This window comes from Oncorhynchus tshawytscha, linkage group LG01 (genome assembly GCF_018296145.1).
Source record: "Oncorhynchus tshawytscha isolate Ot180627B linkage group LG01, Otsh_v2.0, whole genome shotgun sequence".
In the NCBI taxonomy this organism is placed as follows: domain Eukaryota; kingdom Metazoa; phylum Chordata; class Actinopteri; order Salmoniformes; family Salmonidae; genus Oncorhynchus; species Oncorhynchus tshawytscha.
The window spans coordinates 2,962,795-3,034,883 of NC_056429.1; the positions used below are offsets into that span (position 1 = coordinate 2,962,795).

The 72,089-nt window shown below is 45.7% G+C and overlaps 1 protein-coding gene across 3 annotated transcripts; it reads right to left on the reverse strand.

Annotated features, from left to right (window-relative positions):
* Window positions 1-5,201: 5,201 nt before the first annotated feature.
* Window positions 5,202-54,729, reverse strand: ddb2 (damage-specific DNA binding protein 2). Of its 3 annotated transcripts, XM_042306314.1 has the most exons (12): window positions 54,574-54,713; window positions 51,746-51,789; window positions 51,485-51,634; window positions 51,187-51,308; window positions 26,463-26,654; window positions 23,946-24,112; window positions 17,609-17,708; window positions 15,324-15,501; window positions 10,371-10,516; window positions 10,126-10,281; window positions 8,240-8,285; window positions 5,202-6,895 (listed from the first exon to the last, which is right to left on the reverse strand). In XM_042306314.1, the coding sequence occupies exons 3-12, from the start codon at window positions 51,630-51,632 to the stop codon at window positions 6,639-6,641; spliced, it is 1,512 nt and encodes a 503-aa protein (XP_042162248.1). In that variant the 5' UTR covers window positions 51,633-51,634; window positions 51,746-51,789; window positions 54,574-54,713; the 3' UTR covers window positions 5,202-6,638. The 3 variants fall into 3 exon arrangements, with proteins under 3 accessions (XP_042162248.1, XP_042162005.1, XP_042162551.1); XM_042306071.1 differs by lacking the exon at window positions 51,746-51,789 and having other exon boundaries at window positions 54,574-54,729; XM_042306617.1 differs by lacking the exons at window positions 23,946-24,112; window positions 51,746-51,789 and adding an exon at window positions 25,454-25,599 and having other exon boundaries at window positions 54,574-54,729.
* Window positions 54,730-72,089: the final 17,360 nt, after the last annotated feature.

Here is a 72,089-nt window from a genome sequence, read left to right on the forward strand (position 1 = left end):
ATGGTGTTCTATACTGTATGTAATGATATGTCTTCTAGATGGTGTTCTATACTGTATGTAATGATATGTCTTCTAGATGGTGTTCTATACTGTATGTAATGATATGTCTTCTAGATGGTGTTCTATACTGTATGTAATGATATGTCTCTGTCTTCTAGATGGTGTTCTATACTGTATGTAATGATATGTCTTCTAGATGGTGTTCTATACTGTATGTAATGATATGTCTCTGTCTTCTAGATGGTGTTCTATACTGTATGTAATGATATGTCTCTGTCTTCTAGATGGTGTTCTATACTGTATGTAATGATATGTCTTCTAGATGGTGTTCTATACTGTATGTAATGATATGTCTCTGTCTTCTAGATGGTGTTCTAGTATGTAATGATATGTCTCTGTCTTCTAGATGGTGTTCTATACTGATGTAATGATATGTCTTCTAGATGGTGTTCTATACTGTATGTAATGATATGTCTCTGTCTTCTAGATGGTGTTCTATACTGTATGTAATGATATGTCTCTGTCTACTAGATGGTGTTCTATACTGTATGTAATGATATGTCTTCTAGATGGTGTTCTATACTGTATGTAATGATATGTCTTCTAGATGGTGTTCTATACTGTATGTAATGATATGTTTTCTAGATGGTGTTCTATACTGTATGTAATGATATGTCTTTGTCTTCTAGATGGTGTTCTATACTGTATGTAATGATATGTCTTCTAGATGGTGTTCTATACTGTATGTAATGATATGTCTTCTAGATGGTGTTCTATACTGTATGTAATGATATGTCTTCTAGATGGTGTTCTATACTGTATGTAATGATATGTCTTTGTCTTCTAGATGGTGTTCTATACTGTATGTAATGATATGTCTTCTAGATGGTGTTCTATACTGTATGTAATGATATGTCTTCTAGATGGTGTTCTATACTGTATGTAATGATATGTCTCTGTCTTCTAGATGGTGTTCTATACTGTATGTAATGATATGTCTTCTAGATGGTGTTCTATACTGTATGTAATGATATGTCTTCTAGATGGTGTTCTATACTGTATGTAATGATATGTATTTTTAGATGGTGTTCTATACTGTATGTAATGATATGTCTCTTCTGTTCCTTATGTAATGATATGTCTACTTCTCTATACTGTATGTAATGATATGTCTTCTAGATGGTGTTCTATATTCATACTAGTCTACATCCCCAGACTGGTGTTCTATACTTACAGTCTACATGGTCATACTGTATGTAATGTCTTCTAGATGGTGTTCTATACTGTATCTACATTCATACTAGTCTACATCCCCACCACTGTTCTACTGTATGTAATGATACTGTCTACATCCCCACCACTCTCTACTTACAGTCTACATGGTGTACTAGTCTGATATCCCCACCATATGTCTTCTAGATGGTGTTCTATACTCTACTTACAGTCTATATTCATACTAGTCTATATCCCTGTACCACTCTCTACTTACAGTCTACATTCATACTAGTCTACATCCCCACCACTCTCTACTTACAGTCTACATTCATACTAGTCTACATCCCCACCACTCTCTACTTACAGTCTACATTCATACTAGTCTACATCCCCACCACTCTCTACTTACAGTCTACATTCATACTAGTCTACATCCCCACCACTCTCTACTTACAGTCTACATTCATACTAGTCTACATCCCCACCACTCTCTACTTACAGTCTACATTCATACTAGTCTACATCCCCACCACTCTCTACTTACAGTCTACATTCATACTAGTCTACATCCCCACCACTCTCTACTTACAGTCTACATTCATACTAGTCTACATCCCCACCACTCTCTACTTACAGTCTACATTCATACTAGTCTACATCCCCACCACTCTCTACTTACAGTCTACATTCATACTAGTCTACATCCCCACCACTCTCTACTTACAGTCTACATTCATACTAGTCTACATCCCCACCACTCTCTACTTACAGTCTACATTCATACTAGTCTACATCCCCACCACTCTCTACTTACAGTCTACATTCATACTAGTCTACATCCCCACCACTCTCTACTTACAGTCTACATTCGACTTTCTGTTGTGTTATTGACTTGGTTCAAATACTAACACACATTCAGTTAATGGCTTAGTGATTACGGTAGTTGAACAGTTGGGTGTGTACTGGCTGGAATAATGAGCCTGTACACCCAGTAGGACCAGGATGAAGAACAGTACAGTAGTGTAAACTGTAACTGTAAACCTATGAACTGGCTCTGATTCTCTGTTTCCTAGGTTGAAGAATGTATGGTTGTAGACCGGAAGACATCACAACATTGACTTAGATTTGAATACAGACTGTTCATTAGCCTGGTCCCAGATCTGTTTGTGCTGTAATGCAAAATACCAGTTGGTTAGAAAGGAGTTGGCAAGGCAGCACAAAACTGACCTGGGACCAGGCTAACTATACATCAGTTTAATGGACCAGGCTAACTATTCATCAGTTTAAGAGACCAGGCTAACTATTCACCAGTTTAAGGTACCAGACTAACTATTCACCAGTTTAATGGACCAGGCTAACTATTCATCAGTTTAATGGACCAGGCTAACTATTCATCAGTTTAAGGGACCAGACTAACTATTCATCAGTTTAAGGTACCAGACTAACTATTCACCAGTTTAATGGACCAGGCTAACTATACATCAGTTTAAGAGACCAGGCTAACTATTCATCAGTTTAAGAGACCAGGCTAACTATTCATCAGTTTAAGAGACCAGGCTAACTATTCACCAGTTTAAGGTACCAGACTAACTATTCACCAGTTTAATGGACCAGGCTAACTATACATCAGTTTAAGAGACCAGGCTAACTATTCACCAGTTTAAGGTACCAGACTAACTATTCACCAGTTTAAGAGACCAGGCTAACTATTCACCAGTTTAAGAGACCAGGCTAACTATTCACCAGTTTAAGGTACCAGACTAACTATTCACCAGTTTAAGAGACCAGGCTAACTATTCACCAGTTTAAGAGACCAGGCTAACTATTCACCAGTTTAAGGTACCAGACTAACTATTCACCAGTTTAAGGGACCAGGCTAACTATTCATCAGTTTAAGAGACCAGGCTAACTATTCACCAGTTTAAGAGACCAGGCTAACTATTCACCAGTTTAAGGTACCAGACTAACTATTCACCAGTTTAAGGGACCAGGCTAACTATTCATCAGTTTAAGGGACCAGGCTAACTATTCATCAGTTTAAGGTACCAGGCTAACTATTCATCGGTTTATTAAGGTAACAGGCTAACTATTCATCAGTTTAAGGTACCAGACTAACTATTCGTCAGTTTAAGGGACCAGGCTAACTATTCATCAGTTTAAGGTACCAGGCTAACTATTCATCTGTTTATTAAGGTAACAGGCTAACTATTCATCAGTTTAAGGTACCAGACTAACTATTCGTCAGTTTAAGGGACCAGACTAACTATTCATCAGTTTAAGGTAACAGGCTAACTATTCATCGGTTTATTAAGGTACCAGGCTAACTATACATCAGTTTAAGGTACCAGACTAACTATTCGTCAGTTTAAGGGACCAGGCTAACTATTCATCAGTTTAAGGGACCAGACTAACTATTCATCAGTTTAAGGGACCAGACTAACTATTCATCAGTTTAAGGTACCAGGCTAACTATTCATCAGTTTAAGGTACCAGACTAACTATTCGTCAGTTTAAGGGACCAGGCTAACTATACATCAGTTTAAGGTACCAGACTAACTATTCATCAGTTTAAGGGACCAGGCTAACTATACATCAGTTTAAGGTACCAGGCTAACTATTCATCAGTTTAAGGGACCAGGCTAACTATTCATCAGTTTAAGGGACCAGGCTAACTATTCATCAGTTTAAGGGACCAGGCTAACTATTCATCAGTTTAAGGGACCAGGCTAACTATACATCAGTTTAAGGTACCAGACTAACTATTCATCAGTTTAAGAGACCAGGCTAACTATTCATCAGTTTAAGGGACCAGGCTAACTATACATCAGTTTAAGGTACCAGACTAACTATTCATCAGTTTAAGGGACCAGGGAAACTATTCATCAGTTTAAGGTATCAGGCTAACTATTCATCGGTTTATTAAGGTAACAGGCTAACTATTCATCAGTTCAAGGTACCAGGCTAACTATTCATCAGTTCAAGGTACCAGGCTAACTATTCATCAGTTCAAGCGACCAGGCTAACTATTCATCAGTTTAAGAGACCAGGCTAACTATTCATCAGTTTAAGAGACCAGGCTAACTATTCATCAGTTTAAGGGACCTGGCTAATTATTCATCAGTTTAAGGGACCTGGCTAATTATTCATCAGTTTAAGGGACCTGGCTAACTATTCATCAGTTTAAGGGACCAGGCTAACTATTCATCAGTTTAAGGGACCTGGCTAACTATTCATCAGTTTATTAAGGGACCAGGCTAACTATTCATCAGTTTATTAAGGGACCAGGCTAACTATTCATCAGTTTATTAAGGGACCAGACTAACTATTCATCAGTTTAAGAGACCAGGCTAACTATTCATCAGTTTAAGGGACCAGGCTAACTATACATCAGTTTAAGGTACCAGACTAACTATTCATCAGTTTAAGGGACCAGGGAAACTATTCATCAGTTCAAGCGACCAGGCTAACTATTCATCAGTTTAAGAGACCAGGCTAACTATTCATCAGTTTAAGGTACCAGGCTAACTATTCATCGGTTTATTAAGGTAACAGGCTAACTATTCATCAGTTCAAGGTACCAGGCTAACTATTCATCAGTTCAAGCGACCAGGCTAACTATTCATCAGTTTAAGAGACCAGGCTAACTATTCATCAGTTTAATAGACCAGGCTAACTATTCATCAGTTTAAGGGACCTGGCTAACTATTCATCAGTTTAAGGGACCAGGCTAACTATTCATCAGTTTAAGGGACCTGGCTAACTATTCATCAGTTTATTAAGGGACCAGGCTAACTATTCATCAGTTTATTAAGGGACCAGGCTAACTATTCATCAGTTTATTAGGTACCAGGCTAACTATTCATCAGTTTAAGGGACCAGGCTAACTATTCATCAGTTTATTAAGGGACCAGGCTAACTATTCATCAGTTTAAGGGACCAGGCTAACTATTCATCAGTTTAAGGTGAAGAATAAATACACAATCAAGTTCAAGCTCAAAATTAAATATTTTAATAAAGTATGAACTGTTTATAAAATGTAACAATTTATCACCAGAAACAGAGGTATATAAAACATCTGAAACACAAGATATGTGTTTTCAGTGTTGTCAGACATATTTGAAACATCTGTGGATGTTGTGTGGAGTCAAAGTCACGATTGTCCCTGTTTATAACAAAGGGAACATTTTCAATAAAACACATGATTTGAACAAGACAAAGGTAACAGATTACAAATGCAGACAGGAACCTGACTAAATAAAAGGACTGAAGTGACTGAAAGAGGGTTCTCAAAGGAATATAGAGGATGTGTCTCAGTCACCAGATCTCAGAGACTGAAGGAGGGTTCTCAAAGGAATATAGAGGATGTGTCTCAGTCACCAGATCTCAGTGACTGAAGGAGGGTTCTCAGAGGAACATAGAGGATGTGTCTCAGTCACCAGATCTCAGTGACTGAAAGAGGGTTCTCAAAGGAATATAGAGGATGTGTCTCAGTCACCAGATCTCAGTGACTGAAGGAGGGTTCTCAGAGGAACATAGAGGATGTGTCTCAGTCACCAGATCTCAGTGACTGAAGGAGGGTTCTCAGAGGAACATAGAGGATGTGTCTCAGTCACCAGATCTCAGTGACTGAAGGAGGGTTCTCAGAGGAACATAGAGGATGTGTCTCAGTCACCAGATCTCAGTGACTGAAGGAGGGTTCTCAAAGGAATATAGAGGATGTGTCTCAGTCACCAGATCTCAGTAACTGAAGGAGGGTTCTCAAAGGAACATAGAGGATGTGTCTCAGTCACCAGATCTCAGAGACTGAAGGAGGGCTCTCAGAGGAACATAGAGGATGTGTCTCAGTCACCAGATCTCAGAGACTGAAGGAGGGCTCTCAGAGGAACATAGAGGATGTGTCTCAGTCACCAGATCTCAGTGACTGAAGGAGGGTTCTCAAAGGAACATAGAGGATGTGTCTCAGTCACCAGATCTCAGTGACTGAAGGAGGGTTCTCAAAGGAATATAGAGGATGTGTCTCAGTCACCAGATCTCAGTAACTGAAGGAGGGTTCTCAAAGGAACATAGAGGATATGTATCAGTCAACCCAATTGAACACTCTTGGGAGATTCTGGAGCGGCGCCCGAGACAGTGTTTTTCCACCACCATCAACAAAACACCAAATTATGTAATTTCTGGTGGAAGAATAGAGTCCCTCCAATAGAGTTCCAGACACTTGTAGAATCTATACCAAGGAGCATTGAATCTGTTCTGGTTGCTTGGTGGTGGTCCAACACTCTATTAAAACACTGTATGTTGGTGTTTCCTTTATTTTGGTAGTTACTTGTCTATGACATTGTCGTATACGGGTAACTACCAAAATAAAGGAAACGCACAAAGGAAACTTCCAACATCACAAACAACCTCTCTTTCTCCCTGATTATTTATTTGGACCCTTCTGTGTCCCTGGATGTTCTGGTTCTGGTCCCCGAGGACGAAGACAGCTTCTTCTTCAGCTTCCCAATGTCGTCCTCATCCTCTCGCCCCCGTCCCCCCGTCCCTCCCCCCCTCCGAGTCTCCCCTCTTCTCCTCCGCTGGCCTCGACCTCTGCCAACCTGGACTCCTGCTTCCTGTTGTAGCTCTCCTCTCTGCTGCTTACCAGCCAATGTCTCCCCTCTGTTCCACACTAGGATGTTCACTCCTGTGGTTGGAACACAAAAGCCTTATTGTCCCAAATGGCACCCTATTCCCTATGTAGTGCACTACTTTAGACCAGAGCCCTATTCCCTATGTAGTGCACTACTTTAGACCAGAGCCCTATTCCCTATATAGTGGTACTACTATAGACCAGAGCCCTATTCCCTATGTAGTGCACTACTATAGACCAGAGCCCTATTCCCTATATAGTACACTACTTTAGACCAGAGCCCTATTCCCTATGTAGTGCACTACTTTAGACCAGAGCCCTATTCCCTATGTAGTGCACTACTTTAGACCAGAGCCCTATTCCCTATATAGTGGTACTACTATAGACCAGAGCCCTATTCCCTATATAGTACACTACTATAGACCAGAGCCCTATTCCCTATGTAGTGCACTACTTTAGACCAGAGCCCTATTCCCTATGTAGTGCACTACTTTAGACCAGAGCCCTATTCCCTATGTAGTGCACTACTTTAGACCAGAGCCCTATTCCCTATGTAGTGCACTACTTTAGACCAGAGCCCTATTCCCTATATAGTGGTACTACTATAGACCAGAGCCCTATTCCCTATGTAGTGCACTACTTTAGACCAGAGCCCTATTCCCTATATAGTGCACAACTTTAGACCAGAGCCCTATTCCCTATATAGTGCACTACTTTAGACCAGAGCCCTATTCCCTATATAGTGCACTACTTTTAGACCAGGGCCCTATTCCCTATATAGTGCACTACTTTAGACCAGAGCCCTATTCCCTATATAGTGCACTACTTTAGACCAGAGCCCTATTCCCTATATAGTGCACTACTTTTAGACCAGGGCCCTATTCCCTATATAGTGCACTACTTTAGACCAGAGCCCTATTCCCTATATAGTACACTACTTTAGACCAGAGCCCTATTCCCTATATAGTGCACTACTTTAGACCAGGGCTGGCACCCTATTCCCTATATAGTGCACTACTTTAGACCAGAGCCCTATTCCCTATATATAGGGCACCTACTTTAGACCAGTGCTGAACCCCTATTGAACACTGATTTTTAGCAAAATAATCAAACAATTTAGAATATTTCCAGCTACAAACATAGTTAGTGGATTAGTTAATCTAGATTACAAACATAGTTAGTGGATTAGTTAGTCTCTTATCTGATGTGATCCTGGGTGCCAATATTACAAACACAGTTAGTGGATTAGTTAGTCTAGATTACAAACACAGTTAGTGGATTAGTTAGTCTAGATTACAAACACAGTTAGTGGATTAGTTAGTCTAGATTACAAACACAGTTAGTGGATTAGTTAGTCTAGATTACAAACATAGTCCAGTATTTATAACACAGACTCACCCATCCCAGATCCTAAAACATCTCCCATTGGATTGAACTTGTTGACCTGGAAAGGCAGTTGTGCAGAGATTTAAAAATGGACATTATTTTTGACCCAATGATGGCTTGAACAACAGTGCAGCACAAATACATCATTGAAGACTTGTAACAAACAGCTTCATCACTTTCCATATCAAAGTCCAAGGGCTACAGGCTAACACTGACATTAAACTAAGGCTACAGGCTAACACTGGTGTTAAACTAAGGCTACAGGCTAACACTGGTGTTAAACTAAGGCTACAGGCTAACACTGGTGTTAAACTAAGGCTACAGGCTAACACTGGCATTAAACTAAGGCTACAGGCTAACACTGACATTAAACTAAGGCTACAGACTAACACTGACATTAAACTAAGGCTACAGGCTAACACTGATGTTTAACTAAGGCTACAGGCTAACACTGACATTAAACTAAGGCTACAGGCTAACACTGACATTAAACTAAGGCTACAGGCTAACACTGACATTAAACTAAGGCTACAGGCTAACACTGACATTAAACTAAGGCTACAGGCTAACACTGATGTTTAACTAAGGCTACAGGCTAACACTGACATTAAACTAAGGCTACAGGCTAACACTGATGTTTAACTAAGGCTACAGGCTAACACTGACATTAAACTAAGGCTACAGGCTAACACTGACATTAAACTAAGGCTACAGGCTAACACTGACATTAAACTAAGGCTACCGGCTAACATTAATCTAAGGCTACAGGCTAACACTGACATTAAACTAAGGCTACAGGCTAACACTGACATTAAACTAAGGCTACAGGCTAACACTGACATTAAACTAAGGCTACAGGCTAACACTGACATTAAACTAAGGCTACAGGCTAACATTGACATTAAACTAAGGCTACAGGCTAACATTGACATTAAACTAAGGCTACAGGCTAACATTAAACTAAGGCTACAGGCTAACACTGACATTAAACTAAGGCTACAGGCTAACACTGACATTAAACTAAGGCTACAGGCTAACATTAAACTAAGGCTACAGGCTAACATTAAACTAAGGCTACAGGCTAACACTGACATTAAACTAAGGCTACAAGCTAACATGGACATTAAACTAAGGCTACAGGCTAACACTGACATTAAACTAAGGCTACAAGCTAACACTGACATTAAACTAAGGCTACACGCTAACACTCACATTAAACTAAGGCTACAAGCTAACACTCACATTAAACTAAGGCTACAGGCTAACACTGACATTAAACTAAGGCTACAAGCTAACACTGACATTAAACTAAGGCTACAGGCTAACACTGACATTAAACTAAGGCTACAAGGTAACACTGACATTAAACTAAGGCTACAGGCTAACATTAAACTAAGGCTACAAGCTAACACTGACATTAAACTAAGGCTACAAGCTAACATGACATTAAACTAAGGCTACAAGCTAATATTACATTAAACTAAGGCTACAGGCTAACACTGACATTAAACTAAGGCTACAGGCTAACACTGACATTAAACTAAGGCTACAGGCTAACACTGACATTAAACTAAGGCTACAGGCTAACACTGACATTAAACTAAGGCTACAAGCTAACACTGACATTAAACTAAGGCTACAGGCTAACACTGACATTAAACTAAGGCTACAAGCTAACATGACATTAAACTAAGGCTACAAGCTAACACTGACATTAAACTAAGGCTACAGGCTAACACTGACATTAAACTAAGGCTACAGGCTAACACTGACATTAAACTAAGGCTACAGGCTAACACTGACATTAAACTAAGGCTACAGGCTAACACTGACATTAAACTAAGGCTACAAGCTAACACTGACATTAAACTCAGGCTAAATTTCGAATGTGTACTCACAGATATGATGCCAGGGGCGTTGGGGTCCAGTAGTTGGCATGCCAGCTCTCCTGTGTTGGCATCATAGATATCGATGGTCCTCAGGGCACCTGGACACACCCTCTCGTCAGGGTACCGTCCAACCACCATCAGGTCGTACAGAGGGTGCCACGTGGCCTGGAGACACAAAGATTGAAGGTGAAGCTTTTGAGCCAATGAGAGAGAGAGACACACACATAAACCCACCCCCTACCCACGTTCCTCACCTTGATTGGTGTGAGGTGCTGAAACTGTCTGTGTGGGTGCTGGATAATCTGCTGAGGAGTTGACCAATCAGAAGAGGAGTACACCCTGATCTGGTCATACTGGTCCGTGGTCAGGAGCTTGGAGCAGTCCACTGGATTAAAGTAGGCTGGGGGAGGGAATAACAGCATGAGGGGGGAGAGAGAGAGAGAGGAGAGGGAGAGGGAGAGAGAGAGAGAGAAAGAGCGGGAGGGAGAGCGGGAGGGAGAGCGGGAGGGAGAGAGAGAGAGAGGGAGAGAGAGGGAGAGAGAGAGGGCAGGAGAGAGGGGCGGGAGAGAGCGTGGGAGAGAGGGGGGGAGAGAGCGAGACAGAGAGAAAGAGCGGGAGGGAGAGCGGGAGAGAGACATAGAGAGAGAGAGAGAGGGGGAGAGAGGACGGGAGAGAGAGCGGAAGAGAGGACGGAGAGAGGACGGGAGAGAGGGCGGGAGAGAGGGCGGGAGAGAGAGCGGAAGAGAGGACGGGAGAGAGGACGGGAGAGAGGGCGGGAGAGAGAGCGGAAGAGAGAGCGGAAGAGAGGACGGGAGAGAGGACGGGAGAGAGGACGAGAGAGAGGGCGGGAGAGAGGGCGAGAGAGAGGGCGGGAGAGAGAGAGAGAGGGTGGGAGAGAGGGCGGGAGAGAGAGAGAGAGGGGAGAGAGGACGGGAGAGAGGACGGGAGAGAGAGAGAGAGGGTGGGAGAGAGCAAGAGAATCCGTAAGGGTTAAATGTTCTTAAAAAGCATGTATCTTTCTGATGAACGTGGTGGAAGATGTGACACTACGACTGTGACGTGAGGTTGTGTCACCTAGCGATCTGAAGACACTACGACTGTGACGTGAGGTTGTGTCACCTAGCGATCTGAAGACACTACGACTGTGACGTGAGGTTGTGTCACCTAGCGATCTGAAGACACTACGACTGTGACGTGAGGTTGTCTCACCTAGCGATCTGAAGACACTACGACTGTGACGTGAGGTTGTCTCACCTAGCGATCTGAAGACACTACGACTGTGACGTGAGGTTGTCTCACCTAGCGATCTGAAGACACTACGACTGTGACGTGAGGTTGTGTCACCTAGCGATCTGAAGACACTACGACTGTGACGTGAGGTTGTCTCACCTAGCGATCTGAAGACACTACGACTGTGACGTGAGGTCGTCTCACCTAGCGATCTGAAGTCACTACGACTGTGACGTGAGGTCGTCTCACCTAGCGATCTGAAGACACTACGACTGTGACGTGAGGTCGTCTCACCTAGCGATCTGAAGACACTACGACTGTGACGTGAGGTCGTGTCACCTAGCGATCTGAAGACACTACGACTGTGACGTGAGGTTGTGTCACCTAGCGATCTGAAGACACTACGACTGTGACGTGAGGTTGTCTCACCTAGCGATCTGAAGACACTACGACTGTGACGTGAGGTCGTCTCACCTAGCGATCTGAAGACAAAACACGTTTTGAAACCTGACACAAGCGGCTGGATTAACAAGACGTTTTTAAAATGGTGTAAAATACTTGTATGTTTGAGTAATTTTAATTATGGGATTTCTGTTGTTTTGAATTTGGCGCCCTGCAGTTTCACTGGCTGTTGTCGATGTGGGACGACGCTAGCGATGATGCCCGAGAGGTTAACTGTAAAGCGTTGACCTTGGTCCAAAACGTAAACTCGTACACACAACAGTGTTCTAGAATTGAACCGTTGGTTCTCATACTTCTGGAATTCTCTGCACGGCTCTCAAGCTGTTTCTCCACCTGTCAACACATTCAAATGAATAGAGGACGAGCACCGGAACCACGTTGGACGGTGGTCTCAGAACCGCGGAGCTATGTCACAATGGGACGGCAGACCCACGGAGCTATGTCACAATGGGACGGCAGACCCACGGAGCTATGTCACAATGGGACGGCAGACCCACGGAGCTATGTCACAATGGGACGGCAGACCCACGGAGCTATGTCACAATGGGACGGCAGACCCGCGGAGCTATGTCACAATGGGACGGCAGACCCACGGAGCTATGTCACAATGGGACGGCAGACCCGCGGAGCTATGTCACAATGGGACGGCAGACCCGCGGAGCTATGTCACAATGGGACGGCAGACCCGCGGAGCTATGTCACAATGGGACGGCAGACCCACGGAGCTATGTCACAATGGGACGGCAGACCCACGGAGCTATGTCACAATGGGACGGCAGACCCACGGAGCTATGTCACAATGGGACGGCAGACCCACGGAGCTATGTCACAATGGGACGGCAGACCCACGGAGCTATGTCACAATGGGACGGCAGACCCACGGAGCTATGTCACAATGGGACGGCAGACCCACGGAGCTATGTCACAATGGGACGGCAGACCCGCGGAGCTATGTCACAATGGGACGGCAGACCCGCGGAGCTATGTCACAATGGGACGGCAGACCCGCGGAGCTATGTCACAATGGGACGGCAGACCCGCGGAGCTATGTCACAATGGGACGGCAGACCCGCGGAGCTATGTCACAATGGGACGCCAGACAATCTCACCTCAGAACCACGGAGCTATGTCACAATGGGACGGCAGACCCGCGAAGCTATGTCACAATGGGACGGCAGACCCGCGGAGCTATGTCACAATGGGACGCCAGACAATCTCACCTCAGAACCACAGAGCTATGTCACAATGGGACGGCAGACCCACGGAGCTATGTCACAATGGGACGCCAGACAATCTCAGAACCACGGAGCTATGTCATAATGGGACGGCAGACCCGCAGAGCTATGTCACAATGGGACGCCAGACAATCTCACCTCAGAACCGCGGAGCTATGTCACAATGGGACGGCAGACCCAGAGCTATGTCACAATGGGACGCCAGACAATCTCACCTCAGAACCGCGGAGCTATGTCACAATGGGACGGCAGACCCACGGAGCTATGTCACAATGGGACGGCAGACCCGCGGAGCTATGTCACAATGGGACGGCAGACCCGCGGAGCTATGTCACAATGGGACGGCAGACCCACGGAGCTATGTCACAATGGGACGGCAGACCCACGGAGCTATGTCACAATGGGACGGCAGACCCGCGGAGCTATGTCACAATGGGACGGCAGACCCGCGGAGCTATGTCACAATGGGACGGCAGACCCGCGGAGCTATGTCACAATGGGACGGCAGACCCGCGGAGCTATGTCACAATGGGACGGCAGACCCGCGGAGCTATGTCACAATGGGACGGCAGACCCGCGGAGCTATGTCACAATGGGACGCCAGACAATCTCACCTCAGAACCACGGAGCTATGTCACAATGGGACGGCAGACCCGCGAAGCTATGTCACAATGGGACGGCAGACCCGCGGAGCTATGTCACAATGGGACGCCAGACAATCTCACCTCAGAACCACAGAGCTATGTCACAATGGGACGGCAGACCCACGGAGCTATGTCACAATGGGACGCCAGACAATCTCAGAACCACGGAGCTATGTCATAATGGGACGGCAGACCCGCAGAGCTATGTCACAATGGGACGCCAGACAATCTCACCTCAGAACCGCGGAGCTATGTCACAATGGGACGGCAGACCCGCAGAGCTATGTCACAATGGGACGCCAGACAATCTCACCTCAGAACCACGGAGCTATGTCACAATGGGACGCCAGACAATCTCAGAACCACGGAGCTATGTCATAATGGGACGCCAGACAATCTCATCTCAGAACCGCGGAGCTATGTCACAATGGGACGCCAGACAATCTGATCTCAGGACTAGGATTTATGCTTTAAGTGGCTTTTTTAATGTTTTTTATTTATTTAACCTTTATTTAACTTGGCAAGTCAGTTAAGAACAAATTCTTATTTACAATGACGGCCTACCGGGGAACAGTGGGTTAACTGTCTGTTCAGGGGAACAGTGGGTTAACTGCCTTGTTCAGGGGCAGAATGACAGATTTTCACCTTGTCAGCTCAGGGATTCGATCTTGCAACCTTTCGGTTACTAGTCCAATGCTCTAACCACTAGTCTACCTGCCACCTCTACACTCTAACCACTAGGCTACCTGCCACCTCTACACTCTAACCACTAGGCTACCTGCCACCTCTACACTCTAACCACTAGTCTACCTGCATCCTCTACACTCTAACCACTAGGCTACCTGCCACCTCTACACTCTAACCACTAGGCTACCTGCCACCTCTACACTCTAACCACTAGGCTACCTGCCACCTCTACACTCTAACCACTAGTCTACCTGCATCCTCTATACTCTAACCACTAGACTACCTGCCACCTCTACACTCTAACCACTAGACTACCTGCCTCCTCTACACTCTAACCACTAGGCTACCTGCCTCCTCTACACTCTAACCACTAGGCTACCTGCCACCTCTACACTCTAACCACTAGACTACCTGCCACCTCTACACTCTAACCACTAGACTACCTTGCCACCTCTACACTCTAACCACTAGACTACCTGCCACCTCTACACTCTAACCACTAGACTACCTTGCCACCTCTACACTCTAACCACTAGACTACCTTGCCACCTCTACACTCTAACCACTAGACTACCTGCCACCTCTACACTCTAACCACTAGACTACCTTGCCACCTCTACACTCTAACCACTAGGCTACCTGCCACCTCTACACTCTAACCACTAGGCTACCTGCCACCTCTACACTCTAACCACTAGGCTACCTGCCACCTCTACACTCTAACCACTAGGCTACCTGCCACCTCTACACTCTAACCACTAGGCTACCTGCCACCTCTACACTCTAACCACTAGGCTACCTGCCACCTCTACACTCTAACCACTAGGCTACCTGCCACCTCTACACTCTAACCACTAGGCTACCTGCCACCTCGACAACACAGTGGTCAAGATGAACACACTCCTGAATGTAGGATAGGAGAGAGCTACCACAGCACTCTATATAGTACCTGAGTTAACAGCTTTGTCATGAACCATCTCGTGGAGGTAAGTGTTCTTGTCCTTGATGTTCCTCAGGTCCCATAGCTTCACCGTGTGGTCAACGGACGCTGTCGCCATTAACCAATCGCAGCGAGGGTTGAATTCAGCATGGGTCACTTTGGCTTTGTGCAGCTTCCCGTTGAAGACCTGTGTGTGTGTGTGTGTGTGGGGGGGGGTGCAGATAGTTTAAGAGCATCTTCAAGAACAACGTCAGGAAATGAAATCATTGGAACGGTCGAAAACGGTGTCTAACGCAGTCATGCATTTTTACAAGGCAGAATATTAATAGAATTGTCTTATTCTCAGAACATGAAAACACAACAAAATATAGAACATGAACTACAGTAGAAATATACAGTACTGTAGCTATAGTGTAAACTACAGTAGAAATATACAGTACTGTAGCTATAGTGTAAACTACAGTGTAAATACACAGTACTGTAGCTATAGTGTAAACTACAGTGTAAATACACAGTACTGTAGCTATAGTGTAAACTACAGTGTAAATACACAGTACTGTAGCTATAGTGTAAACTACAGTGTAAATACACAGTACTGTAGCTATAGTGTAAACTACAGTATAAATATACAGTACTGTAGCTATAGTGTAAACTACAGTATAAATACACAGTACTGTAGCTATAGTGTAAACTACAGTATAAATATACAGTACTGTAGCTATAGTGTAAACTACAGTATAAATATACAGTACTGTAGCTATAGTGTAAACTACAGTATAAATATACAGTACTGTAGCTATAGTGTAAACTACAGTAGAAATATACTATACAGTACTGTAGCTATAGTGTAAACTACAGTAGAAATATACAGTACTGTAGCTATAGTGTAAACTACAGTATAAATATACAGTACTGTAGCTATAGTGTAAACTACAGTATAAATATACAGTACTGTAGAAATATACAGTACTGTAGCTATAGTGTAAACTACAGTATAAATATACAGTACTGTAGCTATAGTGTAAACTACAGTAGAAATATACAGTACTGTAGCTATAGTGTAAACTACAGTAGAAATATACAGTACTGTAGCTATAGTGTAAACTACAGTAGAAATATACAGTACTGTAGCTATAGTGTAAACTACAGTAGAAATATACAGTACTGTAGCTATAGTGTAAACTACAGTGTAAATACACAGTACTGTAGCTATAGTGTAAACTACAGTAGAAATATACAGTACTGTAGCTATAGTGTAAACTACAGTAGAAATATACAGTACTGTAGCTATAGTGTAAACTACAGTAGAAATATACAGTACTGTAGCTATAGTGTAAACTACAGTAGAAATATACAGTACTGTAGCTATAGTGTAAACTACAGTAGAAATATACAGTACTGTAGCTATAGTGTAAACTACAGTGTAAATACACAGTACTGTAGCTATAGTGTAAACTACAGTAGAAATATACAGTACTGTAGCTATAGTGTAAACTACAGTAGAAATATACAGTACTGTAGCTATAGTGTAAACTACAGTAGAAATATACAGTACTGTAGCTACAGTGTAAACTACAGTAGAAATATACAGTACTGTAGCTATAGTGTAAACTACAGTAGAAATATACAGTACTGTAGCTATAGTGTAAACTACAGTGTAAATACACAGTACTGTAGCTATAGTGTAAACTACAGTAGAAATATACAGTACTGTAGCTATAGTGTAAACTACAGTATAAATATACAGTACTGTAGCTATAGTGTAAACTACAGTAGAAATATACAGTACTGTAGCTAGTGTAAACTACAGTAGAAATATACAGTACTGTAGCTATAGTGTAAACTACAGTAGAAATATACAGTACTGTAGCTATAGTGTAAACTACAGTGTAAATACACAGTACTGTAGCTATAGTGTAAACTACAGTAGAAATATACAGTACTGTAGCTATAGTGTAAACTACAGTATAAATATACAGTACTGTAGCTATAGTGTAAACTACAGTAGAAATATACAGTACTGTAGCTACAGTGTAAACTACAGTAGAAATATACAGTACTGTAGCTATAGTGTAAACTACAGTAGAAATATACAGTACTGTAGCTATAGTGTAAACTACAGTGTAAATACACAGTACTGTAGCTATAGTGTAAACTACAGTAGAAATATACAGTACTGTAGCTATAGTGTAAACTACAGTATAAATATACAGTACTGTAGCTATAGTGTAAACTACAGTAGAAATATACAGTACTGTAGCTACAGTGTAAACTACAGTAGAAATATACAGTACCTGGTGTCCATCCATGCCCAGCAATAAGACTCGTCCGATGTTGTCTCCTGTCACCAACATCTGTCTGCTCAACGACACATCTACACAGCAGTACCACAGACTGGAACAGAGATGCAATCGTCATATCATTTCGAAGTAATATCAAATGTATTACTAATTTAAAAAAATAAAATAATAATAATAATGTAAACTGTAGTGCAGTATACTGTGATTATCCTCATAAATAAATTCAGCCAATAGTCAACTTTTGTATCATACTAATCACCAGAATGTGATAGACCAGCCTGCATCTCCTTTATCATCAGACAGACACTACGAAGTGCACTAGTTGTGTTTTTTCCCTTAAATTTAAGATGACATTTGTCAATGCGCTAAGCTTGCATCCCAAATGGCACCCTATCCCCTACATAGAACAATACTTTTGACCATAGACCTACAGTGGGGAGAACAAGTATTTGACACACTGCTGATTTTGTAGGTTTTCCTACTTACAAAGCATGTAGAGGTCTGTAATTTTTATCATAGGATACACTTCAACTGTGAGAGACGGAATCTAAAACATAAATCCGGAAAATCACATTGTACGATTTTTAAGTAATTAATTTGCATTTTATTGCATGACATAAGTATTTGATCACCTACCAACCAGTAAGAATTCCGGCTCTCACAGACCTGTTAGTTTTTCTTTAAGGATCCCTCCTGTTCTCCACTCATTACCTGTATTAATTAACTGCACCTGTTTGAACTCGTTACCTGTATAAAAGACACCTGTCCACACACTCAATCAAACAGACTCCAACCTCTCCACAATGGCCAAGACCAGAGAGGATGTAAGGACATCAGGGGTTAAATTGTAGACCTGCACAAGGCTGGGATGGGCTACAGGACAATAGGCAAGCAGCTTGGTAAGAAGGCAACAACTGTTGGTGCAATTATGAGAAAATGGAAGAAGTTCAAGATGACGGTCAATCACCCTGAGTCTGGGGCTCCATGCAAGATCTCGTGAGATAAAAAGTACAGACCTCTACATGCTTTGTAAGTAGGAAAACCTGCAAAACCGGCAGTGTATCAAATACTTGTTCTCCCCACTGTATCTGATTTACATCCCTTTCCTGAGAAAGACATATCCTAAAGTTTTCACAGACAATCACTCAGCAAAAATCCTACAGTACAGTACAGGCTCTGGTCTATAGTAGTGTACTATATAGGGAATAGGGCTCTGGTCTAAAGTGCCTTGCGAAAGTATTCGGCCCCCTTGAACTTTGCGACCTGAAGTTCAGTGAGGATCTCTGAATGATCCAATGTTGACCTAAATGACTAATGATGATAAATACAATCCACCTGTGTGTAATCAAGTCTCAGTATAAATGCACCTGCACTGTGATAGTCTCAGAGGTCCGTTAAAAGCGCAGAGAGCATCATGAAGAACAAGGAACACACCAGGCAGGTCCGAGATACTGTTGTGAAGAAGTTTAAAGCCAGATTTGGATACAAAAAGATTTCCCAAGCTTTAAACATCCCAAGGAGCACTGTGCAAGCGATAATATTGAAATGGAAGGAGTATCAGACCACTGCAAATCTACCAAGACCTGGCCGTCCCTCTAAACTTTCAGCTCATACAAGGAGAAGACTGATCAGAGATGCAGCCAAGAGGCCCATGATCACTCTGGATGAACTGCAGAGATCTACAGCTGAGGTGGGAGACTCTGTCCATAGGACAACAATCAGTCATATATTGCACAAATCTGGCCTTTATGGAAGAGTGGCAAGAAGAAAGCCATTTCTTAAAGATATCCATAAAAAGTGTCGTTTAAAGTTTGCCACAAGCCACCTGGGAGACACACCAAACATGTGGAAGAAGGTGCTCTGGTCAGATGAAACCAAAATTGAACTTTTTGGCAACAATGCAAAACGTTATGTTTGGTGTAAAAGCAACACAGCTCATCACCCTGAACACAACATCCCCACTGTCAAACATGGTGGTGGCAGCATCATGGTTTGGTCCTGCTTTTCTTCAGCAGGGACAGGGAAGATGGTTAAAATTGATGGGAAGATGGATGGAGCCAAATACAGGACCATTCTGGAAGAAAACCTGATGGAGTCCGCAAAAGACCTGAGCCTGGGACGGAGATTTGTCTTCCAACAAGACAATGATCCAAAACATAAAGCAAAATCTACAATGGAATGGTTCAAAAATAAACATATCCAGGTGTTAGAATGGCCAAGTCAAAGTCCAGACCTGAATCCAATCGAGAATCTGTGGAAAGAACTGAAAACTGCTGTTCACAAATGCTCTCCATCCAACCTCGCTGAGCTCGAACTGTTTTGCAAGGAGGAATGGGAAAAAATTCAGTCTCTCGATGTGCAAAACTGATAGAGACATACCCCAAGCGACTTACAGCTGTAATCGCAGCAAAAGGTGGCGCTACAAAGTATTAACTTAAGGGGGCTGAATAATTTTGCACGCCCAATTTTTCAGTTTTTGATTTGTTAAAAAAGTTTGAAATATCCAATAAATGTCGTTCCACTTCATGATTATGTCCCACTTGTTGTTGATTCTTCACAAAAAAATACAGTTTTATATCTTTATGTTTGAAGCCTGAAATGTGGCAAAAGGTCGCATAGTTCAAGGGGGCCGAATACTTTCGCAAGGCACTGTATGTAGGGAATAGGGCTCTGGTCTAAAGTAATGCACTTTGTAGGGAATAGGGCTCTGGTCTATAGTAGTGTACTATATAGGGAATAGGGTGCCATAGGGATCTGGTCTAAAGTAGTGCCCTATATAGGGAATAGGGTGCCATAGGGCTCTGGTCTATAGTAGTACCACTATATAGGGAATAGGGCTCTGGTCTAAAGTAGTGTACTATATAGGGAATAGGGTGCCATAGGGCTCTGGTCTAAAGTAGTGCACTATATAGGGAATAGGGCTCTGGTCTATAGTAGTGCACTATATAGGAATAGGGCTCTGGTCTAAAGTAGTGCACTATATAGGGAATAGGGCTCTGGTCTAAAGTAGTGTACTATATAGGGAATAGGGCTCTGGTCTACAGTAGTGTACTATATAGGGAATAGGGCTCTGGTCTAAAGTAGTGCACTATATAGGGAATAGGGCTCTGGTCTAAAGTAGTGCACTATGTAGGAATAGGGCTCTGGTCTATAGTAGTGTACTATATAGGAATAGGGCTCTGGTCTAAAGTAGTGCACTATATAGGGAATAGTAGGGCTCTGGTCTAAAGTAATGCACTATGTAGGGAATAGGGCTCTGGTCTATAGTAGTGTACTATATAGGGAATATGGCTCTGGTCTAAAGTAGTGCCCTATATAGGGAATAGTGTGCCATAGGGCTCTGGTCTATAGTATTACCACTATATAGGGAATAGGGCCCAGGTCTAAAGTAGTGCACTATGTAGGGAATAGGGCTCTGGTCTAAAGTAGTGCCCTATATAGGGAATAGGGTGCCATAGGGCTCTGGTCTAAAGTAGTGCCCTATATAGGGAATAGGGTGCCATAGGGCTCTGGTCTATAGTAGTACCACTATATAGGGAATAGGGCTCTGGTCTAAAGTAGTGTACTATATAGGGAATAGGGTTCTGGTCTAAAGTAGTGCACTATATAGGGAATAGGGCTCTGGTCTAAAGTAGTGTACTATATAGGGAATAGGGCTCTGGTCTATAGTAGTGCACTATATAGGGAATAGGGCTCTGGTCTAAAGTAGTGTACTATATAGGGAATAGGGCTCTGGTCTAAAGTAGTGTACTATATAGGGAATAGGGCTCTGGTCTAAAGTAGTGCACTATGTAGAGAATATGGCTCTGGTCTAAAGTAGTGCACTATGTAGGGAATAGGGCTCTGGTCTAAAGTAGTGTACTATATAGGGAATAGGGCTCTGGTCTAAAGTAGTGCACTATGTAGGGAATAGGGCTCTGGTCTAAAGTAGTGCACTATGTAGGGAATAGGGCTCTGGTCTATAATAGTGTACTATATAGGGAATAGGGCTCTGGTCTAAAGTAGTGCACTTTGTAGGGAATAGGGCTGTGGTCTATAGTAGTGTACTATATAGGGAATAGGGTTCTGGTCTAAAGTAGTGCACTATATAGGGAATAGGGTGCCATAGGGCTCTGGTCTATAGTAGTGTACTATATAGGGAATAGGGCTCTGGTCTATATTAGTGTACTATGTAGGGAATAGGGCTCTGGTCTATAGTAGTGTACTATATAGGGAATAGGGTTCTGGTCTAAAGTAGTGCACTATATAGGGAATAGGGTACCATAGGGCTCTGGTCTATAGTAGTGTACTATATAGGGAATAGGGCTCTGGTCTATAGTAGTGTACTATATAGGGAATAGGGTGCCATAGGGCTCTGGTCTATAGTAGTGTACTATATAGAGAATAGGGCTCTGGTCTATAGTAGTGCACTATATAGGGAATAGGGCTCTGGTCTAAAGTAGTGTACTATATAGGAATAGGGCTCTGGTCTATAGTAGTGCACTATATAGGAATAGGGCTCTGGTCTATAGTAGTGTACTATATAGGGAATAGGGCTCTGGTCTATAGTAGTGTACTATATAGGAATAGGGCTCTGGTCTATAGTAGTGTACTATATAGGGAATAGGGCTCTGGTCTATAGTAGTACCACTATATAGGGAATAGGGCTCTGGTCTATAGTAGTGTACTATATAGGGAATAGGGCTCTGGTCTATAGTAGTGCACTATATAGGGAATAGGGCTCTGGTCTAAAGTAGTGTACTATATAGGGCTCTGGTCTAAAGTAGTGTACTATATAGGGAATAGGGCTCTGGTCAACAGTAGTACCACTATATAGGGAATAGGGCCCTGGTCTAAAGTAGTGCACTATTTAGGGAATAGGGCCCTGGTCTACAGTAGTGTACTATATAGGGAATAGGGCTCTGGTCTAAAGTAGTGCACTATATAGGGAATAGGGCTCTGGTCTAAAGTAGTGTACTATATAGGGAATAGGGCTCTGGTCTATAGTAGTGCACTATATAGGGAATAGGGTTCTGGTCTAAAGTAGTGCACTATATAGGGAATAGGGTGCCATAGGGCTCTGGTCTATAGTAGTACCACTATATAGGGAATAGGGCTCTGGTCTAAAGTAGTGTACTATATAGGGAATAGGGCTCTGGTCTACAGTAGTGCACTATATAGGGAATAGGGCTCTGGTCTAAAGTAGTGCACTATATAGGGAATAGGGTTCTGGTCTATAGTAGTACACTATATAGGGAATAGGGTTCTGGTCTATAGTAGTGTACTATATAGGGAATAGGGCTCTGGTCTATAGTATTACCACTATATAGGGAATAGGGTTCTGGTCTATAGTAGTACACTATATAGGGAATAGGGCTCTGGTCTATAGTAGTACCACTATATAGGGAATAGGGCTCTGGTCTATAGTAGTACCACTATATAGGGAATAGGGCTCTGGTCTAAAGTAGTGCACTATATAGGGAATAGGGCTCTGGTCTATGGTAGTACCACTATATAGGGAATAGGGCCCTGGTCTAAAGTAGTGCACTATATAGGGAATAGGGCTCTGGTCTATAGTAGTGTACTATATAGGGAATAGGGCTCTGGTCTATAGTAGTACCACTATATAGGAATAGGGCTCTGGTCTAAAGTAGTGCTCTATATAGTGGTACTACTATAGACCAGAGCCCTATATAGTACACTACTTTAGACCAGAGCCCTATTCCCTATATAGGGCACTACTTTAGACCAGAGCCCTATTCCCTATATAGGGAATAAGGATCTAAAGTAGGGCTCTAAATAGGGAATAAGGGTTTAAAGTAGGGCACTAAGTAGGGAATAAGGATCTAGTTTAAAGTAGGGCATTAAATAGGGAATAAGGGTTTAAAGTAGGACACTAAATAGGGAATAAGGATCTAGTTGAAAGTAGGCCATTGAATAAGGGTTTAAAGTAGGGCACTAAGTAGGGAATAGGGGTCTAAAGTAGTGCACTATATAGGGAATAGGAGCTCTGGTCTAAAAGTAGTGCCCTATATAGGGAATAGGGCTCTGGTCTATAGTAGTGCACTATGTAGGGAATAGGGCTCTGGTCTATAGTAGTGTACTATATAGGGAATAGGACTCTGGTCTATAGTAGTGCCCTATATAGGCAATAGGGCTCTGGTCTAAAGTAGTGCCCTATATAGGCAATAGGGCTCTGATTTAAAGTAGTGCCCTATATAGGGAATAGGGTGCCAGCCCTAGTCAAAAGTAGTGCACTTTATAGGGAATAGGGCTCTGGTCTAAAGTAGTGCCCTATATAGGGAATAGGGGGCCATTTCTAACGCTGTCTAAGTAGGGCCTGCATCCTCACCAGACATTGTGGTGATCGTGTCCACAGTCCTGGACTCTGGACAGAACCGTTCCTGGACCGCCCTGGAAGCTCTGCTCGGTCAGCGTACCGTCGCCAGACGCCAGGTAGACCTTGGACGGGTCCGTCAGGCTAAACGTCATCCCACCAATAAAATCCCCGGCTCCTTTCTGACGAACACAAAACAGACCAATCGAATGCGTTTGTTCCGGTAGTTCCTTCCTGTTTCAGTCAGTTGTCCGACCAGTTGGTGTGCCTGGTGAAATCCAACCTTAGCCAATGACAGTTCTGTCCAGATAAACGCGAGCCTATCGGAAGGCAGTGGTCTGTTTCGAACTACACTAGTCATATGTTGATACGGTGTTGAGAAAAAGGGCCTTGTTCTGCATCCCAAATGGCACCCTATTCCCTATATAGTGCACTACTTTAGACCAGAGCCCTATGGCACCCTATTCCCTATATAGGGCACTACTATAGACCAGAGCCCTATTCCCTATATAGTACACTACTTTAGACCAGAGCCCTATTCCCTATATAGTGCACTACTTTAGACCAGAGCCCTATTCCCTATATAGTGCACTACTTTAGACCAGAGCCCTATTCCCTATATAGTACACTACTATAGACCAGAGCCCTATTCCCTATATAGTGGTACTACTATAGACCAGAGCCCTATTCCCTATATAGGGCACTACTATAGACCAGAGCCCTATTCCCTATATAGTGCACTACTTTAGACCAGAGCCCTATTCCCTATATAGTACACTACTTTAGACCAGAGCCCTATTCCCTATATAGTGCACTACTTTAGACCAGAGCCCTACAGAACCCTATTCCATATATAGGGCACTACTTTAGACCAGAGCCCTATTCCCTATATAGTGCTCTACTTTAGACCAGAGTCCTATTCCCTATATAGTGCACTACTTTAGACCAGAGCCCAATTCCCTATATAGTACACTAATTTAGACCAGAGCCCTATTCCCTATATAGTGCACTACTTTAGACCAGAGCCCTATTCCCTATATAGTACACTACTTTAGACCAGAGCCCTACAGAACCCTATTCCCTATATAGGGCACTACTTTAGACCAGAACCCTATTCCCTATATAGTGCACTACTTTAGACCAGAGCCCTATTCCCTATATAGGGCACTACTTTAGACCAGAGCCCTATTCCCTATATAGTGCTCTACTTTAGACCAGAACCCTATTCCCTATATAGTGCACTACTATAGACCAGAACCCTATTCCCTATATAGTGGTAATACTATAGACCAGAGCCCTATTCCCTATATAGTGCACTACTTTAGACCAGAGCCCTATTCCCTATATTCCTATTCCCTGGTCTAAAGTAGTGCACTACATAGGGAATAGGGCTCTGGTCTAAAGTAGTGTACTATATAGGGAATAGGGTTCTGGTCTATAGTAGTGCACTATATTGGGAATAAGGGTATAAAGTAGGGCACTAAATAAATAGAGTGCCATTTGGGACAAGTCCCGTCTCTTACTCCCATGACTCTGTGTTGGTAAACACCCTTAGAGTGGTCCCGTTGAAATCCTGCAGCGCGGTGGTTCCCCTGACAGAGGAGGTGAACAGCTGAGTGGGGTTGTACGGGTTAAACTTCAGAGCTGTAATAGAGCCTCCAGGACCAACCTGCGTAAAACACACACAGGAGTAGACACTGGTCCCAAATCACATCCTATTCCCTATTTAGTGCACTACTTTTGACCAGAGCCCCGGACGACAGAGCCCCCGACAAAAGTAGTGCACTAAATGAGAAATGGGGTGCCATTTGGGACTCAAACAACGTAGACCCGATACTAATCGGATAAGTAGACCCGATACTAATCGGATAAGTAGACCCGATACTAATCGGATAAGTAGACCCGATACTAATCGGATAAGTAGACCCGATACTAATCGGATAAGTAGACCCGATACTAATCGGATAAGTAGACCCGATACTAATCGGATAAGTAGACCCGATACTAATCGGATAAGTAGACCCGATACTAATCGGATAAGTAGACCCGATACTAATCGGATAAGTAGACCCGATACTATCGGATAAGTCGACTTATTACTATCGGATAAGTAGACCCGATAGTAATCGGTATGTGTCGTATGTTAAGCATACTATCAATACTGTGGGGGGACCCTTGAAGGAAAAATGGATTTCCAAGTCAACTGTTATTGCAAATATGATCGATTACAGTGTTCCTAAACAGTAACACAGACCGATTTAAAACTATTGATTACAGTGTTCCTAAACAGTAACACAGACCGATTTTAAACTATTGATTATGGTGTTCCGGTTTAAACTATTGATTACGGTGTTCCGATTGAAACAGATTTAAAAACTATTGTATTATTTGTGTGTATCATCCTGAACATCTAGGTACACAACAGTCAAACGAGAAAACGAATAAGCATGCACTCATTAGAAACCCATCGGCCAATGGCGTCGCTGGGTTGTAACGATGGAACCTTTCCAGATGTGTATCAGGCATTCTCACCCCTTGTATGAAGCTGGTCTTGTTGAGCACGTTGTAGTCCCAGAGGACCACGTCTCCACCCTTGGAGCCGACCGCCAGCGTGGAGGGGTGCGAGGGGTGCCACTCCAGACAGGTGACCCGCCGGTCAAACGGACTGGCTGTACGGTGAAGCTTATAGGAGGACAGGGAACGTACAAACGGCTCCTGGAGACACTGCGGGAGGGAAATAAGATATCATGTACTGATGATGATTGGGGCCGGCAAGGTAGTCTAGTGGTTAGAGTGTAGAGGTGGCAGGTACCCTAGTGGTTAGAGTGTAGAGGTGGCAGGTAGCCTAGTGGTTAGAGTGTAGAGGTGGCAGGTAGCCTAGTGGTTAGAGTGTAGAGGTGGCAGGTAGCCTAGTGGTTAGAGTGTAGAGGTGGCAAGGTAGTCTAGTGGTTAGAGTGTAGAGGTGGCAAGGTAGTCTAGTGGTTAGAGTGTAGAGGTGGCAAGGTAGTCTAGTGGTTAGAGTGTAGAGGTGGCAGGTAGTCTAGTGGTTAGAGTGTAGAGGTGGCAGGTAGTCTAGTGGTTAGAGTGTAGAGGTGGCAGGTAGTCTAGTGGTTAGAGTGTAGAGGTGGCAAGGTAGTCTAGTGGTTAGAGTGTAGAGGTGGCAAGGTAGTCTAGTGGTTAGAGTGTAGAGGTGGCAAGGTAGTCTAGTGGTTAGAGTGTAGAGGTGGCAGGTAGTCTAGTGGTTAGAGTGTAGAGGTGGCAAGGTAGTCTAGTGGTTAGAGTGTAGAGGTGGCAGGTAGTCTAGTGGTTACCCTACTTTCTCCTTTGTCACCCTACAGACACTACTGTTCCCTAGTCACCCTGTAGACACTAGTCTGTTCCCTAGTCACCCTACAGACACTACTGTTCCCTAGTCACCCTACAGACACTACTGTTCCCTAGTCACCCTACTGTTCCCTAGTCACCCTACAGACACTAGTCTGTTCCCTAGTCACCCTACTGTTCCCTAGTCACCCTACAGACACAACTGTTCCCTAGTCACCCTACTTTCTCCTTTGTCACCCTACAGACACTACTGTTCCCTAGTCACCCTACAGACACTACAGTTCCCTAGTCACCCTACAGACACTACAGATCCCTAGTGTCCCTACAGACACTACAGATCCCTAGTGTCCCTACAGACACTACTGTTCCCTAGTCACCCTACAGACACTACTGTTCCCTAGTCACCCTACAGACACTACTGTTCCCTAGTCACCCTACTGTTCCCTAGTCACCCTACAGACACTACTGTTCCCTAGTCACCCTACAGACACTACAGTTCCCTAGTCACCCTACAGACACTACAGATCCCTAGTGTCCCTACAGACACTACAGATCCCTAGTGTCCCTACAGACACTACTGTTCCCTAGTCACCTACAGACACTACTGTTCCCTAGTCACCCGACAGACACTACTGTTCCCTAGTCACCCTACAGACACTACTGTTCCCTAGTCACCCTACAGACACTACTGTTCCCTAGTCACCCTACTGTTCCCTAGTCACCCTACAGACACTACTGTTTCCTAGTCACCCTACAGACACTACTGTTCCTAGTCACCCTACAGACACTACTGTTCCCTAGTCACCCTACAGACACTAGTTCCCTAGTCACCTACAGACACTACTGTTCCCCCTAGTCACCCTACTGTTCCCTAGTCACCCTACAGACACTACTGTTCCCTAGTCACCCTACAGACACAACTGTTCCCTAGTCACACTACAGACACTACTGTTCCCTAGTCACCCTACTGTTCCCTAGTCACCCTACAGACACTACTGTTCCCTAGTCACCCTACAGACACTACTGTTTCCTAGTCACCCTACAGACACTACTGTTCCCTAGTCACCCTACTGTTCCCTAGTCACCCTACAGACACTACTGTTTCCTAGTCACCCTACAGACACTACTGTTCCCTAGTCACCCTACAGACACAACTGTTTCCTAGTCACGCTACAGACACTACTGTTCCCTAGTCACCCTACTGTTCCCTAGTCACCCTAAAGACACTACTGTTCCCTAGTCACCCTACAGACACTACTGTTCCCTAGTCACCCTACAGACACTACTGTTCCCTAGTCACCCTACAGACACTACTGTTCCTTAGTCACCCTACTGTTCCCTAGTCACCCTACAGACACTACTGTTCCCTAGTCACCCTACAGACACTACTGTTCCCTAGTCACCCTACAGACACTACTGTTCCTAGTCACCCTACAGACACTTCCCTAGTCACCCTACAGACACTACTGTTCCCTAGTCACCCTACAGACACTACTGTTCCCTAGTCACCCTACAGACACTACTGTTCCCTAGTCACCCTACAGACACTACTGTTCCCTAGTCCCCTACAGACACTACTGTTCCTAGTCACCCTACAGACACTACTGTTCCCTAGTCACCCGACAGACACTACTGTTCCCTAGTCACCCTACAGACACTACTGTTCCCTAGTCACCCTACAGACACTACTGTTTCCTAGTCACCCTACAGACACTACTGTTCCCTAGTCACCCTACAGACACTACTGTTCCTAGTCACCCTACAGACACTACTGTTTCCTAGTCACCCTACAGACACTACTGTTTCCTAGTCACCCTACAGACACTACTGTTTCCTAGTCACCCTACAGACACTACTGTTCCCTAGTCACCCAGACACTACTGTTCCCTAGTCACCCTACAGACACTACTGTTCCCTAGTCACCCTACAGACACTGTTCCCTAGTCACCCTACAGACACTTTCCCTAGTCACCCTACAGACACTACTGTTCCCTAGTCACCCTACAGACACTACTGTTCCCTAGTCACCCTACTGTTCCCTAGTCACCCTACAGACACTACTGTTCCCTAGTCACCCTACAGACACTACTGTTTCCTAGTCACCCTACAGACACTACTGTTCCCTAGTCACCCTACTGTTCCCTAGTCACCCTACAGACACTACTGTTCCCTAGTCACCCTACAGACACTACTGTTCCTAGTCACCCTACAGACACTACTGTTCCCTAGTCACCCTACAGACACTACTGTTTCCTAGTCACCCTACAGACACTACTGTTCCCTAGTCACCCTACTGTTCCCTAGTCACCCTAAAGACACTACTGTTCCCTAGTCACCCTACAGACACTACTGTTCCCTAGTCACCCTACTGTTCCCTAGTCACCCTACAGACACTACTGTTCCCTAGTCACCCTACTGTTCCCTAGTCACCCTACAGACACTACTGTTCCCTAGTCACCCTACAGACACTACAGTTCCTTAGTCACCCTACTGTTCCCTAGTCACCCTACAGACACTACTGTTCCCTAGTCACCCTACAGACACTACTGTTCCCTAGTCACCCTACAGACACTACTGTTCCCTAGTCACCCTACAGACACTACTGTTCCCTAGTCCCTACAGACACTACTGTTCCCTAGTCACCCTCCCTACAGACACTACTGTTCCCTAGTCACCCTACAGACACTACTGTTCCCTAGTCACCCTACAGACACTACTGTTCCCTAGTCACCCTACAGACACTACTGTTTCCTAGTCACCTTACAGACACTACTGTTTCCTAGTCACCCTACAGACACTACTGTTTCCTAGTCACCCTACAGACACTACTGTTTCCTAGTCACCCTACAGACACTACTGTTTCCTAGTCACCCTACAGACACTACTGTTTCCTAGTCACCCTACAGACACTACTGTTCCCTAGTCACCCTACTGTTCCCTAGTCACCCTACAGACACTACTGTTTCCTAGTCACCCTACAGACACTACTGTTCCCTAGTCACCCTACAGACACTACTGTTTCCTAGTCACCCTACAGACACTACTGTTCCCTAGTCACCCTACTGTTCCCTAGTCACCCTACAGACACTACTGTTTCCTAGTCACCCTACAGACACTACTGTTCCCTAGTCACCCTACAGACACTACTGTTCCCTAGTCACCCTACAGACACTACTGTTCCCTAGTCACCCTACAGACACTACTGTTCCCTAGTCACCCTACAGACACTACTGTTCCCTAGTCACCCTACTGTTCCCTAGTCACCCTACAGACACTACTGTTCCCTAGTCACCCTACAGACACTACTGTTCCCTAGTCACCCTACAGACACTACTGTTCCCTAGTCACCCTACAGACACTACTGTTCCCTAGTCACCCTACAGACACAACTGTTCCCTAGTCACCCTACAGACACTACTGTTCCCTAGTCACCCTACTGTTCCCTAGTCACCCTACAGACACTACTGTTTCCTAGTCACCCTACAGACACTACTGTTTCCTAGTCACGCTACAGACACTACTGTTCCCTAGTCACCCTACTGTTCCCTAGTCACCCTACAGACACTACTGTTCCCTAGTCACCCTACAGACACAACTGTTCCCTAGTCACACTACAGACACTACTGTTCCCTAGTCACCCTACTGTTCCCTAGTCACCCTACAGACACTACTGTTCCCTAGTCACCCTACAGACACTACTGTTTCCTAGTCACCCTACAGACACTACTGTTCCCTAGTCACCCTACTGTTCCCTAGTCACCCTACAGACACTACAGTTCCCTAGTCACCCTACAGACACTACAGTTCCCTAGTCACCCTACAGACACTACAGATCCCTAGTGTCCCTACAGACACTACAGATCCCTAGTGTCCCTACAGACACTACTGTTCCCTAGTCACCCTACTGTTCCCTAGTCACCCTACAGACACTACTGTTCCCTAGTCACCCTACAGACACTACTGTTCCCTAGTCACCCTACAGACACTACTGTTTCCTAGTCACCCTACAGACACTACTGTTCCCTAGTCACCCTACAGACACTACTGTTTCCTAGTCACCCTACAGACACTACTGTTTCCTAGTCACCCTACAGACACTACTGTTCCCTAGTCACCCTACTGTTCCCTAGTCACCACTACTGTTCCTAGTCACCCTACAGACACTACTGTTCCCTAGTCACCCTACAGACACTACTGTTCCCTAGTCACCCTACAGACACTACTGTTTCCTAGTCACCCTACAGACACTACTGTTCCCTAGTCACCCTACGGTTCCCTAGTCACCCTACAGACACTACTGTTCCCTAGTCACCCTACAGACACAACTGTTCCCTAGTCACCCTACAGACACTACTGTTCCCTAGTCACCCTACTGTTCCCTAGTCACCCTACAGACACTACTGTTCCCTAGTCACCCTACAGACACTACTGTTCCCTAGTCACCCTACAGACACTACTGTTTCCTAGTCACCCTACAGACACTACTGTTCCTAGTCACCCTACAGACACTACTGTTCTGTTCCCTAGTCACCCTACAGACACTACTGTTCCTAGTCACTGACACTCCCCTAGTCACCAGACACTACTGTTCCCTAGTCACCCTACAGACACTACTGTTCCCTAGTCACCCTACAGACACTACAGATCCCTAGTGACCCTACAGACACTACTGTTCCCTAGTCACCCTACAGACACTACTGTTCCCTAGTCACCCTACAGACACAACTGTTCCCTAGTCACCCTAAAGACACTACTGTTCCCTAGTCACCCTACAGACACAACTGTTCCCTAGTCACACTACAGACACTACTGTTCCCTAGTCACCCTACTGTTCCCTAGTCACCCTACAGACACTACTGTTCGCTAGTCACCCTACAGACACTACTGTTTCCTAGTCACCCTACAGACACTACTGTTCCCTAGTCACCCTACTGTTCCCTAGTCACCCTACAGACACTACTGTTTCCTAGTCACCCTACAGACACAACTGTTTCCTAGTCACGCTACAGACACTACTGTTCCCTAGTCACCCTACTGTTCCCTAGTCACCCTAAAGACACTACTGTTCCCTAGTCACCCTACAGACACTACTGTTCCCTAGTCACCCTACAGACACTACTGTTCCCTAGTCACCCTACTGTTCCCTAGTCACCCTACAGACACTACTGTTCCCTAGTCACCCTACAGACACTACTGTTCCCTAGTCACAGACACTACTGTTCCCTAGTCACCCTACAGACACTACTGTTTCCTAGTCACGCTACAGACACTACTGTTCCCTTCACCCTAGTCACCCTACTGTTCCCTAGTCCCTACACTACTGTTCCCTAGTCACCCTACAGACACTACTGTTCCCTAGTCACCCTACAGACACTACTGTTCCCTAGTCACCCTACAGACACTAGTGTTCCCAGACACCATACTGTTCCCTAGTCACCCTACAGACACTACTGTTCCCTAGTCACCCTACAGACACTACTGTTCCCTAGTCACCCTACAGACACTACTGTTCCCTAGTCACCCTACAGACACTACTGTTCCTAGTCACCCTACAGACACTACTGTTCCCTAGTCACCCTACAGACCTACTGTTCCCTAGTCACCCTACAGACACTACTGTTCCCTAGTCACCCTACAGACACTACTGTTCCCTAGTCACCCTACAGACACTACTGTTCCCTAGTCACCCTACAGACACTACTGTTCCCTAGTCACCCTACAGACACTACTGTTCCCTAGTCACCCTACTGTTCCCTACCCTAGTCACCCTACAGACACTACTGTTCCTAGTCACCCTACAGACACTACTGTTCCCTAGTCACCCTACAGACACTACTGTTCCTAGTCACCCTACAGACACTACTGTTCCCTAGTCACCCTACTGTTCCCTAGTCACCCTACAGACACTACTGTTCCCTAGTCACCCTACAGACACTACTGTTCCCTAGTCACCCACTACTGTTCCCTAGTCACCCTACAGACACTACTGTTCCCTAGTCACCCTACAGACACTAGTGTTCCCTAGTCACCCTACAGACACTACTGTTCCCTAGTCACCCTACAGACACTACTGTTCCCTAGTCACCCTACTGTTCCCTAGTCACCCTACAGACACTACTGTTCCCTAGTCACCCTACAGACACTACAGTTCCCTAGTCACCCTACAGACACTACAGTTCCCTAGTCACCCTACAGACACTACAGATCCCTAGTGTCCCTACAGACACTACAGATCCCTAGTGTCCCTACAGACACTACTGTTCCCTAGTCACCCGACAGACACTACTGTTCCCTAGTCACCCTACAGACACTACTGTTCCCTAGTCACCCTACAGACACTACTGTTTCCTAGTCACCCTACAGACACTACTGTTTCCTAGTCACCCTACAGACACTACTGTTCCCTAGTCACCCTACAGACACTACTGTTTCCTAGTCACCCTACAGACACTACTGTTTCCTAGTCACCCTACAGACACTACTGTTCCCTAGTCACCCTACTGTTCCCTAGTCACCCTACAGACACTACTGTTCCCTAGTCACCCTACAGACACTACTGTTCCTAGTCACCCTACAGACACTACTGTTCCCTAGTCACCCTACAGTTCCCTAGTCACCCTACAGACACTACTGTTCCTAGTCACCCTACAGACACAGACTGTTCCCTAGTCACCCTACAGACACTACTGTTCCCTAGTCACCCTACAGACACTACTGTTCCCTAGTCACCCTACAGACACTACTGTTCCCTAGTCACCCTACAGACACTACTGTTCCCTAGTCACCCTACAGACACTACTGTTCCCTAGTCACCCTACAGACACTACTGTTCCCTAGTCACCCTACAGACACTACTGTTTCCTAGTCACCCTACAGACACTACTGTTCCCTAGTCACCCTACTGTTCCCTAGTCACCCTACAGACACTACTGTTTCCTAGTCACGCTACAGACACTACTGTTCCCTAGTCACCCTACTGTTCCCTAGTCACCCTACAGACACTACTGTTCCCTAGTCACCCTACAGACACAACTGTTCCCTAGTCACGCTACAGACACTACTGTTCCCTAGTCACCCTACTGTTCCCTAGTCACCCTACAGACACTACTGTTCGCTAGTCACCCTACAGACACTACTGTTCCCTAGTCACCCTACAGACACTACTGTTCCCTAGTCACCCTACTGTTCCCTAGTCACCCTACAGACACTACTGTTCCCTAGTCACCCTACAGACACTACTGTTCCCTAGTCACCCTACAGACACTACTGTTCCCTAGTCACCCTACTGTTCCCTAGTCACCCTACAGACACTACTGTTCCTAGTCACCCTACAGACACTACTGTTTCCTAGTCACGCTACAGACACTACTGTTCCCTAGTCACCCTACTGTTCCCTAGTCACCCTAAAGACACTACTGTTCCCTAGTCACCCTACAGACACTACTGTTCCCTAGTCACCCTACAGACACTACTGTTCCCTAGTCACCCTACTGTTCCCTAGTCACCCTACAGACACTACTGTTCCTAGTCACCCTACAGACACTACTGTTCCCTAGTCACCCTACAGACACTACTGTTCCCTAGTCACCCTACAGACACTACTGTTCCCTAGTCACCCTACGGTTCCCTAGTCACCCTACAGACACTACTGTTCCCTAGTCACCCTACAGACACAACTGTTCCCTAGTCACACTACAGACACTACTGTTCCCTAGTCACCCTACAGACACTACTGTTCCCTAGTCACCCTACAGACACTACTGTTTCCTAGTCACCCTACAGACACTACTGTTCCCTAGTCACCCTACAGACACTACTGTTCCCTAGTCACCCTACAGACACTACTGTTCCCTAGTCACCCTACTACCCTACAGACACTACTGTTCCCTAGTCACCCTACTGTTCCCTAGTCACCCTACAGACACTACTGTTCCCTAGTCACCAGACACTACTGTTCCCTAGTCACCCTACTGTTCCCTAGTCACCCTACAGACACTACTGTTCCCTAGTCACCCTACAGACACTACTGTTCCCTAGTCACCCTACAGACACTACTGTTCCCTAGTCACCCTACAGACACTACTGTTCCCTAGTCACCCTACTGTTCCCTAGTCACCCTGTTCCAGACACTACTGTTCCCTAGTCACCCTACAGACACTACTGTTCCCTAGTCACCCTACAGACACTACTGTTCCCTAGTCACCCTACAGACACTACTGTTCCCTAGTCACCCTACTGTCCCTAGTCACCCTACAGACACTACTGTTCCCTAGTCACCCTACAGACACTACTGTTCCCTAGTCACCCTACAGACACTACTGTTTCCCTAGTCACGCTACAGACACTACTGTTCCCTAGTCACCCTACTGTTCCCTAGTCACCCTACAGACACTACTGTTCCCTAGTCACCCTAGTGACACAGACTGTTCCCTAGTCACCCTACAGACACTACTGTTCCCTAGTCACCCTACTGTTCCCTAGTCACCCTACAGACACTACTGTTCCCTAGTCACCCTACAGACACTACTGTTCCCTAGTCACCCTACAGACACTACTGTTCCCTAGTCACCCTAGACACTCCCTACCCTACAGACACTACTGTTCCCTAGTCACCCTACAGACACTACTGTTCCCTAGTCACCCTACAGACACTACTGTTCCCTAGTCACCCTACTGTTCCTAGTCACCCTAGACACTACTGTTCCCTAGTCACCCTACAGACACTACTGTTCCCTAGTCACCCTACAGACACTACTGTTCCCTAGTCACCCTACTGTTCCCTAGTCACCCTACAGACACTACTGTTCCCTAGTCACCCTACAGACACTACTGTTCCCTAGTCACCCTACAGACACTACTGTTCCCTAGTCACCCTACAGACACTACTGTTCCCTAGTCACCCTACTGTCACCCTACAGACACTACTGTTCCCTAGTCACCCTACTGTTCCCTAGTCACACCCTACTGTTCCCTAGTCACCCTACAGACACTACTGTTCCCTAGTCACCCTACAGACACTACAGTTCCCTAGTCACCCTACAGACACTACTGTTCCCTAGTCACCCTACTGTTCCCTAGTCACCCTACAGACACTACTGTTCCCTAGTCACCCTACAGACACAACTGTTCCCTAGTCACCCTACAGACACTACTGTTCCCTAGTCACCCTACAGACACTACTGTTCCCTAGTCACCCTACTAGACACTACTGTTCAGACCTACTGTTCCCTAGTCACCCTACTAGTTCTGTCAGACACTACTGTTCCCTAGTCACCCTAAAGACACTACTGTTTCCTAGTCACCCCTACTGTTCCCCCTAGACACTACTGTTCCCTAGTCACCCTACAGACACTACTGTTCCCTAGTCACCCTACAGACACTACTGTTCCCTAGTCACCCTACAGACACTACTGTTCCCTAGTCACCCTACAGACACTACTGTTCCCTAGTCACCCTACAGACACTACTGTTCCCTAGTCACCCTACAGACACTACTGTTCCCTAGTCACCCTACAGACACTACTGTTCCCTAGTCACCCTACTGTTCCCTAGTCACCCTACAGACACTACTGTTCCCTAGTCACCCTACAGACACTACTGTTCCCTAGTCACCCTACAGACACTACTGTTCCCTAGTCACCCTACAGACACTACTGTTCCCTACAGTCACCCTACTGTTCCCTAGTCACCCTACAGACACTGTTCCCTAGTCACCCTACTGTTCCCCCTAGTCACCCTACTGTTCCCTAGTCACCCTACAGACACTACTGTTCCCTAGTCACCCTACTGACACTACACCCTACTGTTCCTAGTCACCCTACAGACACTACTGTTCCCTAGTCACCCTACAGACACTACAGTTCCCTAGTCACCCTACAGACACTACTGTTCCCTAGTCACCCTACAGACACTACTGTTCCCTAGTCACCCTACAGACACTACTGTTCCCTAGTCACCCTACAGACACAACTGTTCCCTAGTCACCCTACAGACACTACTGTTCCCTAGTCACCCTACAGACACTACTGTTCCCTAGTCACCCTACTAGTTCCCTGTCAGACACTACTGTTCCCTAGTCACCCTACAGACACTACTGTTTCCTAGTCACTACTGTTCCCTAGTCACCCTACAGACACTTGTTCCCTAGTCACCACTACTGTTCCCTAGTCACCCTACAGACACTACTGTTCCCTAGTCACCCTACAGACACTACTGTTCCCTAGTCACCCTACAGACACTACTGTTCCCTAGTCACCCTACAGACACTACTGTTCCCTAGTCACCCTACAGACACTACTACTGTTTCCCTAGTCACCCTACAGACACTACTGTTCCCTAGTCACCCTACAGACACTACTGTTCCCTAGTCACCCTACAGACACTACTGTTCCCTAGTCACCCTACAGACACTACTGTTCCCTAGTCACCCTACAGACACTACTGTTTCCCTAGTCACCCTACAGACACTACTGTTCCCTAGTCACCCTACAGACACTACTGTTCCCTAGTCACCCTACAGACACTACTGTTCCCTAGTCACCCTACAGACACTACTGTTCCTAGTCACCCTACAGACACTACTGTTCCCTAGTCACCCTACAGACACTACTGTTCCCTAGTCACCCTACAGACACTACTGTTCCCTAGTCACCCTACAGACACTACTGTTCCCTAGTCACCCTACAGACACTACTGTTCCTAGTCACCCTACAGACACTACTGTTCCTAGTCACCCTACAGACACTACTGTTCCTAGTCACCCTACAGACACTACTGTTCCCTAGTCACCCTACAGACACTACTGTTCCCTAGTCACCCTACAGACACTACTGTTCCCTAGTCACCCACTACTGTTCCCTAGACACTACTGTTCCCTAGTCACCCTACAGACACTACTGTTCCTAGTCACCCTACAGACACTACTGTTTCCTAGTCACGCTACAGACACTACTGTTCCCTAGTCACCCTACTGTTCCCTAGTCACCCTACAGACACTACTGTTCCCTAGTCACCCTACAGACACAACTGTTCCCTAGTCACACTACAGACACTACTGTTCCCTAGTCACCCTACTGTTCCCTAGTCACCCTACAGACACTACTGTTCCCTAGTCACCCTACAGACACTACTGTTCCCTAGTCACACTACAGACACTACTGTTCCCTAGTCACACTACAGACACTACTGTTCCCTAGTCACCCTACAGACACTACTGTTCCCTAGTCACCCTACTGTTCCCTAGTCACCCTACAGACACTACTGTTCCCTAGTCACCCTACTGTTCCCTAGTCACCCTACTGTTCCCTAGTCACCCTACAGACACTACTGTTCCCTAGTCACCCTAAGACACTACTGTTCCCTAGTCACCCTACAGACACAACTGTTCCCTAGTCACCCTACAGACACTACTGTTCCCTAGTCACCCTACTGTTCCCTAGTCACCCTACAGACACTACTTCCCCTAGTCACCCTACAGACACTACTGTTCCCTAGTCACTACTGTTCCTACAGACACTACTGTTCCCTAGTCACCCTACTGTTCCCTAGTCACCCTACAGACACTACTGTTCCCTAGTCACCCTACAGACACTACTGTTCCCTAGTCACCCTACAGACACTACTGTTCCCTAGTCACCCTACAGACACTACTGTTCCCTAGTCACCCTACAGACACTACTGTTCCCTAGTCACCCTACAGACACTACTGTTCCCTAGTCACACTACAGACACTACTGTTCCCTAGTCACACTACAGACACTACTGTTCCCTAGTCACCCTACAGACACTACTGTTCCCTAGTCACCCTACTGTTCCCTAGTCACCCTACAGACACTACTGTTCCCTAGTCACCCTACTGTTCCCTAGTCACCCTACTGTTCCCTAGTCACCCTACAGACACTACTGTTCCCTAGTCACCCTACAGACACTACAGTTCCCTAGTCACCCTACAGACACTACAGATCCCTAGTGACCCTACAGACACTACTGTTCCCTAGTCACCCTACAGACACTACTGTTCCCTAGTCACCCTACAGACACTACTGTTCCCTAGTCACCCTACAGACACTACTGTTCCCTAGTCACCCTACAGACACTACTGTTCCCTAGTCACCCTAGACACTAGCTGTCAGACACTACTGTTCCCTAGTCACCCTACAGACACTACTGTTCACTACTGTTCCCTAGTCACCCTAAGACACTACTGTTCCTAGTCACCCTACTGTTCCCTAGTCACCCTACTGTTCCCTAGTCACCCTACAGACACTACTGTTCCTAGTCACCCTACAGACACTACTGTTCCCTAGTCACCCTACAGACACTACTGTTCCCTAGTCACCCTACTGTTCCCTAGTCACCCTACAGACACTACTGTTCCCTAGTCACCCTACAGACACTACTGTTCCCTAGTCACCCTACAGACACTAGTCTGTTCCCTAGTCACCCTACAGACACTACTGTTCCCTAGTCACCCTACAGACACTACTGTTCCCTAGTCACCCTACTGTTCCCTGTTCCCTAGTCACCCTACAGACACTACTGTTCCCTAGTCACCCTACAGACACTACTGTTCCCTAGTCACCCTACAGACACTACTGTTCCCTAGTCACCCTACAGACACTACTGTTCCCTAGTCACCCTACTAGCTGTTCAGACACTACTGTTCCCTAGTCACCCTACAGACACTACTGTTTCCTAGTCACCCTACAGACACTACTGTTCCCTAGTCACCCTACTGTTCCCTAGTCACCCTACAGACACTTCCCTAGTCACCCTACAGACACTACTGTTCCCTAGTCACCCTACAGACACTACTGTTCCCTAGTCACCCTACTGTTCCCTAGTCACAGACACTACTGTTCCCTAGTCACCCTACAGACACTACTGTTCCCTAGTCACCCTACAGACACTACTGTTCCCTAGTCACCCTACAGACACTACTGTTCCCTAGTCACCCTACAGACACTACTGTTCCCTAGTCACCCTACAGACACTACTGTTCCCTAGTCACCCTACAGACACTACTGTTCCCTAGTCACCCTACAGACACTACTGTTCCCTAGTCACCCTACAGACACTACTGTTCCCTAGTCACCCTACAGACACTACTGTTCCCTAGTCACCCTACTTCCCTAGTCAGACACTACTGTTCCCTAGTCACCCTACAGACACTACTGTTCCCTAGTCACCCTACAGACACTACTGTTCCCTAGTCACCCTACGGTTCCCTAGTCACCCTACAGACACAACTGTTCCCTAGTCACCCTACAGACACAACTGTTCCCTAGTCACACTACAGACACTACTGTTCCCTAGTCACCCTACAGACATTACTGTTTCCTAGTCACCCTACAGACACTGTTTCCTAGTCACCCTACAGACACTACTGTTCCCTAGTCACCCTACTGTTCCCTAGTCACCCTACAGACACTACTGTTCCCTAGTCACCCTACAGACACTACTGTTCCCTGTTCCCTAGTCACCCTACAGACACTACTGTTCCTAGTCACCCTACAGACACTACTGTTTCCTAGTCACCTACAGACACTACTGTTCCCTAGTCACCCTACTGTTCCCTAGTCACCCTACAGACACTACTGTTCCCTAGTCACCCTACAGACACTACTGTTCCCTAGTCACCCTACAGACACTACTGTTCCCTAGTCACCCTACTGTTCCCTAGTCACCCTACAGACACTACTGTTCCCTAGTCACCCTACAGACACAACTGTTCCCTAGTCACCCTACAGACACTACTGTTCCCTAGTCACACTACAGACACTACTGTTCCCTAGTCACCCTACAGACACTACTGTTCCCTAGTCACCCTACAGACACTACTGTTCCCTAGTCACCCTACTGTTCCCTAGTCACCCTACAGACACTACTGTTCCCTAGTCACCCTACAGTTCCCTAGTCACCCTACTGTTCCCTAGTCACCCTACAGACACTACTGTTCCCTAGTCACCCTACAGACACTACTGTTCCCTAGTCACCCTACAGACACTACTGTTCCCTAGTCACACTACAGACACTACTGTTCCCTAGTCACCCTACTGTTCCCTAGTCACCCTACAGACACTACTGTTCCTAGTCACCCTACAGACACTACTGTTCCCTAGTTCCCTAGTTCCCTACCCTACAGACACTACTGTTCCCTAGTCACCCTACTGTTCCCTAGTCACCCTACAGACACTACTGTTCCCTAGTCACCCTACAGACACACTGTTCCCTAGTCACACTACAGACACTACTGTTCCCTAGTCACCATACTGTTCCCTAGTCACCCTAGACACTACTGTTCCCTAGTCACCCTACAGACACTACTACCCTGTTCCACTACTGTTCCCTAGTCACCCTACAGACACTACTGTTCCCTAGTCACCCTACAGACACTACTGTTCCCTAGTCACCCTACAGACACTACTGTTCCCTAGTCACCCTACTGTTCCCTAGTCACCCTACTGTTCCCTAGTCACCCTACAGACACTACTGTTCCCTAGTCACCACTACTGTTCCCTAGTCACCCTACTGTTCCCTAGTCAGTACTGTTCCCTAGTCACCCTACAGACACTACTGTTCCCTAGTCACCCTACAGACACTACAGTTCCCTAGTCACCCTACAGACACTACTGTTCCCTAGTCACCCTACAGACACTACTGTTCCCTAGTCACCCTACAGACACTACTGTTCCCTAGTCACCCTACAGACACTACTGTTCCCTAGTCACCCACAGACACTACTGTTCCCTAGTCACCCTACAGACACTACTGTTCCCTAGTCACCCTACAGACACTACTGTTCCCTAGTCACCCTACTAGTTCCCTAGTCAGACACTACTGTTCCCTAGTCACCCTACAGACACTACTGTTCCCTAGTCACCCTACCACTACTGTTCCCTAGTCACCCTACTGTTCCCTAGTCACCCTGTTCCCTAGTCACCCTACAGACACTACTGTTCCCTAGTCACCCTACAGACACTACTGTTCCCTAGTCACCCTACAGACACTACTGTTCCCTAGTCACCCTACAGACACTACTGTTCCCTAGTCACCCTACAGACACTACTGTTCCCTAGTCACCCTACAGACACTACTGTTCCCTAGTCACCCTACAGACACTACTGTTCCCTAGTCACCCTACAGACACTACTGTTCCCTAGTCACCCTACAGACACTACTGTTCCCTAGTCACCCTACAGACACTACTGTTCCCTAGTCACCCTACTGTTCCCTAGTCACCCTACTGTTCCCTAGTCACCCTACAGACACTACTGTTCCCTAGTCACCCTACTGTTCCCTAGACACTACTGTTCCCTAGTCACCCTACAGACACTACTGTTCCCTAGTCACCCTACAGACACTACTGTTCCCTAGTCACCCTACAGACACTACTGTTCCCTAGTCACCCTACAGACACTACTGTTCCCTAGTCACCCTACAGACACTACTGTTCCCTAGTCACCCTACAGACACAACTGTTCCCTAGTCACCCTACAGACACTACTGTTCCCTAGTCACCCTACAGACACTACTGTTCCCTAGACACTCACCCTACCCTAGACACTGTGTTCCCTAGTCACACTACTGTTCCCTAGTCACCCTACTACTGTTCCCTAGTCACCCTGACACTACTGTTCCTAGTCACCCTAGACTGTTTCCCTAGTCACCCTACTGTTCCCTAGTCACCCTACAGACACTACTGTTCCCTAGTCACCCTACAGACACTACTGTTCCCTAGTCACCCTACAGACACTACTGTTCCCTAGTCACCCTACAGACACTACTGTTCCCTAGTCACCCTACAGACACTACTGTTCCCTAGTCACCCTACAGACACTACTGTTCCCTAGTCACCCTACAGACACTACTGTTCCCTAGTCACCCTACAGACACTACTGTTCCCTAGTCACCCTACAGACACTACTGTTCCCTAGTCACCCTACAGACACTACTGTTCCCTAGTCACCCTACAGACACTACTGTTCCCTAGTCACCCTACAGACACTACTGTTCCCTAGTCACCCTACTGTTCCCTAGTCAGACACTACTGTTCCTAGTCACCCTACAGACACTACTGTTCCCTAGTCACCCTACAGACACTACTGTTCCCTAGTCACCCTACAGACACTACTGTTCCCTACTGTTCCCTAGTCACCCTACTGTTCCCTAGTCACCCTACAGACACTACTGTTCCCTAGTCACCCTACAGACACTACTGTTCCCTAGTCACCCTACAGTGTTCCCTAGTCACCCTACAGACACTACTGTTCCCTAGTCACCCTACAGACACTACTGTTCCCTAGTCACCCTACAGACACTACTGTTCCCTAGTCACCCTACTGTTCCCTAGTCACCCTACAGACACTACTGTTCCCTAGTCACCCTACAGACACTACTGTTCCTAGTCACCCTACAGACACTACTGTTCCTAGTCACCCTACAGACACTACTGTTCCCTAGTCACCCTACACTGTTCCCTAGTCACCCTACAGACACTACTGTTCCCTAGTCACCCTACAGACACTACTGTTCCTAGTCACCCTACAGACACTACTGTTCCCTACACTACTGTTCCCTAGTCACCCTACACTACTGTTCCCTAGTCACCCTAAAGACACTACTGTTCCCTAGTCACCCTACAGACACAACTGTTCCCTAGTCACACTACAGACACTACTGTTCCCTAGTCACCCTACTACTGTTCCCTAGTCACCCTACAGACACTACTGTTTCCTAGTCACCCTACAGACACTACTGTTCCCTAGTCACCCTACAGACACTACTGTTTCCTAGTCACGCTACAGACACTACTGTTCCCTAGTCACCCTACTGTTCCCTAGTCACCCTACAGACACTACTGTTCCCTAGTCACCCTACAGACACAACTGTTCCCTAGTCACACTACAGACACTACTGTTCCCTAGTCACCCTAGTTCCCTAGTCACCCTACAGACACTACTGTTCCCTAGTCACCCTACAGACACTACTGTTCCCTAGTCACCCTACAGACACTACTGTTCCCTAGTCACCCTACAGACACTACTGTTCCCTAGTCACCCTACTGTTCCCTAGTCACCCTACAGACACTACTGTTCCCTAGTCACCCTACAGACACTACTGTTCCCTAGTCACCCTACTGTTCCCTACAGACACTACTGTTCCCACCCTAGTCACCCACTACAGACACTACTGTTCCCTAGTCACCCTACAGACACTACTGTTCCCTAGTCACCCTACAGACACTACAGATCCCTAGTGACCCTACAGACACTACTGTTCCCTAGTCACCCTACAACACTACTGTTCCCTAGTCACCCTACAGACACTACTGTTCCCTAGTCACCCTACAGACACTACTGTTCCCTAGTCACCCTACCTGTTCCCTAGTCACCCTACAGACACTACTGTTCCCTAGTCACCCTACTGTTCCCTAGTCACCCTACAGACACTACTGTTCCCTAGTCACCCTACAGACACTACTGTTCCCTAGTCACCCTACAGACACTACTGTTCCCTAGTCACCCTACAGACACTACTGTTCCCTAGTCACCCTACAGACACTACTGTTCCCTAGTCACCCTACCTACTGTTCCCTAGACACTACTGTTCCCTAGTCACCCTAAACACTACTGTTTCCTAGTCACCCTACTGTTCCCTAGTCACCCTACTGTTCCTGTTCCCTAGTCACCCTACAGACACTACTGTTCCCTAGTCACCCTACAGACACTACTGTTCCCTAGTCACCCTACAGACACTACTGTTCCCTAGTCACCCTACAGACACTACTGTTCCCTAGTCACCCTACAGACACTACTGTTCCCTAGTCACCCTACAGACACTACTGTTCCCTAGTCACCCTACAGACACTACTGTTCCCTAGTCACCCTACAGACACTACTGTTCCCTAGTCACCCTACAGACACTACTGTTCCCTAGTCACCCTACAGACACTACTGTTCCCTAGTCACCCTACAGACACTACTGTTCCCTAGTCACCCTACAGACACTACTGTTCCCTGTTCCCTAGTCACCCTACAGACACTACTGTTCCCTAGTCACCCTACAGACACTACTGTTCCCTAGTCACCCTACAGACACTACTGTTCCCTAGTCACCCTACAGACACTACTGTTCCCTAGTCACCCAGACACTACTGTTCCCTAGTCACCCTACACTACTGTTCCCTAGTCACCCTACAGACACTACTGTTCCCTAGTCACCCTACAGACACTACTGTTCCCTAGTCACCCTACAGACACTACTGTTCCCTAGTCACCCTACAGACACTACTGTTCCCTAGTCACCCTACAGACACTACTGTTCCCTAGTCACCCTACAGACACTACTGTTCCCTAGTCACCCTACTGTTCCTAGTCACCCTACAGACACTGTTCCCTAGTCACCAGACACTACTGTTCCCTAGTCACCCTACAGACACTACTGTTCCCTTGTCACCCTACTGTTCCCTAGTCACCCTACTACTGTTCCCTAGTCACCCTACAGACACTACTGTTCCCTAGTCACCCTACAGACACTACTGTTCCCTAGTCACCCTACAGACACTACTGTTCCCTAGTCACCCTACAGACACTACTGTTCCCTAGTCACCCTACAGACACTACTGTTCCCTAGTCACCCTACAGACACAACTGTTCCCTAGTCACCCTACAGACACTACTGTTCCCTAGTCACCCTACAGACACTACTGTTCCCTAGTCACCCTACTAGCTGTCAGACACTACTGTTCCCTAGTCACCCTAAAGACACTACTGTTTCCTAGTCACCCCTAGTCACCCTACAGACTACTGTTCCCTAGTCCCTACTGTTCCCTACTGTTCCCTAGTCACCCTACAGACACTACTGTTCCCTAGTCACCCTACAGACACTACTGTTCCCTAGTCACCCTACAGACACTACTGTTCCCACCCTACAGACACTAGTCACCCTACAGACACTACTGTTCCCTAGTCACCCTACAGACACTACTGTTCCCTAGTCACCCTACAGACACTACTGTTCCCTAGTCACCCTACAGACACTACTGTTCCCTAGTCACCCTACAGACACTACTGTTCCCTAGTCACCCTACAGACACTACTGTTCCCTAGTCACCCTACAGACACTACTGTTCCCTAGTCACCCTACAGACACAACTGTTCCCTAGTCACCCTACAGACACAACTGTTCCCTAGTCACACTACAGACACTACTGTTCCCTAGTCACCCTACAGACACTACTGTTTCCTAGTCACCCTACAGACACTACTGTTTCCTAGTCACCCTACAGACACTACTGTTCCCTAGTCACCCTACTGTTCCCTAGTCACCCTACAGACACTACTGTTTCCTAGTCATGCTACAGACACTACTGTTCCCTAGTCACCCTACTGTTCCCTAGTCACCCTACAGACACTACTGTTCCCTAGTCACCCTACAGACACAACTGTCACCCTACAGACACTACTGTTCCCTAGTCACACTACAGACACTACTGTTCCCTAGTCATCCTACTGTTCCCTAGTCACCCTACAGACACTACTGTTCGCTAGTCACCCTACAGACACTACTGTTTCCTAGTCACCCTACAGACACTACTGTTCCCTAGTCACCCTACTGTTCCCTAGTCACCCTACAGACACTACTGTTTCCTAGTCACCCTACAGACACAACTGTTTCCTAGTCACGCTACAGACACTACTGTTCCCTAGTCACCCTACTGTTCCCTAGTCACCCTAAAGACACTACTGTTCCCTAGTCACCCTACAGACACAACTGTTCCCTAGTCACACTACAGACACTACTGTTCCCTAGTCACCCTACTGTTCCCTAGTCACCCTACAGACACTACTGTTTCCTAGTCACCCTACAGACACTACTGTTCCCTAGTCACCCTACAGACACTACTGTTTCCTAGTCACGCTACAGACACTACTGTTCCCTAGTCACCCTACTGTTCCCTAGTCACCCTACAGACACTACTGTTCCCTAGTCACCCTACAGACACAACTGTTCCCTAGTCACACTACAGACACTACTGTTCCCTAGTCACCCTACTGTTCCCTAGTCACCCTACAGACACTACTGTTCCCTAGTCACACTACAGACACTACTGTTCCCTAGTCACCCTACAGACACTACTGTTCCCTAGTCACCCTACAGACACTACTGTTCCCTAGTCACCCTACTGTTCCCTAGTCACCCTACAGACACTACTGTTCCCTAGTCACCCTACTGTTCCCTAGTCACCCTACTGTTCCCTAGTCACCCTACAGACACTACTGTTCCCTAGTCACCCTACAGACACTACAGTTCCCTAGTCACCCTACAGACACTACAGATCCCTAGTGACCCTACAGACACTACTGTTCCCTAGTCACCCTACAGACACTACTGTTCCCTAGTCACCCTACAGACACAACTGTTCCCTAGTCACCCTACAGACACTACTGTTCCCTAGTCACCCTACAGACACTACTGTTCCCTAGTCACCCTACTAGCTGTCAGACACTACTGTTCCCTAGTGACCCTAAAACACTACTGTTTCCTAGTCACCCTACTGTTCCCTAGTCACCCTACTGTTCCCTAGTCACCCTACAGACACTACTGTTCCTAGTCACCCTACAGAGTCACTACTGTTCCCTAGTCACCCTACAGACACTACTGTTCCCTAGTCACCCTACAGACACTACTGTTCCCTAGTCACCCTACAGACACTACTGTTCCCTAGTCACCCTACAGACACTACTGTTCCCTAGTCACCCTACAGACACTACTGTTCCCTAGTCACCCTACAGACACTACTGTTCCCTAGTCACCCTACAGACACTACTGTTCCCTAGTCACCCTACAGACACTACTGTTCCCTAGTCACCCTACAGACACTACTGTTCCCTAGTCACCCTACAGACACTACTGTTCCCTAGTCACCCTACAGACACTACTGTTCCCTAGTCACCCTACAGACACTACTGTTCCCTAGTCACCCTACAGACACTACTGTTCCCTAGTCACCCTACAGACACTACTGTTCCCTAGTCCCTACCCTACAGACACTACTGTTCCCTAGTCACCCTACAGACACTACTGTTTCCTAGTCACCCTACAGACACTACTGTTCCCTAGTCACCCTACAGACACTACTGTTTCCTAGTCACGCTACAGACACTACTGTTCCCTAGTCACCCTACTGTTCCCTAGTCACCCTAAAGACACTACTGTTCCCTAGTCACCCTACAGACACAACTGTTCCCTAGTCACCCTCTGTTCCCACTAGTCAGACACTACTGTTCCCTAGTCACCCTACAGACACTACTGTTTCCTAGTCACCCTACAGACACTACTGTTCCCTAGTCACCCTACAGACACTACTGTTTCCTAGTCACGCTACAGACACTACTGTTCCCTAGTCACCCTACTGTTCCCTAGTCACCCTACAGACACTACTGTTCCCTAGTCACCCTACAGACACAACTGTTCCCTAGTCACACTACAGACACTACTGTTCCCTAGTCACCCTACTGTTCCCTAGTCACCCTACAGACACTACTGTTCCCTAGTCACCCTACAGACACTACTGTTCCCTAGTCACCCTACTGTTCCCTAGTCACCCTACAGACACTACTGTTCCCTAGTCACCCTACAGACACTACAGTTCCCTAGTCACCCTACTGTTCCCTAGTCACCCTACAGACACTACTGTTCCCTAGTCACCCTACTGTTCCCTAGTCACCCTACAGACACTACTGTTCCCTAGTCACCCTACAGACACTACAGTTCCCTAGTCACCCTACAGACACTACAGATCCCTAGTGACCCTACAGACACTACTGTTCCCTAGTCACCCTACAGACACTACTGTTCCCTAGTCACCCTACAGACACAACTGTTCCCTAGTCACCCTACAGACACTACTGTTCCCTAGTCACCCTACAGACACTACTGTTCCCTAGTCACCCTACTAGCTGTCAGACACTACTGTTCCCTAGTCACCCTACTAGCTGTCAGACACTACTGTTCCCTAGTGACCCTAAAACACTACTGTTTCCTAGTCACCCTACTGTTCCCTAGTCACCCTACTGTTCCCTAGTCACCCTACAGACACTACTGTTCCCTAGTCACCCTACAGACACTACTGTTCCCTAGTCACCCTACAGACACTACTGTTCCCTAGTCACCCTACAGACACTACTGTTCCCTAGTCACCCTACAGACACTACTGTTCCATAGTCACCCTACAGTTCCCTACACTACTGTTCCATAGTCACCCTACAGACACTACTGTTCCCTAGTCACCCTACAGACACTACTGTTCCCTAGTCACCCTACAGACACTACTGTTCCCTAGTCACCCTACAGACACTACAGTTCCCTAGTCACCCTACAGACACTACTGTTCCCTAGTCACCCTACAGACACTACTGTTCCCTAGTCACCACTACTGTTCCCTAGACACTACTGTTCCCTAGTCACCCCTACAGACACTACTGTTCCCTAGTCACCCTACAGACACTACTGTTCCCTAGTCACCCTACAGACACTACTGTTCCCTAGTCACCCTACAGACACTACTGTTCCCTAGTCACCCTACAGACACTACTGTTCCCTAGTCACCCTACAGACACTACTGTTCCCTAGTCACCCTACAGACACTACTGTTCCCTAGTCACCCTACAGACACTACTGTTCCATAGTCACCCTACAGACACTACTGTTCCATAGTCACCCTACAGACACTACTGTTCCATAGTCACCCTACAGACACTACTGTTCCATAGTCACCCTACAGACACTACTGCTCCATAGTCACCCTACAGACACTACTGTTCCCTAGTCACCCTACAGACACTACTGTTCTCTAGTCACCCTACAGACACTACTGTTCCCTAGTCACCCTACAGACACTACTGTTCCCTAGTCACCCTACAGACACTACAGTTCCCTAGTCACCCTACAGACACTACTGTTCCCTAGTCACCCTACAGACACTACTGTTCCCTAGTCACCCTACAGACACTACTGTTCCCTAGTCACCCTACAGACACTACTGTTCCCTAGTCAACCTACAGACACTACTGTTCCCTAGTCACCCTACAGACACTACTGTTCCCTAGTCACCCTACAGACACTACTGTTCCCTAGTCACCCTACTGTTCCCTAGTCACTACAGTTCCCTAGTCACCCTACAGACACTACTGTTCCCTAGTCACCCTACAGACACTACTGTTCCCTAGTCACCCTACAGACACTACTGTTCCCTAGTCACCCTACAGACACTACAGTTCCCTAGTCACCCTACAGACACTACTGTTCCCTAGTCACCCTACAGACACTACTGTTCCCTAGTCACCCTACAGACACTACTGTTCCCTAGTCACCCTACAGACACTACTGTTCCCTAGTCACCCTACAGACACTACTGTTCCTAGTCACCCTACAGACACTACTGTTCCCTAGTCACCCTACAGACACTACTGTTCCCTAGTCACCCTACAGACACTACTGTTCCCTAGTCACCCTACAGACACTACTGTTCCCTAGTCACCCTACAGACACTACTGTTCCCTAGTCACCCTACAGACACTACTGTTCCATAGTCACCCTCCACTACTGTCCTAGTCACCCTACAGACACTACTGTTCCATAGTCACCCTACAGACACTACTGTTCCCTAGTCACCCTACAGACACTACTGTTCCTAGTCACCCTACAGACACTACTGTTCCCTAGTCACCCTACAGACACTACTGTTCCCTAGTCACCCTACAGACACTACTGTTCCCTAGTCACCCTACAGACACTACTGTTCCCTAGTCACCCTACAGACACTACAGTTCCCTAGTCACCCTACAGACACTACTGTTCCCTAGTCAACCTACAGACACTACTGTTCCCTAGTCACCCTACAGACACTAGTCTGACTGTAGTAGTGTACCTGTCTCATCTGAGAATGAAGGCTCTGCCCCAGTGTACTCTGGTAAATGTAGTGCAGGATGCTTCCTGGTCCACTTCTCTTCCCAACTGAAGATTTGATCATGGTGGTTGGGAAAACAGGCCCTGAAATACAAGACCGGTACATCAAAGAATGGAAAGAGTCACTTCTCTCCGTGACAAGATAAATACAGTAACATTTCTGGAGTGGGGGAAATGAAATAGAGGACAGTACAGCCAATCAAAAGCTTCTATAACGGAGATTGGCGTTTCTATTAGATCCATTGGTGTTACTAGCAGACCTGTTTTCAATGTGTTCTTCCCGTCCATCTTCTGCCGAAGCTTCATGGAGATGGTTTGTCCTGCAGCCCCAGATGTTTCTCCATTCTGCCTCCTCGACTTCTGCTTCGATTCAGATGCTTCTGAAGGACCCTTCTTTGCCCGTGCCATTTCTGAGTGTGTGTGTAAAAAATTTTTTAAAAAATAACACGAATCTCACTTGTGTTCATGGCTAAATCAAAGTTCGACCGGCTCTTCAAACACCAAGTGTATTTAACAAACACCTGTGCAGTGCAGCGATGGACGGACTATTATCCTATTCCTCAACCTGAAATGAAAGATAAATAATGGAATATAATAATAAGATAATAATGGAAGATAAAATGGGGGAAGTGACACCTTTCCAATTCATTTGTGATTGATGAAATAAACGCATCAACATGAACAAAAACAGATTGGGATCAATCGGTACTGACCTTCACCCTGTACCGACCTTCACCCTGTACCGACCTTCACCCTGTACCATGCACCGACCTTCACCCTGTACCATGCACCGACCTTCACCATGTACCGACCTTCACCCGGTACCAACCTTCACCCGGTACCGACCGTCACCCGGCACCGACCTTCACCCGGTACCAACCTTCACCCGGTACCGACCTTCACCCGGCACCGACCTTCACCCGTACCGACCTTCACCCGGTACCGACCTTCACCCTGTACCGACCTTCACCCTGTACCGACCTTCACCCTGTACCGACCTTCACCCTGTACCGACCTTCACCCTGTACCGACCTTCACCCTGTACCGACCTTCACCATGTACCGACCTTCACCATGTACCGACCTTCACCCGGCACCGACCTTCATCCGGCACCGACCTTCACCCTGTACCGACCTTCACCCTGTACCGGCCTTCACCAGGTACCGACCTTCACCAGGTACCGACCTTCACCCGGTACTGACCTTCACCCGGTGCCGATTTTCACCTGGTACTGAACTTCACCAGGTACTGACCTTCACCCGGTACTGACCTTCACCCGGTGCCGATTTTCACCTGGTACTGACCTTCACCTGGTACTCAACCCTGCACCTTAGAGACCCCTGCCCTTTCTACAGTCATTGAACACTGGTCACTTTAATAATGTTTACATACTGTTTTACCTACTTCATATGTATATACTGTATTCTCTATATTTATTTAACCTTTATTTAACTAGGCAAGTCAGTTAAGAACAAGTTCTTATTTACAATGACGGCCTACACCGGCCAAACCCGGATGATGCTGGGCCAATTGTGCGCCGCCCGATGGGACTCATGGCCGGTTGTGAAACAGCCTGGATTCGAACCAGGGTGTCTGTAATGACGCCTCTAGCACTGAGATGCAGTGGCTTTGACTGCTGGCTGGTAGCTTATTCTTTAGATGTTTGGGGCTGCTGGTGAACCCTGATGAGACATAATCATAGTAACACTAGACTAGATGTTTGGGGCTGCTGGTGAACCCTGATGTGCAGCACAATCAGACACTAGACTAGGTGTTTGGGGCTGCTAGTGAACCCTGATGAGACATAATCATAGTAACACTAGACTAGATGTTTGGGGCTGCTGGTGAACCCTGATGAGACATAATCATAGTAACACTAAACTAGATGTTTGGGGCTGCTGGTGAACCCTGATGAGACTTTGCTTTCGGGAGTCGATAGTTAGGTTTCCATTCAATTTGCGACAGATTTTCATGTGAATTTTAATAAAATCTTCATTAAAAAAAAAAACAATATGCCATTTCAGAGTTTCCTTTAGGAGAATTTGGCGCCGGACAACATGACAGGGAAGATGTTAATTTACTGGACATTGGAGAAATGTAATGGACGTCATCTCGATCCAACCTGGGGCAGCCAACACCTTCAATAAACCAGGGATGTTGACCAAACGAGACACATTTACATGTCCTTAAAAATGGCAACAAAATAACAAAATTACAAAAAACACTATTCCTTGTGTAACAGTATAACTTTAGACCGTCCCCTCGCCCATTACCCGGGCACGAACCAGGGACCCTCTGCACACATCAACAACAGTCACCCACGAAGCATCGTTACCCATCGCTCCACAAAAGCCACGGCCTTTGCAGAGCAAAGGGGAACTACTACTTCAAGGTCTCAGAGCGGGTGACGTCACACTCATTTGCATATGCAAAACTTTATTACCTTTAATTGTCCACATCATGATTCAGCTGTCAGAGATTTGAACACTAAAAGTATCAGGGCATTGCATGCAAAGGCATATAGGCTTAGGTGTCTACTGTAGGATATTCATATTTAAATCAAGTTCATCTGCTGGAGTCAGTTGGGGCACTGCCTTCCTATGATAGGTCTGTAGTAGCTAAAGCTTAATAAATAGCTGCACCAAACCTTCAAAAACGTCTCTGAACTTTATTAGGGTCATATCAAAAATAAGTCATGCCATTGGGGGAGGGGGGGACTCACTACCTGCCCCCTAAAAAAAACACTCCATAACCCCCCGGGAAATTTCGATCTGTCCCTAATTTCCTGCAATTGTGTCCATTTTGCTACGGGGTGTTGTACTGTGTATTTATATACTGGATTCTTAGCTCACTCTAATATATCTACTACTGTACATATTATTCTTGGGGCGGCAGGGTAGCCTAGTGGTTAGAGTGAAGGTTGCAAGTTCAAATCCCTGAGCTGACAAGGTACAAATCTGTCTTTCTGCCCCTGAACAGGCAGTTAACCCACTGTTCCTAGGCCATCATTGAAAATAGGAATTTGTTCTTATTTAACTGACTTGCCTAGTTAAATAAAGGTTAAAAAAAACAATCGTAGTATATCTCGTGTAAATGCATCATTATTAGTTGTTTTTATTGATTATTCGTGTACCTAATTGACATTTCACTGCATTGTTAGGAGCTAGTAACGTAAGAATTTCGCTGCACCGGGTTTACCATCTGCCAAACTGTGTACACGTAACACGACCAATAAACTTTTTATTTGATTTAATGGTTGAACAACAACAAACGACTAAAGCTACGGCCGGACATCCAGCCTGGCTGTGTAATAATGCATGTTCTTCAAAATGGCAGGAAAATACATTACCAGAGTAATACGGTAGCGCTCCTTTATCTTCCTTGAATTGTTATTTTTCATGCACACACACTACACGCGAGAAGCGCTTTATGTAAAGTGAAAGTCCAGTGTTTTGTAACGTCTCTGTGTTACATCTTCTTGCCAGCAGGTGGCATGTTGGAAATAGATTCCGGAAATAGTAGGGTGGAACTTCCGGTGGCTCAGTCTACGCTGATTGGTTGAGTTTGTCCGCGAGGCGGCTGAGCGGGGCGAGTTTGAAACTAGTGGAGAAGTTAACAAGGAGACTGACTTGAGAATATCAAACGAAGACAATTTACGTGAATATTTGCAAATACTAGTAACCGATTTATTTAGCTAATATCGCAAACGTAAATCCTTAGTTTCTGCTACTAGCCGCCTACCACCCTGCCCTATGTACATAGTCATTCAACACTGGTCACTTTTATTTAACTAGGCAAGTTAAATAAAATAACAAATTCTTATTTACAATGACGGCCTACCGGGGAACAGTGGGTTGACTGCATTGTTCAGGGGCAGAACGACATATACCTTGTCAGCTCTGGGATTTGATCCAGCAACCTTTCGAGTTATTAGTCCAACGCTCGAACCACTAGACTACCTGGCGCCTCCAATGTTTACATACTCGCAACCAATCCAATTAGATTTGATGTATTGTATTTCTGGTGACGGAGGGGTTGGAGACCTGTCAGGCCTCTCCTGTAGGACACCTCACTGACCGCGGCTCATCACATTGTAACTATATTTCATGTTTTAATTGCGTTGGTATTGTCCAGGTGTAGTGCCGTGTGAAGCCCCCTGGGAGCGGAGGATGAGGAATTACGGTATTGCGGTGATCAGCTACACGCTCCGGACGGACTCAAAGCCAACAGGAATGAGGGAGTTTAATGAGGTATGTGTCTGTGAAACCTCTGTGTGACATGTATGTGTGAAAGCCCTCTGCTCCTGCGAGAGATAAAATATTTGAAATCACAAAAGGAAGATATTGGTGTAACTGCTTTACGTGTGAATGTGAGGAAACGTGTTTTTTTTTTCTTCCACGTTTGTCAATGAAGCTAAACAAGTTGCTGGATCAAACGGAATAATAATAAATAAATAAATAAATAAACAAATCTCTAACAAGCCCTTCGCTTTGACAGACTCCTCCGAGAAGGTGTTCGGCATCAAGACGTCACAGATGGGAATTGTTCCAGGATGTTGCCACGCCCCTCGTTGATGACGTCACAGACGGGAATTGTTCCAGGGTGTTGCCACGCCCCTCGTTGATGACGTCATTCACCACAAGAACGGTAAGAAGAAACAGGATACATTTGTTTTTATATTCTATTGCCAAGTATTTCAATGGTAATCTGTGATCAGAGGCTAGATACTATTCTATTATCAAGTATTTCAATGGTAATCTGTGATCAGAGGCTAGATACTATTCTATTATCAAGTATTTCAATGGTAATCTGTGATCAGAGGCTAGATACTATTCTATTATCAAGTATTTCAATGGTAATCTGTGAGCAGAGGCTAGATACTATTCTATTATCAAGTATTTCCACCGACTGGTAATCTGTGATCAGAGGCTAGATACTATTCTATTATCAAGTATTTCCACCGACTGGTAATCTGTGATCAGAGGCTAGATACTATTCTATTGCCAAGTATTTCCACCGACTGGTAATCTGTGATCAGAGGCTAGATACTATTCTATTATCAAGTATTTCAATGGTAATCTGTGATCAGAGGCTAGATACTATTCTATTATCAAGTATTTCCACCGACTGGTAATCTGTGATCAGAGGCTAGATACTATTCTATTGCCAAGTATTTCCACCGACTGGTAATCTGTGATCAGAGGCTAGATACTATTCTATTATCAAGTATTTCAATGGTAATCTGTGATCAGAGGCTAGATACTATTCTATTATCAAGTATTTCCACCGACTGGTAATCTGTGATCAGAGGCTAGATACTATTCTATTATCAAGTATTTCGACCGACTGGTAATCTGTGATCAGAGGCTAGATACTATTCTATTATCAAGTATTTCAACCGACTGGTAATCTGTGATCAGAGGCTAGATACTATTCTATTGCCAAGTATTTCAATGGTAATCTGTGATCAGAGGCTAGATACTATTCTATTATCAAGTATTTCAATGGTAATCTGTGATCAGAGGCTAGATACTATTCTATTATCAAGTATTTCCACCGACTGGTAATCTGTGATCAGAGGCTAGATACTATTCTATTGCCAAGTATTTCAATGGTAATCTGTGATCAGAGGCTAGATACTATTCTATTATCAAGTATTTCCACCGACTGGTAATCTGTGATCAGAGGCTAGATACTATTCTATTATCAAGTATTTCGACTGACTGGTAATCTGTGATCAGAGGCTAGATACTATTCTATTATCAAGTATTTCCACCGACTGGTAATCTGTGATCAGAGGCTAGATACTATTCTATTATCAAGTATTTCCACTGACTGGTAATCTGTGATCAGAGGCTAGATACTATTCTATTATCAAGTATTTCCACCGACTGGTAATCTGTGATCAGAGGCTAGATACTATTCTATTGCCAAGTATTTCCACCGACTGGTAATCTGTGATCAGAGGCTAGATACTATTCTATTGCCAAGTATTTCAATGGTAATCTGTGATCAGAGGCTAGATACTATTCTATTATCAAGTATTTCGACTGACTGGTAATCTGTGATCAGAGGCTAGATATTATTCTATTGTCAAATATTTCAATGGTAATCTGTGATCAGAGGCTAGATACTATTCTATTATCAAGTATTTCGACTGACTGGTAATCTGTGATCAGAGGCCAGATAGTCTAATAGACTAGCTGTGTTCGACTGAATATCCTCTCTTGAAAGAAAGATGGATACTACTCTGTGCTGAATGCTCTCATCGTTTTATAGACACAATGTTTTTTTTGTTGCGAAACGTTTTGTGGTGTTACGCACTAAATAATACACAGCCCTAGATCGTCTTGCTATCTTCTTTTCCCTCTTCTGCAGACGGCAGGTAGCCTAGTGGTTAGAGTGTAGAGGTGGCAGGTAGCCTAGTGGTTAGAGTGTAGAGGTGGCAGGTAGCCTAGTGGTTAGAGTGTAGAGGTGGTAGGTAGCCTAGTGGTTATAGTGTTGAGGTGTCAGGTAGCCTAGTGGTTAGAGTGTAGAGGTGGCAGGTAGCCTAGTGGTTAGAGTGTGGAGGTGGCAGGTAGCCTAGTGTTTAGAGTGTAGAGGTGGTAGGTAGCCAAGTGGTTAGAGTGTAGAGGTGGCAGGTAGCCTAGTGGTTAGAGTGTAGAGGTGGCAGGTAGCCTAGTGGTTAGAGCGTTGGACTAGTAACCGAAAGGTTGCAAGTTCAAACCCCCGAGTTGACAAGGTACAAATCTGTCGTTCTGCCCCTGAACAGGCAGTTAACCCACTGTTCCTAGGCTGTCATTGAAAATAAGAATTTGTTCTTAACTGACTTGCCTAGTTAAATAAAGGTACAATTTGAAATATATATATTTTTTAAACCTATGGGGCAACGGTCAGTGGGAAGACCTTCACTATGACTGGGTCTCCAGGACGGGGGGGTTTCTTAGACACGATCTTCAACAGCATCCCCCCCCCCCTCCTCTTACCAGGCCAAACGATTCGATTAGAGAAATAAACAACATTTTGTTTGTCATTCATCTCGCCCGTGATCGTGTTGTTAATCGCTCTCTGAAGATCTATACTTTCGTTCGTCATAAACTAGTTCCTGACTCGAGCTGCGTCCATTAATTCTATTCCATTTGAGACGTCTGTGAATTCTGCCCGTCCTCGTTCCATGAGACACACTGTCACTATTTATCCATGTGCAGGTGTTCACGGCAGATGAGAAGACTGGTATGGAGGTCCACTATCGCTTAGATGCTCTGTCGGAGCGTCAGAACAGGAAGTACCAGCCAACAGGAGTGTCAGAACATGAAGTACCAGCCAACGGGAGTGTCAGAACAGGAAGTACCAGCCAACGGGAGTGTCAGAACAGGAAGTACCAGCCAACGGGAGTGTCAGAACAGGAAGTACCAGCCAACGGGAGTGTCAGAACAGGAAGTACCAGCCAACGGGAGTGTCAGAACAGGAAGTACCAGCCAACGTCTGAGGATAACCTATAACTCGTTTCTGTTTTCCGATGTGATTTATCATTCTAACTGACAACCGTAGACATCAAATGTCTGTATAGTTTCCTATTAGAGTAGTAGTTATCTCCTGGTAGTTATCTCCGGGTCCTACTGGCTACTGTATGGTATAGTTATCTCCTGGTCATATTGGCTACTGTATGGTATAGTTTCCTATTAGAGTAGTAGTTATCTCCTGGTCCTACTGGCTACTGTATGGTATAGTTATCTCCGGGTCCTATTGGCTACTGTATGGTATAGTTATCTTCTGGTCCTACTGGCTACTGTATGGTATAGTTATTTCCTACTGGCTCCTATGGTATAGTTATCTTCTGGTCCTACTGGCTACTGTATGGTATAGTTATCTCCTGGTCATATTGGCTACTGTATGGTATAGTTTCCTATTAGAGTAGTAGTTATCTCCTGGTCCTACTGGCTACTGTATGGTATAGTTATCTCCGGGTCCTATTGGCTACTGTATGGTATAGTTTCCTATTAGAGTAGTAGTTATCTCCTGGTCCTACTGGCTACTGTATGGTATAGTTATCTCCGGGTCCTACTGGCTACTGTATGGTATAGTTATCTTCTGGTCCTACTGGCTACTGTATGGTATAGTTATCTCCTGGTCCTATTGGCTACTGTATGGTATAGTTTCCTATTAGAGTAGTAGTTATCTCCTGGTCCTACTGGCTACTGTATGGTATAGTTTCCTATTAGAGTAGTAGTTATCTCCGGGTCCTATTGGCTACTGTATGGTATAGTTATCTCCTGGTCCTACTGGCTACTGTATGATATAGTTTCCTATTAGAGTAGTAGTTATCTCCGGGTCCTATTGGCTACTGTATGGTATAGTTATCTCCTGGTCCTATTGGCTACTGTATGGTATAGTTATCTCCTGGTCCTATTGGCTACTGTATGGTATAGTTATCTCCTGGTCCTACTGGCTACTGTATGGTATAGTTATCTCCTGGTTGTTATCTCCTGGTCCTACTGGTTACTGTATGGTATAGTTTCCTATTAGAGTAGTAGTTATCTCTGGGTCCTATTGGCTACTGTATGGTATAGTTATATCTGGTCCTACTGGCTACTGTATGGTATAGTTTCCTATTAGAGTAATAGTTATATATATAGTTCACTAAAGCTTATTTACAATATTTAATATTTTGTTGTGTGATCACATATGAAGCCAGAATGAACTGAATATATGCATGATGATTCAGCCAAAGATGGACTGCGGTATTGTGTTTCATAACTAACATTCCCACAATGCAACAATGTGGTTCCTTTTGTTTTCACACGTACCTTTCGGATTTTCTCAGTGCTAGTTTTTTTCAGGACGGTTGTATTTCTCGTTACCTGACAGACAGTGGGACGTCACTGAAGAGTAGCGGTGTCCCATTTTATTCTCGTTACCTGACAGACAGGACGTCACTGAAGAGTAGCGGTGTCCCGTTGTATTCTCGTTACCTGACAGACAGGACGTCACTGAAGAGTAGCGGTGTCCCGTTGTATTCTCGTTACCTGACAGACAGGACGTCACTGAAGAGTAGCGGTGTCCCATTTTATTCTCGTTACCTGACAGACAGGACGTCACTGAAGAGTAGCGGTGTCCCGTTGTATTCTCGTTACCTGACAGACAGGGCGTCACTGAAGAGTAGCGGTGTCCCGTTGTATTCTCGTTACCTGACAGACAGGACGTCACTGAAGAGTAGCGGTGTCCCGTTGTATTCTCGTTACCTGACAGACAGGGCGTCACTGAAGAGTAGCGGTGTCCCATTGTATTCTCGTTACCTGACAGACAGTGGGACGTCACTGAAGAGTAAGCGGTGTCCCATTGTATTCTCGTTACCTGACAGACAGTGGGGCGTCACTGAAGAGTAGCGGTGTCCCGTTGTATTCTCGTTACCTGACAGACAGTGGGACGTCACTGAAGAGTAGCGGTGTCCCATTTTATTCTCGTTACCTGACAGACAGTGGGGCGTCACTGAAGAGTAGCACTGAAGAGTAGCGGTGTCCCATTTTATTCTCGACTGACAGACAAGACGTCACTGAAGAGTAGCGTTTTATTCTCGTTACCTGACAGACAGTGGGGCGTCACTGAAGAGTAGCGGTGTCCCATTTTATTCTCGTTACCTGACAGACAAGACGTCACTGAAGAGTAGCGGTGTCCCGTTGTATTCTCGTTACCTGACAGACAGGGCGTCACTGAAGAGTAGCAGTGTCCCGTTGTATTCTCGTTACCTGACAGACAGTGGGACGTCACTGAAGAGTAGCGGTGTCCCATTGTATTCTCGTTACCTGACAGACAGGGCGTCACTGAAGAGTAGCGGTGTCCCGTTGTATTCTCGTTACCTGACAGACAGGGCGTCACTGAAGAGTAGCGGTGTCCCGTTGTATTCTCGTTACCTGACAGACAGGGCGTCACTGAAGAGTAGCGGTGTCCCGTTGTATTCTCGTTACCTGACAGACAGGACGTCACTGAAGAGTAGCGGTGTCCCGTTGTATTCTCGTTACCTGACAGACAGTGGGGCGTCACTGAAGAGTAGCGGTGTGTCCCGTTGTATTCTCGTTACCTGACAGACAGGACGTCACTGAAGAGTAGCGGTGTCCCGTTGTATTCTCGTTACCTGACAGACAGTGGGGCGTCACTGAAGAGTAGCGGTGTCCCGTTGTATTCTCGTTACCTGACAGACAGTGGGGCGTCACTGAAGAGTAGCGGTGTCCCGTTGTATTCTCATTACCTGACAGACAGGGCGTCACTGAAGAGTAGCGGTGTCCCATTTTATTCTCGTTACCTGACAGACAGGGCGTCACTGAAGAGTAGCGGTGTCCCGTTGTATTCTCGTTACCTGACAGACAGGACGTCACTGAAGAGTAGCGGTGTCCCGTTGTATTCGTTACCTGACAGACAGTGGGGCGTCACTGAAGAGTAGCGGTGTCCCGTTGTATTCTCGTTACCTGACAGACAGTGGGGCGTCACTGAAGAGTAGCGGTGTCCCGTTGTATTCTCGTTACCTGACAGACAGGACGTCACTGAAGAGTAGCGGTGTCCCGTTGTATTCTCGTTACCTGTCAGACAGGACGTCACTGAAGAGTAGCGGTGTTCCATTTTGTGTTCTCTGCTCGACAATGTCTGGATACGTTTAGTCTTTTGTTGTGGTATTATTTAGTTCAAGCCTTCATTCATGTTCAGTTGGTGTTATATTTACATATTTCTAAGTAAAGGTTTCAATTTATTGTCTTCTCTGGCTCAAACTGATCTACACAGCATTAATTGTACAACTCGTTTAGGAATTAAATTCCTTTCAAAGAACCATTTTTTTTTTTTTTTGGTGTGTTTTTATTTTTATGACAAACAAATGAGTTTATCAACGTAAAGCAATGCGTTATTACGGCGTAAAGTGCAGAAACGTCTAACAAACGTACGTTTTGGTTCACAACCCTGTTTTAGATTATTACCACGTGACTGTGACTGAGTTGGTAGGGCATGGCTCTTAGGGTTGTGGGTTCGATTCCCACGGGGGGCTAGTATGAAAATGTATGAAGTCATCTACTGTAAGTCTCTCTGGACAACAGTATCTGCTACATTGACATTTATTTTTGTATTTTTTTTTTTTTAATGACAATGAATGAACACTAGATGGAAGCGCTAGACTGGATATTATAAGTATTGACTAAAATGTACTGAGCAGAGGTAACAGCTGTTCTTGTTCCCACAAAATGAACTAAGAATGTTCTGGAGGGAAAAGAGATGGGGGAGGAGGGGGGTGCTGATGTATAAAAACAACACCTCCTATCCTCACATGATAACCTAGCCTCCCAGCCTTTCAGGATTCTCTTTTTCAAATGTGGCCAAGTGATAGAACCCAGTGTGCCTGAATGATTGGCCCAGGCTCGACAGGGAATGAGTTTACATGTGGATCCCTCACTCTGGTATCTAGTGTGATGGCAGGAAGGAGGACAGTGAGGAGTGATCATTACTCCGTAGCACAGCCGCAGGAAGTAGGGTTGCTGAGGGTGCCGGAGCATCCCCTATAAAATCTGTATTTGTAAAAAATAAATAGCAATAACAATTCCACATTCTGATTCAATTCCTTCAGTATTTCAGGCGGTTCACTTCACTTTTCAGACAGCCTAGCTATACTGGAAATGATTTAAAACAAACCCTGCAGTCCATTTGTTGTTTTTTAAAACTAGGTTTCATTAATTACATTAACTGTGAAATGTACTAATATTTAACTCACAAAATTCAATTAGTGAATTCAGGAATTGAATTGGAATGTTATATTAAATTGGAAGTGACCCGGAATCTTTCACAGTGCTCACAATTCTAACTCCATGTTTCATTCTGAGGTCGGGGTTATTTCAATGTCTGGGTTATTTCAATGTCTGAGGTCGGGGTTATTTCAATGTCTGGGTTATTTCAATGTCTGGGTCATTTCAATGTCTGGGTTATTTCAATATCTGGGTTATTTCAATGTCTGAGGCCTGGGTTATTTCAATGTCTGGGTTATTTCAATGTCCGGGTTATTTCATTGTCTGCGATCTGGGTTGTTTCATTGTCTGCGATCTGGGTTGTTTCATTGTCTGCGATCTGGGTTGTTTCATTGTCTGCGATCTGGGTTGTTTCATTGTCTGCGATCTGGGTTGTTTCATTGTCTGCGATCTGGGTGGTTTCATTGTCTGCGATCTGGGTTATTTCATTGTCTGCGATCTGGGTGGTTTCATTGTCTGCGATCTGTGTTATTTCAATGTCTGGGTTAATTAAACTGACTGAATATCACAACCTAAAGAATTGAAAATGCCATTCTAGAGCAGTCCGGTGGAGGCTCCTCAGAGCCAGACATGATCCACATCGTTCAATGATAGACCCTTCGTGTTTGGAAATGATTCATCACAATAGAACGCGGCATCTTGTTAATCCTCCCTCAGGGTTACTGTAAAAACAAATAGCCATCTTGTTAATCCTCCCTCAGGGTTACTGTAAAAACAAATAGCCATTTTGTTAATCCTCCCTCAGGGTTACTGTAAAAACAAATAGCCATCTTGTTAATCCTCCCTCAGGGTTACTGTAAAAACAAATAGCCATCTTGTTAATCCTCCCTCAGGGTTACTGTAAAAACAAATAGCCATCTTGTTAATCCTCCCTCAGGGTTACTGTAAAAACAAATAGCCATTTTGTTAATCCTCCCTCAGGGTTACTGTAAAAACAAATAGCCATCTTGTTAATCCTCCCTCAGGGTTACTGTAAAAACAAATAGCCATCTTGTTAATCCTCCCTCAGGGTTACTGTAAAAACAAATAGCCATCTTGTTAATCCTCCCTCAGGGTTACTGTAAAAACAAATAGCCATCTTGTTAATCCTCCCTCAGGGTTACTGTAAAAACAAATAGCCATCTTGTTAATCCTCCCTCAGGGTTACTGTAAAAACAAATAGCCATCTTGTTAATCCTCCCTCAGGGTTACTGTAAAAACAAATAGCCATCTTGTTAATCCTCCCTCAGGGTTACTGTAAAAACAAATAGCCATTTTGTTAATCCTCCCTCAGGGTTACTGTAAAAACAAATAGCCATCTTGTTAATCCTCCCTCAGGGTTACTGTAAAAACAAATAGCCATCTTGTTAATCCTCCCTCAGGGTTACTGTAAAAACAAAAAGCCACAGCTGGTCCAAAGGGCTCCATTATGGATGCAGTCAATGTTTATGAGGCCTTCAGTGTTTACTCCCCTCCTCCTGGCCCTATGCACACTTAGCAGAGAGATCAACCTGTGATTTACACCACTCTAACTACTCTGATTTACAGTATTTACACTTCTCTAACTACTCTGATTTACAGTATTTATATCACTCTACTCTAACTACGCTGATTTACAGTATTTACACCACTAACTACTCTGATTTACAGTATTTACACTCTACTCTTAACTACGCTGATTTACAGTATTTACACCACTCTAACTACTCTGATTTACAGTATTTACACCAATCTAACTACAGTATTTACACTAATTACTCTGATTTACAGTATTTACACTAATTACTCTGATTTACAGTATTTACACTTCTCTAACTACTCTGATTTACAGTATTTGTCACTACTCTGATTTACAGTATTTACATCACTCTAACTACTCTGATTTACAGTATTTACACTTCTCTAACTACTCTGATTTACAGTATTTATGTCACTCTAACTACTCTGATTTACAGTATTTACACCACTCTACTAACTACTCTGATTTACAGTATTTATATAACTCTACTCTAACTACTCTGATTTACAGTATTTACACCAATCTAATTACTCTGATTTACAGTATTTACACCACACTACTCTGATTTACAGTATTTACACCACTCTACTAACTACTCTGATTTACAGTATTTATATAACTCTACTCTAACTACTCTGATTTACAGTATTTACACCAATCTAATTACTCTGATTTACAGTATTTACACCACTAACTACTCTGATTTACAGTATTTATGGCACTCTACTAACTACGCTGATTTACAGTATTTACACCACTCTAACTACTCTGATTTACAGTATTTACACCAATCTAACTACTCTGATTTACAGTATTTACACCAATCTAACTACTCTGATTTACAGTATTTACACCACTACTCTAACTACTCTGATTTACAGTATTTACATCACTCTACTCTAACTACGCTGATTTACAGTATTTACACCACTCTACTCTAACTACTCTGATTTACAGTATTTACACCAATCTAATTACTCTGATTTACAGTATTTACACCACACTACTCTGATTTACAGTATTTACACCACTCTACTAACTACTCTGATTTACAGTATTTACACCACTCTAACTACTGTGATGTACTCTCCATTGTGGCTGATGGAAATCTGAGGAATGGCCACCTTTTTCCTCTTCACCCCCACCCTGGTCACATGACAGGGGTCATTACAATTACAGCCAAGCATCTGGCAAATCAGAGGCGTGGGTGGTTGGGTGGGCAGCTTGAGCTCTCCTTTCCGGACGGTCCTGTGGTTAGGAGCTCTGAGGAGCTCACTGTGTGTGGTGTGTGTGTGCAAGCCAGCCAGCTGTCTGTCAGTAACTCTGGTACACTTGGTCTAGCTTGGTAAGGTTTGGCCCAGTTTGGAGAATACACCACAGCAACACCTTGGTCTGGCTTGGCTAGGTTTGGCCCTGCTTGGACACTACACCACAGCAACACCTTGGTCTGGCTTGGCAAGGTTTGGAGAATACACCACAACAACAACACCTTGGTCTGGCTTGGCTAGCTTTGTCCCAGTTTGGACACTACACCACAACAACAACACCTTGCTGAAGAATGAAAAGGACAGTGGCATAAATAGGGAACAGAAATGACTTAGCCAGCCAGCACCTGGTCCCTTCAAAGCAAAGGGCCTAGTTTCCTGACCTTGCCTACCACTACTGAAACCTGACCACAGACACACCAGCCTCATTTATAAGTTGCCATAATGTCTGTAATGGTGTTAAAGAGAGTCACAATACCCCATAATGACATCACAATACCCCATAATGACATCACAATACCCCATAATGACATCACAATACCCCATAATGAGTACCCCCCCACAATACCCCATAATCAATACCCCCCCCATTCCAACACTCCATTAAATGCCATCATTCTCAGACGGGCACGGGTCTCTCACACCATATTCAAATATAGCTTCATGTCATGTGCTCTCACTCTTAAGGACAGGATCTGTAACCTCCTACACTTTAGTCACAGGAGGCTGGTGGCACCTTCATTGAGGAGGACAAGGCTCATAGTAATGTCTGGAATGGTAATCAAACACATCACACACGTGGTTTCCATTGAAGTCCATTAGCTTGAGTTAGTTTCCCTTCACCAACATCTTGGGACTTTAATAGTTAACCTACTTAATGTTACTGGGACAGTCAGGCGATTACCAGATTTAGAGGGGAAGGGCTTTGAGTAAATAACATGAATCTGCCTGGGCTCTGACAGGGTTAGGACTAGATGGGATACAGCTTGGAGTAAATAACATGAATCTGCCTGGGCTCTGACAGGGTTAGGACTAGATGGGATACAGCTTGGAGTAAATAACATGAATCTGCCTGGGCTCTGACAGGGTTTGGACTAGATGGGATACAGCTTGGAGTAAATAACATGAATCTGCCTGGGCTCTGACAGGGTTAGGACTAGATGGGATACAGCTTGGTAAATAACATGAATCTGCCTGGGCTCTGACAGGGTTTGGACTAGATGGGATACAGCTTGGAGTAAATAACATGAATCATACCAGCCTAGACCCTTTGTCCGAACTCCAGCAGCCAGAGGAAGAGGTTCATTTATATTTCAACAACCAAATTAGATTTTGAACTGAGAGCAAAATTAAATGGAAAGGGCAGAGAGTGGTGTGTGTGTGTGTGTGTGTGTGAGTGAGAGAGGTGGGGTGACAGGGAGATTCTCGTTTGGCCAAAAGACTGTCTTCTGTTAACCGGAAACCGATGTGGTTGAGGAGTGTGTCAATCAATTAGTAGGTAAACAGAAGACTGTCCTCCCCTCCTACACCAGCCACCTTTGATTGAGGATACATGTGTATCCTACCGCAGAACAGTTTGGAAATCTACCACACTTTTGAATTTGCTGTTGTTTTGTCGGAAGAGAGAAATGTGCACGTTTTTAAAAACGATATGCTACTTATTAACTGTGTGTTTTTTTAATTTTTTATCTCCTCTGCGCAGCTGCTTCCTGTGTAAACTGTCACAACCAGGAAGTATTTTTATAGCAGTATTGTGGCAGGAGGCAGGCACATTGCGAGACAAATATCCCCTTCAAGCCACCGTACAGCTCATCTCTGGGGTTACACAGATGTCCCCTTTAAGACACCGTACAGCTCATCTCTGGGGTTACACAGATGTCCCCTTTAAGACACCGTACAGCTCATCTCTGGGGTTACACAGATGTCCCCTTCAAGCCACCGTACAGCTCATCTCTGGGGTTACACAGATGTCCCCTTCAAGCCACCGTACAGCTCATCTCTGGGGTTACACAGATGTCCCCTTTAAGCCACCGTACAGAGCATCTCTGGGGTTACCCAGATGTCCCCTTCAAGCCACCGTACAGCTCATCTCTGGGGTTACACAGATGTCCCCTTTAAGCCACCGTACAGAGCATCTCTGGGGTTACACAGATGTCCCCTTCAAGCCACCGTACAGCTCATCTCTGGGGTTACACAGATGTCCCCTTCAAGCCACCGTACAGATCATCTCTGGGGTTACACAGATGTCCCCTTTAAGACACCGTACAGCTCATTTCTGGGGTTACACAGATGTCACCTTCAAGCCACCGTACAGCTCATCTCTGGGGTTACACAGATGTCCCCTTTAAGACACCGTACAGCTCATTTCTGGGGTTACACAGATGTCCCCTTCAAGCCACCGTACAGAGCATCTCTGGGGTTACACAGATGTCCCCTTCAAGCCACCGTACAGCTCATCTCTGGGGTTACACAGATGTCCCCTTCAAGCCACCGTACAGCTCATCTCTGGGGTTACACAGATGTCCCCTTTAAGCCACCGTACAGCTCATCTCTGGGGTTACACAGATGTCCCCTTCAAGACACCGTACAGCTCATCTCTGGGGTTACACAGATGTCCCCTTCAAGCCACCGTACAGCTCATCTCTGGGGTTACACAGATGTCCCCTTCAAGCCACCGTACAGAGCATCTCTGGGGTTACACAGATGTCCCCTTTAAGACACCGTACAGCTCATCTCTGGGGTTACACAGATGTCCCCTTTAAGACACCGTACAGCTCATCTCTGGGGTTACACAGATGTCCCCTTCAAGCCACCGTACAGCTCATCTCTGGGGTTACACAGATGTCCCCTTCAAGCCACCGTACAGAGCATCTCTGGGGTTACACAGATGTCCCCTTTAAGACACCGTACAGCTCATCTCTGGGGTTACACAGATGTCCCCTTTAAGACACCGTACAGCTCATCTCTGGGGTTACACAGATGTCCCCTTCAAGCCACCGTACAGAGCATCTCTGGGGTTACACAGATGTCCCCTTTAAGACACCGTACAGCTCATCTCTGGGGTTACACAGATGTCCCCTTTAAGACACCGTACAGCTCATCTCTGGGGTTACACAGATGTCCCCTTTAAGACACCGTACAGCTCATCTCTGGGGTTACACACACAACAGATCAACAAGGAAACAGGAGAAGGAGAACTAAATGGACAGCCTGATATTCAGCGTCACTGCTGAAGACGTGTGTACTCTTCTTCATCGTTATCTGACTCTTCGTCTTCTGTGTTTCTTTTTAACATAAGATCTGCTATTCTAAGAATGAATCCTACCAGCCTAAGACTGGGTCACATTGTGTACCGGTCACCGTGTGGCCTGGACGGGTGGAGCATTAGACACTGGAGGGATCATTACATTGAATACAATACAATGCTATATAATGTCACTCACTCAAAGATATATAATAATGCCTGGACCAGCACCCCCCCCTCCCCAAGACCAACTGTAAATTATTGATTTTGACGGTGATGCATTTGGACGAAACAATGAGACTTTTCATTTGATCGGCATCAATACGTCATGTGATTAAATTCTTTATATCTGTGCGTGACAATGAAGGGCCTGTAGTTCATTTATATTTCAACATCCAAATTAGATTTTGAACCGAGAGCAGAAATACATGTAAGGAAGAGAGGAAGAGAGGAAGAGAGTGTTGTGCTGCCATGCCTCCCGTCTGTGTGTGTGCCTGTGTGTGTGCCTGTGTGTGTGCCTGTGTGTGTGCCTGTGTGTGTGCCTGTGTGTGTGCCTGTGTGTGTGCCTGTGTGTGTGCCTGTGTGTGTGCCTGTGTGTGTGCCTGTGTGTGTGCCTGTGTGTGTGCCTGTGTGTGTGCCTGTGTGTGTGTGCCTGTGTGTGTGCCTGTGTGTGTGCCTGTGTGTGTGTCTGTGTGTGTGTCTGTGTGTGTGTCTGTGTGTGTGCCTGTGTGTGTGCCTGTGTGTGTGCCTGTGTGTGTGCCTGTGTGTGTGTCTGTGTGTGTGTCTGTGTGTGTGCCTGTGTGTGTGCCTGTGTGTGTGTGTGCCTGTGTGTGTCTGTGTGTGTGTCTGTGTGTGTGTCTGTGTGTGTGCCTGTGTGTGTGCCTGTGTGTGTGCCTGTGTGTGTGCCTGTGTGTGTGCCTGTGTGTGTGCCTGTGTGTGTGTCTGTGTGTGTGTCTGTGTGTGTGCCTGTGTGTGTGCCTGTGTGTGTGTCTGTGTGTGTGCCTGTGTGTGTGCCTGTGTGTGTGCCTGTGTGTGTGCCTGTGTGTGTGTGTGTGTGCCTGTGTGTGTGTCTGTGTGTGTGCCTGTGTGTGTGTCTGTGTGTGTGCCTGTGTGTGTGCCTGTGTGTGTGTCTGTGTGTGTGTCTGTGTGTGTGCCTGTGTGTGTGCCTGTGTGTGTGCCTGTGTGTGTGTCTGTGTGTGTGTCTGTGTGTGTGCCTGTGTGTGTGTCTGTGTGTGTGCCTGTGTGTGTGCCTGTGTGTGTGCCTGTGTGTGTGCCTGTGTGTGTGCCTGTGTGTGTGCCTGTGTGTGTGCCTGTGTGTGTGTCTGTGTGTGTGCCTGTGTGTGTGCCTGTGTGTGTGCCTGTGTGTGTGCCTGTGTGTGTGTCTGTGTGTGTGTCTGTGTGTGTGTCTGTGTGTGTGTCTGTGTGTGTGTGCCTGTGTGTGTGCCTGTGTGTGTGTGTGCCTGTGTGTGTGTGTGTGTGCCTGTGTGTGTGTGTGTGTGCCTGTGTGTGTGCCTGTGTGTGCCTGTGTGTGTGCCTGTGTGTGTGCCTGTGTGTGTGCCTGTGTGTGCCTGTGTGTGTGTGTGCCTGTGTGTGTGTGTGTGTGCCTGTGTGTGTGTGTGTGTGCCTGTGTGTGTGTGTGTGTGCCTGTGTGTGTGCCTGTGTGTGTGCCTGTGTGTGTGCCTGTGTGTGTGCCTGTGTGTGTGTCTGTGTGTGTGCCTGTGTGTGTGCCTGTGTGTGTGCCTGTGTGTGTGCCTGTGTGTGTGCCTGTGTGTGTGTCTGTGTGTGTGCCTGTGTGTGTGCCTGTGTGTGTGCCTGTGTGTGTGCCTTTGTGTGTGTCTGTGTGTGTCTATAACAGGCTGAGGTCTATAACAGGCTGAGGTTATAACAGGCTGAGGTCTAGCAGTAAAAGGCTGAGGTCTGTAACAGGCTGAGGTCTAGCAGTAACAGGCTGAAGTCTAGCAGTAACAGGCTGAAGTCTAGCAGTAACAGGCTGAAGTCTAGCAGTAACAGGCTGAGGTCTAGCAGTAACAGACAGGTCTAGTGTGAAGTGTTGGTTATTCAATATGAGGGTTCGTTCAGTTCATTGGGTTGACAGTTGCTGCCACCTGACTCCTTTTACTGCTACGCTAGTGACAATCCGCTGGTATTACGGCTGTCGTGTGTGTGTGTTTGTGTTTGTGTGTGTGTTGCGTGTGTGTGAGCGCACGTGCCTACATGCCTCCTTGCGTTTTATTTATATATTGAAATAGGTATTTGATTTCACCAGGTAAGTTGTCTGAGAACACATTCTGATTTACAGCAATGACCTGGGGAATAGTTACAGGGGAGAGGAAGGGGGGGATGAATGAGCCAATTGGAAACTGGGGAGGATTAGGTGGCCATGAGGGTATGAAGGAAATGTATCCATGGACATCGTAGTTAACACCCCTACAATTATGATAAGTGCCACGGACTCTTTAGTGACCACAGAGAGTCAGGATACCCGTTTAACGTTCCATCCGACACACGATACACAGGGCAATGTCCCCATCACTGCCCTGGGGCATTGGGTTGTGTTCGGCGGGGGGAGACATCATCCACCCGATGACAAGTATCATTAACCCCAGCTGCTCAGCCCGCTCTTCTGTCATGCGGAAGCCCTGGAATGTTCTTTGTTAACCACAGACTCCAGGGTAAAGTCATCCTGAACCACAGACTCCAGGGTAAAGTCATCCTGAACCACAGACTCCAGGGTAAAGTCATCCTGAACCACAGACTCCAGGGTAAAGTCATCCTGAACCACAGACTCCAGGGTAAAGTCATCCTGAACCACAGACTCCAGGATAAAGTCATCCTGAAGCCAAAAATCGGGTGCTTCATTGTTCCAGGATGTTTCCTCAGACCGCCACTGTCCTCATTGTGCGTTGACACAAATATACTTACCAATATATACCAAAAATATATCTACCAATATATACCGCAAATATACTTACCAATATATACCACAAATATATCTACCAATATATACCACAAATATATCTACCAATATATACCGCAAATATATCTACTAATATATACCACAAATATACTTACCAATAT

Bases quoted from the DNA above. Each gene is read 5' to 3' on its own strand.
- ddb2 (XM_042306071.1), bottom strand. From the start codon at position 51,632: ATGGCACGGGCAAAGAAGGGTCCTTCAGAAGCATCTGAATCGAAGCAG. The intron at 26,655-51,186 runs GTACACTACTAC...TCCCTCCCGCAG, and splicing joins TTCATTCTCAGATGAGACAG to TGTCTCCAGGAGCCGTTTGT. The intron at 17,709-23,945 runs GTGAGGATGCAG...TCTCTGTTCCAG, and splicing joins CACGATCACCACAATGTCTG to TCTGTGGTACTGCTGTGTAG.